The 72,089-nt window shown below is 40.0% G+C and overlaps 1 protein-coding gene and 1 non-coding gene across 2 annotated transcripts; both read right to left on the reverse strand.

Moving 5' to 3' along the window:
• Positions 1-11,474: 11,474 nt before the first annotated feature.
• synm.S (synemin S homeolog) lies at positions 11,475-39,431 on the reverse strand. Its single transcript, XM_041587755.1, has 5 exons — positions 38,553-39,431; positions 27,842-27,966; positions 25,598-25,671; positions 17,821-23,720; positions 11,475-17,499 (listed from the first exon to the last, which is right to left on the reverse strand). Exons 1-5 carry the CDS (start codon positions 39,345-39,347, stop codon positions 12,304-12,306), a joined length of 12,090 nt encoding a protein of 4,029 aa, XP_041443689.1. The 5' UTR covers positions 39,348-39,431; the 3' UTR covers positions 11,475-12,303.
• Positions 39,432-41,784: 2,353 nt separating this feature from the next.
• Positions 41,785-41,857, reverse strand: trnav-cac. The gene has a single exon. It is a non-coding gene; the product is annotated as a tRNA-Val (tRNA).
• Positions 41,858-72,089: the final 30,232 nt, after the last annotated feature.

Here is a 72,089-nt window from a genome sequence, read left to right on the forward strand (position 1 = left end):
TTACCATGTTTATTGTACAAAAATTGGCAGGTTATCAAAGTTTGAACATATTTCTGTGTTTTTTTCCAGTTATTAAAGTTTTGCTAATGGAGGTGAATTGCCCTTTAGCTGTGTGTCTAACTTTTCCAAAGGGACCTCCTTATCTAAATTGTTGCAATGACTTATTTGCATATCTCAAAATTGTTACAAAGTATCTTATTTGCACCTATTAGCTGTTCTGGCCGCTCTGCCTAAGGGCAAAGACAGTTGAGAAGATTCGGGGAGATTAGTTGCCCGGCAACGAATCGCATCTTCTTCGGGCGACTAATCTCCCCGAACTGCCTCCCCGCTGGCTAGAATCTAAATCGTCGGCAGGATGGCACTTCGAGAGCTCAGTTTTCCAAAGTTGCCTGAAGTGCAAATCTCCTTGAATCTTCTCATCTGTCTCTGACCAAAAGCCAATTAAGTTAGAAACTTTGTTTCTTTTTCTGGCTGTTCAGTGCAGAGAAAGTCGGGACTTTCTAGAACAAAAGCGGGACTGCGGTTTGAGCTGTCAAAAGGGGGACTGTCCCGATGAAAATGGGAAAGTTGGTATGCAATGCTGTTCTTTCTGGGCTGGAGGATATAGCAAAATGTAAGTTTTTTTGAAGCTTCACATTCAGCAGTTATCAGAGAAACATGAAAAGCAACAGCCTGGACAAAAGAGCAGGGGGCGCTCCTGTTACCCATTCATGATATTAGATGTATAAAAACTGCTAATATGAAAAGAGAGAATTATGTCCAACGCAAAACTGCTCAGAAGAGCACTATGAGCAATTGTACATTAAGTTGAGTCGGTGGGTATATGTTCCCTTCTGCAATCTAAATAAATAGAATACATTCATAGTGATCGTAATAAATAAATTCAGGGCCGCCATCAGGGGGGGACAGGGCCCGGGCATGAAGGGGGGCCCGGCAGCGATGCATTTTTTGAAGATCCGGGCCCCCTTACAAGTGCCCAAGCCGTACGTCTTGCCTCTGCGTTGCCGAATGCGGAAGTGCCAAAAAGCTGCAGTCACGAATCGCCGAAAAGACCCGAAGTCACGAAAACAGCCGAAGCTGAAGTCCTGAAGCGGCGCAAAGAAAAAAAAAAACATTTTTTTTTGGGCCCCAATTTTTTTATAAGGGGGCCCTGACCATCAATAGCTTTTTATAACTTGTGGGGGGGGGGTTATTTTTTAGCGCTGATGTTTGTGTGGTCTTTTAACTGCGATGTAGAGTGGGCGGGATATGGGGTGGAGCTTGGTCGTCAGTGTGGGCGGGGCCCAGGGGGCCCCAAAAATTATATTGTACGGAGCCCCGTGATTTCTAATGGCGGCTCTGAATAGATTACAGGATATGTGTCACATAACAAAAATGGCTGCCTGGTATCACTATGGAGTAGGAGCTAAATAAAAACATTAACAACCTTTTCAGAATGGGAAAAAAAACAAGTACTACGGAAAGAGGGCGTACTGCTTCAGATTTCCAGGAGTTCTCATGAGCTATTATTTTCCAAGTCTGTGTCTGGGCTGGACATTAGAGAAGCACTGCATGGCAAACAAAGGCATTCATTGATTCAGGCCTGTACTGTCTGGCATCATCACTAGAACCAGGGGTGGAAATGAAAGATATGCCTATTTTTCTTCCCCCACTTATATCAACTGACAGACTGGAAAGAGGCCATTGTCAGAGGCAAATATAAACTCTGGGAATTTAAATCCTTCAAGCTACATTTATATTTTTTTAGTTTACAAGCTGCCAAAATTCAGTGATATTAAATCTCCACTGCGACATTATGACACAATTTGCCCATCTGCAATAGATGGTACCACCCAACAGGAATACCCTCTTCAGGCCATTTTATATGATAACTTGTGTAATCAGTTTTACAAAGATATTATCAGGAGATTTGTTGCCCTTAGGTAGGGCAGAAATGAGAAAGCTTTCCTAAATCTTAAACCCCATAAAGCATTTCACCTGTTCCATACCTCATAACTGTAATATTCAAACTGTGTTACTTCAGGTGTTACTGATTTACATTTTGGTTATGGAAATAATAGTTTAGCAAGATATAGAGAGATACAGCTGTATATCATGCACTGGGATAGGCAACTAGACTAGAGTTGCCCCCCCAAGAAATGTACTAGTCCTGCTATCTCAGATATTTTTCCATATTAGTAACACTGGCACCAATTGTCAAGATGGCAACCCTACTCTGAGTCCTTCAAGTGATCTGCCAGCTAAAACAGAGCTACATTATCCAGAAGACACCCAGCTAGCGTCCCCTTTTGATTTTCTGTTACTGCACCCTGCATACATAATTAAGGCACAAAGCAGGTACATTTAAATGCAAAATCTACCATTGCTATTCAATTACCTAGCTCATGTTATGTGCAAAGCTAATACCATGTTTGTAATAGGTGTCACAGGTTTCCCCAGGTGCAGTAAACCAAAAAAGTAACTATTAAAATGTTTGCTTTTAAACATTGAGAAGCACATTCTTCTAGGTTGTAATGGGGTTTGACTGAGTGGATTAGGGTTGTGATTAGACAGGGAATTTCGCTAAATGTTTTTTATTGGAGCTCAATTCAACTTAGTTGGCAGGCATTACTGCCCAGGTGGCTCTGGTGGTTGGTGAACTAATAAGTATACGAGTATACAAATATATAACCAGTATATGCTAAGTTTAGATGCATTGAATGAGCTTACCGCTGTACAAGGTGGGACTGGGTGCACACGCCCAGGCCTTCAGCAAGGGGAGCAGATACCAGGAAACTTGAAAAGAGGCTGGTACAAGCCTGGACCCACGAAATATTAAAGCTGGAGTCAGATTGTAAAAGGATTAAAAAAGCTTACATTTTATTTTCCACTAAATCAGCCTATGACTAAGTGTCCTTGGTAGACACGAAACGCGTCAGGCCGTGGTTCTTAATTATGGAAAATAAAATGTAAGCTTTTTTAATCCTTTTACAATCTGACTCCGGCTTTACTATTTCGTGGGTCCAGGCTTGTGCCAGCCTCTTTTCAAGTTTCCTAATAAGTGGAGACCCTTGGATAGGTCTCTGATGGCAGCCCTGGGTAACTTGACCAAATGTTGGACCACAAAAGGAGGGGTTGAGCCATAAACGTCTTCTGTTCTAGTAAAAATAAAGTACAGTCTGCTTTGCTTTATGTATCATGGTGGTTTTAAGACTTCTTGTGATGAAACCCCTCTTTGTGATCTAACACTAGTCAGACCAACTCCCCCTATGTTATAAACAAGTTTTACAATAATTAGTGTTATATCAGTCATAAAGCTATAGATGGAATAATACTCCGGATGTAAGTGTTCAAACAAATATTGCTTTAATTGGCTTACGGGCTGGGGTTTCAGGAATATCTAAGCAAGCAACGTTCACCCCAAATCTCATCTTGATTGATCTTCATCCTTATTGTCCTCCATGCTGGGACCCAATTTCCGTTGCTTTGACCAACCTGTGGAGGCACCTCTACAGTGTAAAAATCCTTTGGTTAGTACTCAAAACTAACCCAGGAGATTGATTTTATGTTACTGTATTTATACATTAGAGGTCATCTTTATTATTTAACCACAGCAAATAGTTGTCAGCACACAGGTCATTCCTGTGGGGTACAAGTCTTACAGCTGCCACTAACCACTGGACTCACAAATACAACAACAGAATTCCTGTTGGTCCTTCATACGTTAAAAATACTTTATTATCATCTTGAGCACAGATTTCAAGAACACTCACTAAAATTACACTTTTGCAAGAAAAATAATCTTTGTATGAAAAAGTACAGCAGGGTCCAGCTGTGAGTTGGCAATGTCTAGGAATTGGAGAGATGGCGATAGGTTGTCAAGAGCTGTGAGAGACATTGAGTGGTGCTTCTACTCTGACCCAAGGACTTAACGTTTCTCTTAGAAAGGTGACAATGAGTGTATTGTGCAGAGTAAGGACAAGCAAAACAATAAGGCCAGCACTCCAATGCCTTGATTTCATTATAAACCATATTGGCACATAAATTATATGTGCATAACAAAAAGGTATGCGTCATTTATCTGGTTTTTAACAAACCAGTTTCTGAGATTTTACCCTTAAAACCTATTAATAATGTTGTTTCTTTGTGCAGCTTTGCATTTCGGCTGTTTTCATTATTGTTATCATCATTATTTATTCATATAGCAACAGCAAGTTTCTCAGTGCTTTACAATCATTTATAACAAACAGGGGCCTTGCAATAATTTAGCAAACAAGGGTTACAGAATTAAATGTCATTAGAGGGAACGCAGAGTAAGTAACCTGAGTAAGTGTACTGTGTACTGTATATCAGTTGATTTATGTATGTTTAGTATTTATGTAAGACGCGCCAGGAGATCCTCCAGTGTCACGTCACTGGCGTTTGACGCTGAGCGTCAGGACGCTTGCATTTTGATGCTGAGCGTCATGATGTCGTCAAATGGCACGGAATTCAAACTTTGGCGCCAAATCTCTTTTAAAAAGTCAAGTCTCCATTTTGAAAATGCCCAAGTTGGTTTTAGTTTTCTGTTCCTGCCGATGCGTTGGTTTTGACTCCTGCCTGACTCTTGTCGCCAACCTTGAGCCTTTGCCTGATTCTCGACCTAGTCTGGTCTTATCCTGGCGGTACCTCGTTTACGGACATTTCGTTATACACACTTTCCTTGTTGGTTTCTGCAGCAGAAAGCCCAGGGCCCCAAAAGGGCATCTGTGAACACTGGAATCCACAGGGGGTGCATAAGAGTGTACCCATCATCGTTCAAGGTTCCTGATAATGATTTATCAGTTAATTTTGTAGGTCTGGGTAACTTTTTAGTGCTTGGGATACTGATCTGAAATGCACTAAATGATGCTTTGCTGCTTCTCAGCACTGAAGAGGTAAAATGAGTGATAATTAAATAGCATGCCTTCATGGAGCTGCGGCATTTCAGCTTCTAAGGCTGAAGGCAAAATAGAGGACATCAATCCCCTGTGAGAGCCATGTTTGGTAATTTCTTCACTTTAGGATAGGAGTTGGTCTCTGCCCCTGTCCTCTAACCCCCCCCTCCACATTTGTGCATTTGTATGTGCATTTCATTAGTTACAACAATCCCATGTCTTACAAGTAAACAAGTTAACCATTTCTATGGGTCCCCAACAAAAGAGGGACCCTTTAAGGACACAATGTTGCAGAAAGTGCACATTGTGTCAGAAATGTTTTCATTATATATATTTATTATGTATGCCAAATCTGCGACCCGCCCAAAACTCAGCACCCACTGACATTGGTAGTGGGTTAGGAGTTGTAACTCACAAGGGTTGTTGGCTGTACATCCCTAATTACATATATTTTTCAATACAGATTGGGGCCTCCCCTCTCCTCCTGTGATGTTTAGATCCCTCCATATCTACAGTTCCATCTACCTTCCATTAAAGGGATACTGTCATGGGAAAAATGAATCAGTTAATAGTGATACTCCAGCAGAATTCTGCACTGAAATCCATTTCTCAAAAGAGCAAACTGATTTTTTTATATTCAATTTTGAAATCTGACATGGGGCTAGACATATTGTCAATTTCCCAGCTGCCCCTAGTCATGTGACTTGTGCTCTGATAATCACTCTTTACTTCTGTACAGCAAGTTGGAGTGATATCAACCCCCTCCCTTTTCCCCCCAGCAGCCAAACAAAAGAACAATGGGAAGATAACCAGATAGCAGCTCCCTAACACAAGATAACAGCTGCCTGGTAGATCTAAGAACAACACTCAATAGTAAAAACCCATGTCCCACTGAGACACATTCAGTTACATTGAGAAGGAAAAACAGCAGCCTGCCAGAAAAAATTTCTCTCCTAAAGTGTAGGCACAAGTCACATGACCAAGGGCTGCTGGGAAATTGACAAAATGTCTAGCCCCATGTCAGATTTCAAAATTGAATATAAAAAATCTGTTTGCAGATTTCAGTGCAGAATTCTGCTGGAGTAGCACTATTAACTGATGGGTTTTGAAAAAAACATGTTTTCCGATGACAGGATCCCTTTAAGTAAGACAAACAAACAAAAAACTCTGCCAGACTGGTGTGACATCCATTACTGCATTTATGAGGGAGACCATACTGTATATTTTTGGTATGTAGTTTGGCCTCTGTACCGTATGCATCTGTAATAACAAAGTTCCTTTCATGTGCTTCTCCAGCACAGAAATAGAATCTCTAACCTTAAAGTTTCTTGCAGCACTGCAGAGGTTACCAACAGCCAACTGGGTACCAGCCAGTAAATTGTGATTCCTTTCTACAGTAGGCTTAATGATAACTGATGTACTAATACTTCATCTTTAAAAAGAGATATGATACCCTTGGTTTACTTCTTTTAATCTAGTTTCTATTAATAATCTGTTTGATTCTATTTTGGACATGTGAGTGGAACAGATAATGCTGCCGTATGTTTGGAATCAATCATATCTAAACACCTAGCGCTGTGATGACTAACCTCTGACACTCAGACTGCTTGTATTACCACCTATCTACCAAGATATGCTTAAGGTTGCTGGGACTTTAGCTACAGTACTTTGTGGTTCAGCCTGGGGCGTAACTACAGAGGAAGCAGACCCTGCGGCTGCAGGGGGGCCCAGGAGGTATATGGGCCCTAATTCATATAAAATTTCAATAAATATTGATAAAACAAGTCAACCTTTAGACATTTTGGAGGTAGGGTTGCCACCTTTTATAAAAAATTTTACCGGCTGCTGGGGGCGGGGACTCAAATGGGCGGAAAGTGACGGCAACAGGGGCAGGGCCACGCAACAGACACCCGCGGACGCAAGAAGAGGCAAAAGTATAGGTAAGTTGCAGGGGATTGGGGGCGATTGGGGGCAGGCCGAGGGCTCCTTTTGATCGTATTACAAATTTACCGGCAGCTACATTGCCGGTAAATTTGTAATACCGGCCCCGGCCTTAGCAGGTATTTTACCGGCTAGGCCGGTAAAATACCGGCCGGATGGCAACCCTATTTGGGGGACTGAAAAATAATTTGCTGTGGGGCCCAGTAATATCTAGTTACGCCACTGGGTTCAGCTGAATATGGAATGCCACTGGCAACCAGCTACTGGGGGCATATACAAGCAACCTGTAGTGAGACAGCTCATCTGTCTCCCATTATACCCAACAATATATTCAATTGTCAAATTGTTTACTTAAAGAACATCCAGTTATATCACAGAAAACAAAAGTGATAAACACAAAAAGAATAGTTGGGGTCCTGGTGCTCACAACCCAGACCTTCAGCTTAGGGAAGGTTATAGACACTTATCTTCAAACGCAGGCTAGCACAAAAACTGGACCATCTCAGAAGAATTGATTCAGTTGAAAAAGTAAATATATATATAAAACTCAAAAAGGGCCTTATGCATTCCGTGCCTTAAAGGAAAACTATACCCTCAACATGAATACTTGAGCAACAGATTGTTTATTTCAAATTAAAGAATCTTATCAAACTGGAATATATATTTAAGTAAAGATTGCCCTATCACATCTCTTGCCTTGAACCACCATCTTCCAGCAGGTTCCTGGTGTGTGGAAGAGAGTATATATATATACCTACAATACTTTGCACTATGCACACTTGATAAAGGGTCTTTACCCTTTTGAAAGTACCCTTTTGAAAGTTTGAAAGTACTGCCTTGAAGCTGTTTATTCCATTGCTCTGCATTTCTTCAACCACCATTTTGTGATGGTCTGTGTGCTGCCTCAGAGATCACCTGACCAGAAATACTGCAGCTCTAACTGTAACAGGAAGAAGTGTAGAAGCTAAAGACAGAAATCTGTCTGTTAATTGGCTCATGTGACCTAACATGTATGGTTTATTTGGTGTGTTTGTGTGCACAGTGAATCGTACGATCCCAGGAGGCTGTCCTTATTTTTTAAAATGGCAGTTTTTTACTTATGATTACCCAATGGCACATACTACTAAAAAAGTATATTATTATGAAAATGGTTTATTTACATGAAGCAGGGTTTTACATATGAGCTGCTTGATGCAATATACGTTTATAGAGACCTACATTGTTCTGGGGGTATAGTTTTCCTTTAAGTAATAAATAATAAATAAATGTACTTTTTTAACTGCATCAATTCTTTTGAGATGGTCTTGTGTATGTGCTAGCTTGTGTTCGAAGATAAATATTAAATCTTCAGCAAGTCAATATAACACTAAATACCCAACTATTTTCTAGTTCCACCTAGTTCAACCTAGTTCAATGAATAGGGCAAATGACAAGAAAAAAAAGTATGTTTGGCATAACCCCTATTCACTGATATAATGTTGAAAAGGGGGTATAATTATGCCTTTAACACATTTTCAGTTCTAATTAAGAGAACACCTTCAGGACATATGCAGTGTAATGGAGCTCCACGTTAGGTTTCCCACCTATCCAGTCAGCTGGACAGCTCGGTTTCTGGAAGGGCTGTCCGGGTGAAAAGTGGAAATTCATTTAAGTGAATGACATGGTCTCAAGCCCCCCCCCCCGCCCGTTTCCCCAAACAAAAAAGGTGGCAACCCTTCTCCACATATACAGTAAGTCAATTAAGCATGCTTTTTGAACAACAACATTTCACTACTACTGATGGCAAAGTATGTCACCTTGAACAGTGCTGTCCGATTTCTCTGGTACGGAGGGACAGAATTTTTCTGGTCTACATGGTGGAGGGCCGATAATGGAAGCCAGTGTTATCCACTTCCTGTTTTTAGACCACACACATGTTACCCATACCTCCCAACATTCTGGAAACAGAAAGATGGACAAAAAAATTTGCAGAGTGGAGCGCATAAGGGGCCCCTAACAATAGCTAACAAACCCCCAGAAAAAATACCAGGCTTATGTTCCACAGGCAGAGTATGGCACACAGGGAGCACAAGGAAGGCAGAGTATGGCAGACACTGAAAGAATATGGCACGCCCAATCACAATAGGACAGGCAGAGTATGGCACACCCAGGGAGGCAGGCAGAGTGTGGCACACACAGGGAGCATAGGGCAGGCAGAGTATGACACACACAGGGAGCATAGGGCAGGCAGAGTATGACACACACAGGGAGCATAAGGCAGGCAGAACAGAGAAGGAGACAGAGAAACCCATCAGGACCACTCTAAGATGTACTACATACAGTGACACAGTGCTGGTGCTCCATTAGTATTTTGAATAAGGTGTGAACAGGTGCACAATGTGGGCAGTTTCCATCTGGGTCTCAGTTGTGAACAGTACAGGTATTTGGAGTGTGAACAATAGAGGTGTTACAGGTGTGAACAATTCAGGGGAGGAGTACATTTATGAACAATGCACGAGGGGATTACAGTCTGTATTTGAGGTTTAAACAATGCAGGGAACAGTTCATCTCTGTAGTGATACCTTTGAAATTTTATACATGGTGAACAGGCACAGCAGGCAGATTTGTCATGTGGGGGGCCGCACAAAGGGGGGTTGCAGGCTGCATGCGGCCCGCGGACCACCAGTTGGACAGCCCTGACCTATAACATTAAGGTTACTTGATTCTTTTCATTCCATCTGTGTATATTTATGGAATAATATATGCCAATAAAGGGAACGGCATGTGTGTCATGTGTCCTACTCCATGGTCAAGTGCTAATCAGAGGAACCAGGAGTTTTTGTGACCTCTGTATGTGAAGCAGCCTCTTTATTCATCTCTTGATACATTCAGACACAGACATAATTAAGGTATAACAAGTAGGACTTGGCTGATTTTTTAATAAAATATTTTATTGTTGAAAACGTAAGAAAGAAAAAGTGGAAATACAAGAAAAGCACTTTGCAAATGTCTTCATACAAAGTTCATTCTAAAATCTGCACTTTCCCAAATTCAACTAAATCAACATGTTCTTGGTGATGTTCAAATATTTTTAGTATTCCTTCACCAATACAGGGGCTGAAAAACCATTCACATTCTAAAAATAAATTTCATCATAAATCTGTTTCAGTAGAAACATCAGTTTAATGCAAGCACTACAGAGGATCACACTGATGTAATTCATACACAGCAAAATTTTAGGGGCACATTTACAAAGCTCGAGTGAAGGATTCGAATTAAAAAAACTTAGAATTTCGAAGTGTTTTTTTGGCTACTTCGACCATCGAATGGGCTACTTCGACCTTCGACTACGACTTCGACTACGAATCGAACGATTCGAACTAAAAATCGTTCGACTATTCGACCATTCGATTATCGAAGTACTGTCTCTTTAAGAAAAACTTCGACCCCCTAGTTCGGCAGCTAAAAGCTACCGAACTCAATGTTAGCCTATGGGGAAGGTCCCCATAGGCTTGCCTGTGTTTTTTTGATCGAAGGATATTCCTTCGATCGTTGGATTAAAATCCTTCGATTTGAAGGATTTAATCGTTCGATCGTAGGATTAGCGCTAAATCGTTCGACTTCGATATTCGAAGTCGAACGATTTTAGTACCTAGTCGAATATCGAGGGTTAATTAACCCTCGATATTCGACCCTTAGTAAATCTGCCCCTTAGTGTTGCATTATACAAAACATTATTAAATATTATCACACACCTAAACTCCACTTCTATATGGACTTCTGTAGTCCTGGTTCAGTAGCCAATAGCAACCAGCTGAATGTTTGATTGGTTACTTTGGGTTACTGCACTGATGGATTAACATCAATTATTGATATTAATTATTAAGATATTAAGCTTCTCGTTATGTATTCTATTTAGAGAAATGCATTGACACAATGGGGCATATTCACTAAAGGGCAAATTGTCGCCAGCGACCGATTCGCACGCATTGCACCACTTTGCCAGGCGCAAATTCACTACCACTACGCTTATTCACTAATATGTGAAGGTGCACCCTGGGCACCGAACGCTGGCGACTTTTCGCTAGCGTTACTTCGATGTGAGCATTTCATAACGAAGATGCGCTAGTTTGTGCGTATCGTAAATTCGCTAGTGCTCTTGCACTTAGGTCAATTTGCATACGGCGGGTAATTCAAAGTTGTAAATGTTGGTGCAAATACTTGAAGTTACTACTTTTTATTACTAATGTCCAGGGGACCTTCATAAAGACAAGAGAGTTAATATAATGCCTTACACATGAGCCCACTGTAAAATGAATGTTCCATATGTTAGGAAATGTCTGGAGGAAACTGGTTACCCAAAAAAAAAGTTTGTTAGGACTTTTGCAGGCAATCTCGCTTAAAAAAAGGAAAAGTCGCCAGCATTTTTTGAACTTTAACGCATTTTTTGCTCACAGGATATGATGTAAGTGACAGAAGATTGAGGAAGATGTAGCGTCTTTACAACACTTCGTCTGGTCTGAGGTGGTGAAGTCAAATCTGGCAAAAGAGGTAACGTTCAATAAAATCTGCACTTTACTGAATTTGCGTAACGAACATTCGCCAGAGCAAAAAGTCGCCTGGCGATAGAGTGCGAACAAATGCTAGCCATGATCTCTTTCGCTAGCAAATTGACGCCTGCACCTGTGCACTGTGAATTGGCGATGTCCCTGCGGATGTGATTTCTGGTAAAAAGTCTCTAGCATTAGCCATTGTGCCCTTTAGTAAATCTGCCCCAATGTGTTCAGTTTTTATTAGGGGTACAGATATAAAGTATCAAAGCCACAATAGGGAGGGTAATAAAACAAACACTCTATGTGCGTGCGTTGATTACCCTAATTTCTGTTAGGCCAATAGTAATAGTAAACAATAATAATTTCTTTCCTTAAAAGGATTCATTTGCGAAATGCCTTGTCAAACCCTGAAAATATCATAAATCTTAATCTGTTTAAAACATTGTAATAAGACATGTCTTGATATTTTAATTTTTCCACTTATCACATGTTATAAAAACTGATCAATATCGCTTGTGCAATTTTAACTACAGGAGAAGACTGCAGCAGCTCCTAATAAATACTGAATACTTTCATGGTATTACAAAGACTGTCATTGATAAACCAACTTGTGCAACAGAGCAAAACAGTGTATATGAAATCATAGTGTAAAACAAAAGCCAAAATCTCTTATCTGTGACATAAGAGAGAACAGTAAAGCCAGTTCTAGGGATGAGCAAAGGGGACATTTGCCCCAGGTCAATATGCAGGTTGTATAACCACCATTGAAAAAAATAAAATAAGGTCTATACTTTTACACTAACAATATACACTAACAATATGCAGTATACCATTATGATTGGAGGTCTAGCAATATATTGGCCTGCTTTCTCTGTGAATGAATGCATTAGGTTGCTCAACAACATTTTCTTTCCTGTTAGTGTAAAAAAACATTTTCAAAATGAACGCTGCAGGTAATCTTGATCAGGTTCTTCTTCCTCATCAAGATAAACAATGACCACCTTGTTGTCATCAGAGACCAATGAACTTTGTTGGGCAATTCTCTGCACATGCACAGTTTTTTCAAATGCTGGTGTTTCCTTGAACGATAGCTTGTGGGTTTGGATTTCAGCTACATCCTGTGAGATGCCAGAAGTATCTTCTTCTCCATATCCACTTTCAGACACTTCCAGATCATCAGTTAATTCACTGTATGACTGACTTGTCCCTGGCAGTCTTTCAAAATTGCTAGAAGTGATGACTATTTCTCTCCCCTGGACATCTCCTTGGCCATTATGTTTTGTAGCAATTTGGGTTATATCCATCTGAAACGTAAAGGACTTTTCAGTTGGGCCTAGTTTAATGTGCTTGATAGATCCCTCACTCTCACTAGAATCTCCTGATGGTGACAAATCCCATGATTCACATGACTCTGACACAGGTCCTTCAAATATTACACTTTCGGAAGTCTTAGCTTCTTTGGCTCCAAGAATGATATCTGTGATAGATCTGTTTTCCACTTCCATTTGGGAACTGCCTTCCTGACTATTGATGTGTACGTTTGAAGAGATCGGTCCTTCAAATACATATGACTCTGAAACAGGTCCTTCAAATATTAGACTTTCAGAAGTCTGAGCTTTTTTGGCACCAAGAATAATATGTTTGATGGATCTGTTTTCTACTTCCATTTGGGAACTGCCTTCCTGACGACTGATATGAACATTTGAAGAGATTGGGCCTTCAAATACAATTTGCTCTTTGTTTGGACTTAATTTGATATGATGAACTAATGTGTTGACATTTGAATTCTCTTCTTCTTCAACCAACTTTCCAGAATCTGCTACCTTATATGGTTCTGAAACAAAACCTTGATGCTTAACTTGTGTAGCAACTTGGATTTTCTGAGAACCAAATCTATGTTCGGTAGGCATGATGTTCCCTTCAAGGCTATCTGTTTTTTGGTGGAGCTGAACTTTGGGCATAGCACCGTCAATTATGATTCCTTTAGCCATCCCTGTGTCCCTGGGATTTAATATATAATGTTTAATAGTTTTTATACCACCTGTAATAGTCTCTGTCTGATATATGCTTTCATTATTACTCTTCTGAGTCCTGGAATCTTCAATCTCTACAATATTATCATGGACATTCTTATGGCTGCTACTATCTTTGGGTAATTCTCCAAAGGCAAAGTCCTCTGTAGAACCACCGCTGCTTACTGTTTTGAAGATCGGTCCTTCAAAAACAATCTGCTCCACTGTATATGTTTCTGTTGGGCTTAATGTAATATGCCTTATTGGTCTACTGTAGTCTGCTGACTCTTCTGCACCTTTAGATATGTCTAGCTCAACAATATCCGACATTGGCCCTTCAGAAATGTTTTTTTCATCAAAGGTCATTTCCCTGGGCTCAAATTTTATATGGTGGATTGATCTATTGGTACTTATTGGAGATGTATTCTCTTCTGTGGCTTGCTCATACGTTTCTAGCTGAATGTGTTTTATAAATCTGCTCTCAGTGGATATTTGTTTATGGAGTAGCTTTACTTTTGTGCTAAAAGATCCATTTGTAGCGTTGTCAGTGTTATCTTTAGAAATAGAAGTAGCTCCCTCATTATCTATTTCACTGGTCAAGTGGTACCCAGACTTGGTAGCAGATTCATTCATGAATATTGAGTATTCCCCTTTGGTTTTCTCCAGCAAGGTTGCTACAACTTCCTCACTCATGCTGTCTCCTAATAAACCCTGTGTATCTAGCTTATCTGCATCAACGGTTTGTGATAAGTTGATTTCTGCTACAATGGTAACCATGCTAGTATCTGTGGGTTGCTCTACCTTTTTAATATCTATTGCTAAACTGCTGTCTTGAGCTTTCTGTTCTTCAGCTAATGATGACAGTTCAACGACAATGTTTTCAGGAAGGCTCCCTTGTAGACATTCTAGGGTTCCTTTCAACTGTTGTTGTGGATGTTTGATGTCTTTTGAAAACAGGCCTATAATTGATGACTGAAATTCATGAGGGATTTTTATTTCTTTTTCAATAACAAAAGTCTCAGTTTTTGGCTGTTGTTGTGACTCAATCCTATGTTCCTTGTCATCATCCAAAATATCATGAACAATTGTTTCTGACTCATTGCTTCCGGCATATCTGATAAATTCACTTAAAGCCTTTTGTCCCTGGGATCCTTGTAAAAATGCATCTTGCCAGGAATACTTTACATGGGAGTCTTCTATGTGAATCTGGCCTCGCAAAGTTTCCTGATCTTCATCTTGTACTAAAGGGATATCATCTGGGACAGATACAAAGTAATTTGTCTCTTCATCTTCATCCCCACCCTCTGTGACTTCTTCCGCATGACGTTGAACTTGAGTTTCACTCTGCAGATCATCTGCTTTCACAGGATCTTGAGGTTTGTCATAGAAACATGCTGACTCTGTTGCTTGTATATTATCCTCTACTTCTTCTACATGAAATGGTGTTATAAAATCAGTTTTTTCTGTGACAAAAGCCCCTGTGGATTCCTCTATTATCTCAACATTAAAAGAAACCCCTGATCGAACTTTCAGCTCATTCTGAATCATAATTTTAATCCAATCGTCTACTCCTTTCCCTTCTCCAATAATAGTTTCTGTCTCTTTTTGTTTTTGCTCATCTTCTACAGCATTGGTGGCTGCTCTTGCAACACCCTCCTGTATTCTCTGATAAGAGCTACTATTCCAGAGGTCTGTAAGGTCAGGTTCATCCAAAAAGTCTACTTCCTCTTTGGTTTTAGTTTCTACGAAAATCTTAGTTTTCACAGAGCCATCGCTGGCCTGCTCTTTCTTTTCTACATATGTAACATTAGCATCATCTAAACCAGATGATTGACCAAAGTGCTTGATTATACCTTCTACAACAGAGTTCTTGGTCAAGTCCTCAGCTGAGGTTATGTCTTCTTCTGACTCCCCAGTTTTAACTGGTTCAGCCCCTTTATCTAGTGATGTGTGAGGTTCGATATTTCTATGATGGGCTTGTTTGTCCACATATGTTTGTTCTGTGTTCATGATGATTTCAGTTTCCCCTGTACACTCCATGCTGTACTTATACTGATTTTCCTCTCTTTTGCTGACTTCATATTGCATAGGAATTTCAAGTACAGCTTCTGCAATCTCTGGCTTTCCTCTAAATATGTAAATATTCTTCTTTTGGACAGAGTGGCTTGCATCCAGAGTTTCCCCTTGTGCTATGTTTCTATCTGCATCTTCTTCACTTTCCAATTCTTCCCTTCTTTTTTTGGCTTGCTCACTTTTCTTTCTTTCCTTCTTTACTGATGGCTCCTGTATGTTAGGTTCTATAGTGTCCACATATGTTTGTTCTGTGTTTATGGTGATTTCAGTTTCCCCTGTACCCTCTATGCTGTTCTTAGATTGATTTTCCTCTCCTTTGCTGACTTCATATTGCATAGGAATTTCAAGTACAGCTTCTGCAATCTCTGGCTTTCCTCTATATATGTAAATATTCTTCTTTTGGACAGAGTGGCTTGCCTCAAGAGTTTCCCCTTGTGCTATGTTTCTATCTGCATTTTCTTTACTCTCCAATTCTTCCCTTCTTTTTTGGGCTTGCTCGCTTTTCTTTCTTTCCTTCTTGAATGGTGGCTCCTGTATTTTAGGTTCTATAGTGTCCACATATGTTTGTTCTGTGTTTATGGTGATTTCAGTTTCCCCTGTACCCTCCATGCTGTACTTATACTGATTTTCCTCTCTTTTGCTGACTTCATATTGCATAGGAATTTCAAGTACAGCTTCTGGAATCTCTGGCTTTCCTCTAAATATGTAAATATTCTTCTTTTGGACAGAGTGGCTTGCATCCAGAGTTTCCCCTTGTGCTATGTTTCTATCTACTTCTTCTTTACTCTCCAATTCTTCCCTTCTTTTTTGGGCTTGCTCTCTTTTCTTTCTTTCCTTCTTGACTGGTGGCTCCTGTATTTTAGGTTCTATAGTGTCCACATATGTTTGTTCTGTGTTCATGATGATTTCAGTTTCCCCTTTACCCTCCAGGCTGTTCTTAAACTGATTTTCCTCTCTTTTGCTGACTTCATATTGCATAGGAATTTCAAGTACAGCTTCTTCAATCTCTGGCTTTCCTCTAAATATGTAAATATTCTTCTTTTGGACAGAGTGGCTTGCCTCCAGAGTTTCCCCTGGTGCTATGTTTCTATCTGCATCTTCTTCACTTTCCAATTCTTCCCTTCTTTTTTGGGCTTGCTCACTTTTCTTTCTTTCCTTCTTGACTGATGGCTCCTCTATTTTAGGTTCTATAGTGTCCACATATGTTTGTTCTGTGTTTATGGTGATTTCAGTTTCCCCTGTACCCTCCATGCTGTACTTATACTGATTTTCCTCTCTTTTGCTGACTTCATATTGCATAGGAATTTCAAGTACAGCTTCTGGGATCTCTGGCTTTCCTCTAAATATGTAAATATTCTTCTTTTGGACAGAGTGGCTTGCATCCAGAGTTTCCCCTTGTGCTATGTTTCTATCTGCATCGTCTTTACTTTCCAATCCATCCCTTCTTTTTTGCGCTTGCTCTATTTTCTTTCTTTCCTTCTTGACTGGTGGCTCCTGTATTTTAGGTTCTATAGTGTCCACATATGTTTGTTCTGTGTTCATGATGATTTCAGTTTCCCCTTTACCCTCCAGGCTGTTCTTAAACTGATTTTCCTCTATTTTGCTGACTTCATATTGCATAGGAATTTCAAGTACAGCTTCTGGAATCTCTGGCTTTCCTCTAAATATGTAAATATTCTTCTTTTGGACAGAGTGGCTTGCCTCCAGTGTTTCCCCTTGTGCTATGTTTCTATCTGCATCGTCTTTACTTTCCAATTCTTCCCTTCTTTTTCGGGCTTGCTCGCTTTTCTTTCTTTCCTTCTTGACTGGTGGCTCCGGTATTTTAGGTTCTATAGTGTCCACATATGTTTGTTCTGTGTTTATGGTGATTTCAGTTTCCCCTTTACCCTCCATGCTATTCTTAAATTGATTTTCCTCTCTTTTGCTGACTTCATATTGCATAGGAATTTCAAGTACAGTTTCTTCAATCTCTGGCTTTCCTCTAAATATGTAAATATTCTTCTTTTGGACAGAGTGGCTTGCATCCAGAGTTTCCCCTTGTGCTATGTTTCTATCTGCATCTTCTTCACCTTCAAATTCTTCCTTTCTTTTTTGGGCTTGCTCACTTTTCTTTCTTTCCTTCTTGACTGGTGGCTCCTGTATTTTAGGTTCTATAGTGTCCACATATGTTTGTTCTGTGTTTATGGTGATTTCAGTTTCCCCTGTACCCTCCATGCTGTTCTTATACTGATTTTCCTCTCTTTTGCTGACTTCATATTGCATAGGAATTTCAAGTACAGCTTCTTCAACCTCTGGCTTTCCTCTAAATATGTAAATATTCTTCTTTTGGACAGAGTGGCTTGCATCCAGAGTTTCCCCTTGTGCTATGTTTCTATCTGCTTCTTCTTTACTCTCCAATTCTTCCCTTCTTTTTTGGGCTTGCTCTCTTTTCTTTCTTTCCTTCTTTACTGGTGGCTCCTGTATTTTAGGTTCTATAGTGTCCACATATGTTTGTTCTGTGTTCATGATGACTTCAGTTTCCCCTGTACCCTCCAGGCTGTTCTTAAATTGATTTCCCTCTCTTTTGCTGACTTCATATTGCATAGGAATTTCAAGTACAGCTTCTGGAATCTGTGGCTTTCCTCTAAAAATGTAAATATTCTTCTTTTGGACAGAGTGGCTTGCCTCCAGAGTTTCCCCTTGTGCTAAGTTTCTATCTGCATCTTCTTTACTTTCCAATTCTTCCCTTCTTTTTTGGGCTTGTTTACTTTTCTTTCTTTCCTTCTTGACTGGTGGCTCCTGTATTTTAGGTTCTATAGTGTCCACATATGTTTGTTCTGTGTTTATGGTGATTTCAGTTTCCCCTGTACCCTCCATGCTGTACTTATACTGATTTTCCTCTCTTTTGCTGACTTCATATTGCATAGGAATTTCAAGTACAGCTTCTGGAATCTCTGGCTTTCCTCTAAATATGTAAATATTCTTCTTTTGGACAGAGTGGCTTGCCTCAAGAGTTTCCCCTTGTGCTATGTTTCTATCTGCATCGTCTTTACTTTCCAATCCATCCCTTCTTTTTTGGGCTTGCTCTCTTTTCTTTCTTTCCTTCTTGACTGGTGGCTCCGGTATTTTAGGTTCTATCGTGTCCACATATGTTTGTTCTGTGTTTATGGTGATTTCAGTTTCCCCTGTACCCTCCATGCTGTTCTTATACTGATTTTCCTCTCTTTTGCTGACTTCATATTGCATAGGAATTTCAAGTACAGCTTCTGGAATCTCTGGCTTTCCTCTAAATATGTAAATATTCTTCTTTTGGACGGAGTGGCTTGCCTCCAGAGTTTCCCCTTGTGCTATGTTTCTATCTGCATCGTCTTTACTTTCCAATTCTTCCCTTCTTTTTCGGGCTTGCTCACTTTTCTTTCTTTCCTTCTTGACTGGTGGCTCCTGTATTTTAGGTTCTATAGTGTCCACATATGTTTGTTCTGTGTTTATGGTGATTTCAGTTTCCCCTGTACCCTCCATGCTGTTCTTAAATTGATTTTCCTCTCTTTTGCTGACTTCATATTGCATAGGAATTTCAAGTACAGCTTCTTCAATGTCTGGCTTTCCTCTAAATATGTGAATATTCTTCTTTTGGACAGAGTGGCTTGCATCCAGAGTTTCCCCTTGTGCTATGTTTCTATCTGCATCTTCTTCACCTTCCAATTCTTCCTTTCTTTTTTGGGCTTGCTCACTTTTCTTTCTTTCCTTCTTGACTGATGGCTCCTGTATTTTAGGTGCTATAGTGTCCACATATGTTTGTTCTGTGTTTATGGTGATTTCAGTTTCCTTTGTACCCTCCATGCTGTTCTTAAATTGATTTTCCTCTCTTGTGCTGACTTCATATTGCATAGGAATTTCAAGTACAGCTTCTGGAATCTCTGGCTTTCCTCTAAATATGTAAATATTCTTCTTTTGGACAGAGTGGCTTGCCTCCAGAGTTTCCCCTTGTGCTATGTTTCTATCTGCATCGTCTTTACTTTCCAATTCTTCCCTTATTTTTCGGGCTTGCTCACTTTTCTTTCTTTCCTTCTTGACTGGTGGCTCCGGTATTTTAGGTTCTATAGTGTCCACATATGTTTGTTCTGTGTTTATGGTGATTTCAGTTTCCCCTGTACCCTCCATGTTGTTCTTAAATTGATTTTCCTCTCTTTTGCTGACTTCATATTGCATAGGAATTTCAAGTACAGCTTCTTCAATCTCTGGCTTTCCTCTAAATATGTAAATATTCTTCTTTTGGACAGAGTGGCTTGCATCCAGAGTTTCCCCTTGTGCTATGTTTCTATCTGCATCTTCTTCACCTTCCAATTCTTCCTTTCTTTTTTGGGCTTGCTCACTTTTCTTTCTTTCCTTCTTGACTGATGGCTCCTGTATTTTAGGTTCTATAGTGTCCACATATGTTTGTTCTGTGTTTATGGTGATTTCAGTTTCCCCTGTACCCTCCAGGCTGTTCTTAAATTGATTTTCCTCTCTTTTGCTGACTTCATATTGCATAGGAATTTCAAGTACAGCTTCTTTAATCTCTGGCTTTCCTCTAAATATGTAAATATTCTTCTTTTGGACAGAGTGGCTTGCATCCAGAGTTTCCTTGTGTGCTATGTTTCTATCTGCATCTTCTTTACTTTCCAATTCTTCCCTTCTTTTTTGGGCTTGCTCACTTTTCTTTCTTTCCTTCTTGACTGGTGGCTCCTGTATTTTAGGTTCTATAGTGTCCACATATGTTTGTTCTGTGTTTATGGTGATTTCAGTTTCCCCTGTACCCTCCAGGCTGTTCTTAAATTGATTTTCCTCTCTTTTGCTGACTTCATATTGCATAGGAATTTCAAGTACAGCTTCTGGAATCTCTGGCTTCCCTCTAAAAATGTAAAAAAAATTCTTTTGGACAGAGTGGCTTGCATCCAGAGTTTCCCCTTGTGCTATGTTTCCATCTGCATCTTCTTCACTTTCCAATTCTTCCCTTCTTTTTTGGGCTTGTTCACTTTTCTTTCTTTCCTTCTTGACTGGTGGCTCCTGTATTTTAGGTTCTATAGTGTCCACATATGTTTGTTCTGTGTTTATGGTGATTTCAGTTTCCCCTGTACCCTCCATGCTGTCCTTATACTGATTTTCCTCTCTTTTGCTGACTTCATATTGCATAGGAATTTCAAGTACAGCTTCTTCAATCTCTGGCTTTCCTCTAAATATGTAAATATTCTTCTTTTGGACGGAGTGGCTTGCATCCAGAGTTTCCCCTTGTGCTATGTTTCTATCTGCATTTTCTTTACTCTCCAATTCTTCCCTTTTTTGTTGGGCTTTCTCGATTTTCTTCCTTTCCTTCTTGACTGGTGGCTCCTGTATTTTAGGTTCTATAGTGTCCACATATGTTTGTTCTGTGTTTATGGTGATTTCAGTTTCCCCTGTACCCTCCATGCTGTTCTTAAATTGATTTTCCTCTCTTTTGCTGACTTCATATTGCATAGGAATTTCAAGTACAGCTTCTGGAATCTCTGGCTTTCCTCTAAATATGTAAATATTCTTCTTTTGGACAGAGTGGCTTGCATCCAGTGTTTCCCCTTGTGCTATGTTTCTATCTGCATCTTCTTTACTTTCCAATTCTTCCCTTCTTTTTTGGGCTTGCTCACTTTTCTTTCTTTCCTTCTTGACTGATGGCTCCTGTATTTTAGGTTCTATAGTGTCCACAAATGTTTGTTCTGTGTTTATGGTGATTTCAGTTTCCCCTGTACCCTCCAGGCTGTTCTTAAATTGATTTTCCTCTCTTTTGCTTACTTCATATTGCATAGGAATTTCATGTACAGCTTCTTCAATCTCTGGATTTCCTCTAAATATGTAAATATTCTTCTTTTGGTCAGAGTGGCTTGCATCCAGAGTTTGCCCTTGTGCTATGTTTCTATCTGTATTTTCTTTACTCTCCAATTCTTCCCTTTTTTGTTGGGCTTGCTCGATTTTCTTCCGTTCTTTCTTGACTGGTGGCTCCTGTATTTTAGTTTCTATAGTGTCCACATATGTTTGTTCTGTGTTCATGATGATTTCAGTTTCCTCTGTACCCTCCATGCTGTTCTTAAATTGATTTTCCTCTCTTTTGCTGACTTCATATTGCATAGGAATTTCAAGTACAGCTTCTGGAATCTCTGGCTTTCCTCTAAATATGTAAATATTCTTCTTTTGGACAGAGTGGCTTGCATCCAGTGTTTCCCCTTGTGCTATGTTTCTATCTGCATCTTCTTCACTTTCCAATTCTTCCCTTCTTTTTTGGGCTTGCTCACTGTTCTTTCTTTCCTTCTTGACTGATGGCTCCTGTATTTTAGGTTCTATAGTGTCCACATATGTTTGTTCTGTGTTTATGGTGATTTCAGTTTCCCCTGTACCCTCCATGCTGTTCTTAAATTGATTTTCCTCTCTTTTGCTGACTTCATATTGCATAGGAATTTCAAGCACAGCTTCTGCAATCTCTGGCTTTCCTCTAAATATGTAAATATTCTTCTTTTGGACTGAGTGGCTTGCATCCAGAGTTTCCCCTTGTGCTATGTTTCTATCTGCATTATCTTTACTCTCCAATTCTTCCCTTCTTTTTTGGGCTAGCTCGCTTTTCTTTCTTTCCTTCTTGACTGGTGGCTCCTGTATTTTAGGTTCTATAGTGTCCACATATGTTTGTTCTGTGTTTATGGTGATTTCAGTTTCCCCTGTACCCTCCAGGCTGTTCTTATACTGATTTTCCTCTCTTTTGCTTACTTCATATTGCATAGGAATTTCAAGTACAGCTTCTTCAGTCTCTGGCTTTCCTCTAAATATGTAAATATTCTTCTTTTGGACTGAGTGGCTTGCATCCAGAGTTTCCCCTTGTGCTATGTTTCTATCTGTATTATCTTTACTCTCCAATTCTTCCCTTCTTTTTTGGGATTGCTCGCTTTTCTTTCTTTCCTTCTTGACTGGTGGCTCCGGTATTTTAGGTTCTATAGTGTCCACATATGTTTGTTCTGTGTTCATGATGATTTCAGTTTCCCCTGTACCCTCCAGGCTGTTCTTAAATTGATTTTCCTCTCTTTTGCTGACTTCATATTGCATAGGAATTTCAAGTACAGCTTCTGGAATCTCTGGCTTCCCTCTAAAAATGTAAAAAAATTTATTTTGGACAGAGTGGCTTGCATCCAGAGTTTCCCCTTGTGCTATGTTTCTATCTGCATCTTCTTTACTTTCCAATCCTTCCCTTCTTTTTTGGGCTTGCTCGCTTTTCTTTCTTTCCTTCTTGACTGGTGGCTCCGGTATTTTAGGTTCTATAGTGTCCACATATGTTAGTTCTGTGTTTATGGTGATTTCAGTTTCCCCTGTACCCTCCATGCTGTTCTTAAATTGATTTTCCTCTCTTTTGCTGACTTCATATTGCATAGGAATTTCAAGTACAGCTTCTTCAATCTCTGGCTTTCCTCTAAATATGTAAATATTCTTCTTTTGGACAGAGTGGCTTGCCTCCAGAGTTTCCCCTTGTGCTATGTTTCTATCTGCATCTTCTTTACTCTCAAATTCCTCCCTTCTTTTTTGGGCTTGCTCACTTTTCTTTCTTTCCTTCTTGACTGGTGGCTCCTGTATTTTAGATTCTATAGTGTCATTATTTTCTGTGGATTCTGTAACACTTGTAACAACACTTTTTGCTTCTTTTTGCTCTATTATTGGCATATTGAATTCTAAACCAGATTTTTCTCCTCCAATTGATTTTGTTGTTTTCCTTTCATCTACTAGTTTCTTTCCATCCAACAATTTGGATTCAAAAGTATTCAGTAAACGTGATTCATTTAGTTTGCTCTCAAATGTGGTGTTAATTTGGTATTTGTGGATTTCTGCAGGCTGTGGCTTTGTGATGATACTGGGTTTGGAATAATTCACCTGCTCTTGACTTATCTGTTGATTAACACTTCCAGAATGGATTGAAGATCGTGACCTTATAGAGTGATCTGGAGGATTAATGTTCTTAGAGATGTCTTTGTTTCGTATGAATTCATATCTTGGGTAAAAGTGTTTGTCCCACCTGCTGCTTTTATCTGGGGAGGTATAAAACCTACTTGTCTTCCCAATATCAATAGGCTGTGTATTTATCCGCATTTGTGGTACTTTTGGTGGCTGAAATCGATGGATATTGGAGGATATTGAAGTTGTTCTTATATCTTTACTAGTTCTGCTTAGTGGTAAATCTTTTTTCTCTTCTCCCCTTTTGATGCCAGAATATCTTTGTGGTTGGTCAAAATAAGTTGTAATGTACCCTAAAATGGGATAAAATGAAAATAAATAAATAAATATATCATTTATACTTTTAAAGTGATCAAAGTTAAGGTTGGAATCACAAAATATAGCAAAAATGTACACAATAAATTTGATTAGTAATGTATAGACACCTTTATAATTATGCCACTGTGCTTATAGGAGAAGGAAAGCTACAGAGGCATTTATTGCCAATAGATTAGCTGCAATAGTGCAAGCTAGAATGTTATATTTATTCTGTAGAATGTTATTCCATACCTGAGTAAAAAGCTCTAGAAGCTCTCTGTTTGTTTAGGATAGCAGCTGCAGTATTAGCTTGGTGTGATATCACTGCCTGAGTCTGTCCCTGCTCACTTATAGCTCTGGGCTCAGATTACAGCAGAGAAGGGGGGGGGGAGAGGAGCAAACTGAGCATGCTCACGCCCGGGGCAAGAAGGTTTAAGCTGAAAACAGGAAGTCTGATACAGAAGTCCATGTGTACAAAATAGAAGGAAAGAAATGCTGTGTTTCTTTTGACAGAGGACTCAGCGCAGCACTACTTTGACGGTTCACTGGTATATTTAGGTGGACTTTTCTGAGGCTTACTTAGTTAACCTTTCCTTCTCCTTTAAATAGACACCACAGCCTTCCACAGCACTTCTTTACAAAGTGATCATTGCCTACCAGTGTAACGCTGAGCCTTTTTCCAAAAGTATATCCTGAAGCTGTTGCTGACCTCTGACTGATTCCTGGACTCCCTTCTCGTGACTTCTCCTGTTGACCTCTACCTGTTCTCACAGTTTAAGATCCTCTGCTGCCTGCCCTGACTCTCAGCCCATCCTTTGACTATGATTCCTGCCTAGTGTATTGGTACCTTGCCTGGAAGTGTATCAGTATGTGTGCTGTAACTTTTTGTTATTTTGTACACTGCACATTGGTAAGGACCTGCCTACTGTCTCTGCCAAAAGGCCGCTCCTGGTAATATTAAGAGCATAGTTTCCAGTGTTTAAAAAAAAAAAAAAACCTGAAATTTTCTAGTGCAAGAGAGTGCAACTGCGCTTTTTAAAAAAATTCTTTTAACCAGAATTCTATTACAATGGGGTTCATACAATTTAGCATCCATTTTTAGTTATTCCAGGGTATTCTTTCATCAATATGTGAGTTTTTGTTTGTAATTCATCAGGACAGGCCAAAGGGGTGCATTGGATTTCCCTGGAAGTTCAAACAAGCACGTATGGATGTAAGTACCTTGATGGATAGCAGAAATGTGTGCTCCATTTTATGTAATATTTGTGCTATGCACCTGCTTAGTACCTAAACGTAACAATGTTTTGCAGCGTACAGCCTTAGGACAGCCATATACTGGTTGATGAGTATCAATACTCATAAATGTCCAATTCACCAGAACAGATGGATTATAGCATTGTATTTTTCTGTTTGTTCCGGCCAGCTTGTGCACCATAAACTGGCAGATATGGTGTATTCGCAGATCAAGTTTTTCAGCATGTCCAGTCAATGACCCTACATATCTATGGAATGTCATGTATGACCAGCTTTGCCTGAGGTGCCATTGTCTTTTCAGCAGGCTGACCACAAGCCTCTTATCACTTTTCACTGTCCCGCTGTTGTTTAATATTCCCATTTCAGGTTTCTGTAGTAGCTGTAATATAATTTCATTGAGGATGACTGGCCCAACAGGGCTGTAAATTGCACTCTCCACTGTAGGGTCAGTTCTAGATATTTATCAGCCTGTATAGAGAGAGTCCACAAATATATGACAGTATAGCTATTTTCTGTACCAAAAAAAGTTCTGCAGAAAACTTTAAGAGCATAAATATACTTTAAATAAGGTGCAGGCACTGCAGATATTCTGGTAAACAGTGGTTCTTAGCAGGCCTACCTGCGGGTCTGTTTTTCACTGACTGATCAATCCAGGTAAAGGTTCCCTTTTGGCTTTCTGCCTCCAGCAAAGCCCTGTTTGGAAAGAGAAATAAAATACTAGAGTCAGACATCCAAACAAATGACACCAAGGCAATTTGATGGCAGTTAAGAGTCTAAGCCTAAGGAGTTACACTGAAGAAGCCATATCAAATATTACAACAGCCTCATGGAATGAAGGAGGTCCTTCTGACCACTCCCCAGACCCACCAAACCTAGCCCATTTGCGGTAAACCTTGTGCCTTGGCCCTGGCCGACAATATGATAAGCAATATGGTCGTGTATGTTGCCAGATAGACATAGAACAGCAGCAACACGTTTTCCATACCTTACTAGGAAGCAAGCAGGGTGCAGATAAGGGGCTAGCAATATTACATCTTACAACTTAAGCAATACCAGTTACTTAAAGGAACAGTACCATCAAAGAATGAAAATGTTTTAAAGTAATAAAAATATAATGCAGTGTTGCCCTGCACTGGTAAAACTGTTGTGTTTGCTTCAGAAACACTACTATTGTTTATATAAATAAGCTGCTGTGTAGCAAAGGGGGCAGCCATTCAAAGGAGAAACGGTTCAGGTTAAACAGCAGATAACAGATAAGCTCTGTAGAACATAATGTTATCTGTTATCCACTATTTAAGCTGTGACATATAGCCTTTTTGAAATTTCCACCCTTTTTACACAGCAGCTTGTTTATATGAACTATAATAGTGTTTCTGAAGCAAACATATCAGTTTTACCAGTGCAGGGCAACACTACATGATATTTTCATTACTTTAAAACACTTTTTTTGGTGTTTCTGTTCCTTTAAGAAAAACCTAGAGCAGTATCCTTAGGAAGAAGAGCTGATTTTACGGGTCTTTCTTATGGGAAGTTTGCTTTGCATTTAGTCTATGGAACATGTTCATGTGTGCCCACTTCTATGTAGAATGATGAATTCATTGTGGCAGCAGCAAACATAATGGTGTTGGCAAGCAGCGTATACAGCCCATCATGTCTGCTATTTGGTTGGAGAGTCACTCCAGTTGAATCCTCCAGACCTTATTATTTTGGTTGCTGTTCTAAAACTCTCTTTCAAATTACCAGACTAATAGGTTAATGTAATAAAAAGGTGCAGTTTGCGCCCAGTCTAGTAACCCATAGCAACCTATTAACAGGTAGCAGTTTTGCTGGTCAACCGAAAACCAAGTTTATGGGTGACATTTTTTTTGTTTCTGGAGCTTCCACCTGCCTGTTGATATTAGTAAATCCCTAGAATAAATATTTAAATCATGATAGGGCCAGATGCACCTAACAGCAAATGAGACAGTCAGCTAAGTGTAAAGTCCATGTGCAGATGATGCAGAGTCTCTTGGAGCTGTTAGATAAACATTTGATCTGTCTCTAAAGCAATAGAGAATATTATATATAATAGCCAATGATAGGAGAGAGTACTGAGCACCAGGAATGATTACGCTAAGAATAAAACTCACAGCAACAGAGGAATCAAAATAAAAGTTTGCTCATACTTTGCCCCACCCGTGGAAAAGGTGAGAATGGGCTTTCCTGTAACTGCTAATAATTTTGAAAAGTAGAAAATAAATGTAAATTGTAAAAATGCTCAGAGGAGGGCTTGAGTAAGTTTACAACAATTAATTTTTTATGCTGACATCCCTTTTAGAAGAACACTTGTTTACAAATTCAGCTTGGAAATAAATAATAATAATAATAATAATAATAATAATAATAATAATAAATACACACATGCAACATGAAAAACAGGTAAAGAATTGTCCTTATATATTGCACAAGTGATGTCATATGTATGGCATGGATCACTGAATTTTATGTTTTCTAAGAAAAAAAACTTACAATCATGGACCAATTTACTAATGCTTCAGCCTTTGGGCTCAAGCATGTGACTACTAAAACCACACTTAAGTTTCTAAACTCTTGCATAGTTTCCTTGGCACCAGTCTACAGCCTTGTGCATTTATATGGTCATGGAACTTCTTGTTGGCGTATTATTCTATATTTTACAATAAAGGTGGATCATTCCTTATATCAAGTCCAGCAGGGAGTACTCCTATATGGCCCAAAACTTTTTTTTACCTAATTCCAACAAAGCTTAAAATGGAAAAATCATATTATCTAAAACATTTTTTTTTTCACTGAAATCCTTAATGATGATATGACAGTGAACATAGGACTGTAAGGTAAGATGTACCTGTATGTGGCCACTTCCAGGCTCAGGCCAGTTTTTAGTTTCATGAGCTCATGATAATCCTGAAGTCGGTCAGTGATGGTCACTGTAACGGTTTGTTTCTCTTGCTCCAGCTCCTCTATAATGATCTGGGAAATCAAATCACAACAATTAATTGTTTTACTTCTGCAGCAATATAACTTTTATGGTAAAATCCAGTATCACTTGAGCAGCAAAATCAGAGCTGAAATCAGGGTGGCAGAATGTACTGTGTATCCTACAGCTGTATTATCCTAAAATCCTGGGAAATGGAGACAATACCATTTTGCTGCCAGTTGCTGGTGTTTGTAGTAGCTATAGTCCCTGTTCACATGACATACTCGGCTTCTGGTACATACCTTCTGGTGAGTACCTATACTAAATGGACTATTATTATTGTTATTACAGGTATAGGGCCTGTTATGCAGAAAGCTTGGGACCTGGGACCTGGGGTTTTACAGATAAGGGGTCTTTCCGTTATATGAATCTCCATACCTTAAGTTTACTAAAAACAAGGGATTTTTCCAGGATTCAGCCAGGATTTGGCCTTTTTCCGCAGGATTTGGATTCGGACTAATCCAAGTGCCTGGCCGAACCAAATCCCAATCCTAAAAATCAACGGACTTTTCATTATGCAACAAAAAAGTAAAACATTTTTACCACCACACCCTCAGCACGCAGTTATCGTTTGCCCCTTGATTCGAATTGGGTTTAGTATTCGCCAAATCTTTTGCGACAAATTGTTTTGGCACCAATTGGGATTAATAGTTAGTTGGGATCAACTAGAAGGTGCTGTTTTATTATGACAGAGAAAAAGAAAATCATTTTTTAAAATTGTAATTATTTGATTAAAATGGAGTCTTTATGAGATGGCCATCTCAGAATTCGGGTTTCTGGATAATGGATCCTATAGCTGTATTATTAACATGTTTATAAAGAGCCAACATCTTACACAGTACCGTAATATATAATATGTATCTGACGTTTAGTTTGTTTAGAATAACAGAAGCAACTGGGTTGATTATGAAAGTACTTGCACACACTGGTGCCATTATCAGTCAAAGATATATATGCAAATATGTACCACATGACAGTCTGAGACAGGTTTTGGTTATAGATAAGGACTTAAAAAGACACTGTGTACTGAGACATGACTGGAGTCTTTTCCCTACAACACAGACACACAGGGTTATCCTACATGCAGCCTCCGGCCAACGTTCAACTATGGCTGTGGATTTAACCAGTTGTTATAGGGTAACAACTAAAGGCTGTGGGTAGCATAGCTCTAAGAAAAAATGTTTCACCATCTTAAAAAAATGATCTATACCTGCAGCCACCTTCCAGTATATATAGAAACATGTATGAGGGATATACAGTATATCTTTACTTTATAGATATCTTTACTTTCCCTCTGCATACTTCTTTTGCTGAACACATCCAGGAGAAGATAAAACAAGGTATGATCTAAGGCAGGGGTGCCCAAAATGTAGATCGGGATCTACCAGTAGACCTTTAGCTGGTGATCAGTATATCTCAAGACAATGTCAACAAACACCTAGACTTAATTACCCTCCTGTTTAATTATATTCATTCAGATATTTATTACGTTAAGGTCACATTAGGAATAGTTGTTAAATGTAGCAATATAAATTCTCTCATAAATCAATATAATATGTAAGAAATATTTTCCATGGAACAGAATGTGAACAATGCTTTTATGGATGTAGATCATAATGGAACAACATCACTAAGAGTAGACCCCGCATTAGTTAAGTATGGGCCCTCCTGAGCTGAGGGAAGGGGGTTGTTGTTGTTGGGGCAATGGCCCAGGGGGATGTTGTGGGTGACCCTGCACTCATTAAACTCTTTCATAGGGTCCCTGTAACATTTGCTTCTCTAAGGAATGGTTACACTTAGCGTCCAACCACTTCTCCTCTAATACAGAGGTCTACCTCCACCTCAGGTCCTTCAGCAGATCCCTCTGTTGTTATGGTATAAAAGCTGAGCACATGTTTAATCCCCATTTATGCACCAAGGAACCCAGGAACTGCTAGCTACCCTTGGGCCGATATGGAAACCTTCCTTCCCATAGGGTATAATTAACTGACTGGGGACTTTCTGAGCAGTAAAGGAGCTAACCACATGACTTTCACACAGATGTAAAAAAAGGGAAAGTTGTGCTCACCAACAATGTTCATTAAATCATTATGCGGGTGATCCCAGTATTGGCCAATAAAAGGGCAACCATGTTGGAACTTTAAACCTTGAAAGCAAGTAAGTTACAGGTAAAACGTAGTCCCTGTGTAAAATGTAGAATGCAGCAATATAATTTTTAATGAATCAGATGAAAGTGAGTGTAGGACTGACCATACCAGGGATGACTTTGATGTTGTTGGCCAACTTATATATATTGCAATATATGGATAAAGTGGAGGGCATTTTATAGTAGCTTAAGGCACAAAATGTCTCAATGTCTTAAACATATTGATAAAGGGATTGAGTGAAGAGGACCTCTTGTATTTGTCCCATACAGATGTATACATTAAGCCATCAGCGATAAATGTCTCTGCTGAGTGCAACTTTTCTTGCCTTCAAGTGGCCTGCCCTCCTGCCTGCATCAACATTCGAAACCGGGGCAAAAATTCTGGCCCTGACCTACAGTTGGTAACGAGGGCCCTACTTAATAGAACTTACAATCTAAATGAACAAGCCATGCTTTTCACGTTTAAGTGAACCAAACATGTTAAAAAAAGAACCTCTTTGATTTACCACCACATCCAAATGTTAAATACTATGCTTCATTTTTCTCCCTCAAACAAATTAGAGTAATTCATGTTTTCTTTCTGGACTTAGTGTAAAAAACTGCTTTATGCTCAGTTACAGATCAAATATGTGTCAGGGATATGTAAATCATTGCAGAAATGTGATCTGTTTTATTCCTTTTCCCTGGCTCCTGCTCTGTAAACTGTTCCATGTAGCAGGAAATTACATAACTGGTTATTTATCCTGGTGATGTCATTCCCTAAGGATGTGATCAGGGGCGATTCTAGCCATTATGCCGCCTGAGGCGGCCTTCTTTTGCCGCCCCCGCCCCTCCCCACGGCACTCACCTGTAGATCGCTGGAGAGGGCAGGCGCAGTCCATGTCGCTTAGTGCAGAGAGTGCAATCGCTCTCTCTGCACAAGAAGAGCCGAATTTCCGGGTTGAAAACGGGAAATTCGGCTATTAGTTACCAGGAGCGGCATTTTTGCTGCCCCTGGCAACTAGGGGGTGCTGCCGCCTGAGGCGAGTAGCTCAACTTGCCTCATTGGTGGAGCACCCCTGGATGTGATGTCATACCTTGGCAGTGGCCATGTCAGTCAAGCAGTGGAGGTGTTAACACAGTAGCTCCATGTGCAACTTTGCAAGGAAAGTGTTAATTTTACGAGGCTTTATCATGAGCCCTGGGCTTTCCCATCTGGGCTGTGTAGAGGGGGAGACACTAGAAAACTAGAGGCAAATTAAAGAATATATTAGTGAATTGTGAACAATGGTTCACTAACAGTGGGGCTGGCCCAAAATAGAGGAAGGGGGAGCCAAATTGTTAGGCAGTTATGCTGAAAAAACCTCCAAACCTCTAAAAAATACAAATGGAAACTAAGGTTCGGTTTATGATGACACAAATGGGCAGGGAAGCATTGGCTCATAGAAATTTAGCAACAACCTAATTTCTCCTGCGCAATAGTGAGATCCGCGTTGTACTTTTATGCACCGTCTTATGGTGAATCAATATAAAGCAGAGGGAACTATACAGAAAGCAGACACTGTAGTTGCAGTGGTGGGGGGGGGGGGCAGGAGATTAAGGCCATAATTAAAGAGCAATTTTAAAATATCCAAATGCTTTGGGGCCCTAAATAGAAATTGCTCTGGGGCCCTGTAGCAACTAGTTACACCACTGAAGGAAATCAACATGTAGTGTATAGGTGTAAGGGAGCACCCACCGGAAAAGAGGAAGCCCCATTATGTCCCATCGAACCTGGAGGATCACTAGATGAATAAATCCCACAAGTCCTCCCCCCCTATATTTGTAACCTTAAAACAAACCTACCATTGGTACTGTCTGTGCAGCAGTCCAAAGCAAACCATTAATGCTTAGTTACTGCAATCCTAGCAATACGCACCATTAAAGTAAAAAATTCATTCTATGGGGTCCGTTTACTAAAGCGCGGTAAAAATAGGTACACAAAATACAGACAAATTAACGCCGAATATGTTTTCACCAGTTTACTAATCTGCGGTAAATATAAATTTGAGAATTTTATGCGCAAGAACAAGTGTTTGCCAGTTATCGCATTTGCTGAAAATAACGCTACGTACACATTAACGCCTGGTTTACTAAACAGCGAAATGTGCAAAAGACAACATTTACGCAAGAATATTCACAAAATTTTAACACCACCTATGTAGTGGCGAAAAAAGTATTTTTTCGCCAGAAAATTCTCAAGGGGCAGGAAATATCCCATAATACTGTTTTTTTTTACCCATCATTCTTTGCTGACAGGAGAGAGATCTGTAGCTATTGCTGACAGGATGTTTTGGCTTCTGCTTCTATCTGTTGCAACAGCAGCAGTTTCAGCTCAGAGGCGTATTATTGGCTGCAGCATCACAGTCCAAGGATTCATCAGCCTCTACGCTTTTTTGGTTTCATTGTGATTGGCTACATTAAACTGTGTATTTCTATGAAGCAAAGAGATTGACTGGTATGATTTCTTGTTCATATGATTCTATTGGCAGAAGGGTTTATATGATGCAGACATGTTTGATTGGTGTTACTGGTAATGTTGTTGGATGGTATAATCATCAGTCAATAAAGTTTATGAGTTTTAAAGATGCATTTCTGGCAATAAATGTCACAGTTAAAATTGCCATAATAACCACCATAAAACAAGACTATTTTATAGCATAAATATTCGCAAAATGTAATTTGTCGCCAGACAATTCGCAACTCGCTTAAACATACTGCTAACGTAAGCTGGTTCCTTAACGTAGTTACCGCAAGTGATCGCAATGACTTCTGAGCGCATCGCTGTTTAGTAAACTTAGTCGCTGCAAATATTCTGGCGAAAAAAATATTCGCAGCGATAACATGCGGAAACTTAAAGTCAAATTTAACGCACTTTCGGAAATGGACCCCATTGCCTGATATTTTTATAGGTAAGAGTAATCTTCCGGTTATTTACCCATTGTGTATATATTATTGTCTGCACTGAAAATCCCATCTCTGTTTATACTGTATGTACCAATAAATAAGTGAGAGAGCTGCCGTATTGCTTTCAATTGCCTGAGCATGATCTGTTTATGACACACCAGGGTGCTCATACTTTACATGGAATACAAATGCATTGGCAAGCTTTATTTATGGCAGTTAATTTATATATATATATATATATATATATATATATATATATATATATATATATATTGAAATGTGTAAGGAAGGAATGTGCCGTGGACACGATTAGCAGCGTTACAGGGGATGTCTGTTTATCATTTGGAATAATGTGGAAAATAGAACAGTTCTACAGTATTGCTTGCAGTGTATGAAGTGTTTTACTTCTAGTTCTGCAGCCGTTCAGTTTGGAATCTATTTGGCTGAGAGCCCAGCAGCCAGGCACTTATATGAATGAAGGACATGAAAATGATGAGCGCGGAACAGAAAAACACATTTCTCAATAAAAATCACTAATAGATACATATAATTATTATTCTGCTTTCAGGTTGTTATTGTCACATTCACGAGTAGCCGTTTGTATTTCAGGTAACATAGATCAGAGAAATCAAGGACCAGCTGCTGAATTTCTTGGATTATTCTTAACGTAAAGCTGAACATTCTTGTACTGATTGAGGGTACTAAGCCCAGAGCAGACCCTCCAGGTATTGCTGTAGTTCAAAGGCCCACTGTCAGGGAATGCTGGAGGTTAAAGTAAATATAAGCCTGCAAATTATTTTGGTGTTTGAGGGGTGAATTGGGTATAGGACTTATTATCCAGAATGCTTGGGACCCAGGGTTTTCCAGATAAGGGGTCTTTCTGTAATATGAATCTCCATACCTTAAGTTTACTAAAAAAATAAAATCAGGATTCGGTTCAGGATTTAGCCTATTTCAGCAGTATTCAGATTTGGACTAATCCAGCATACCTCTCAACTGTCCCGTTTTTAGAGGGACAGTCCCTCTTTTGAAAGCTAAACACGCAGTCCCGTTTTTCTCTGCACTGAACAGCCAGAAAAAGAAACAATGTTTCTAACTTAATTAGCTTTTGGCAGAGAGCCCAGAACAGCCAAAGCAGCAGATAAGATACTTTTGTAACAATTTAGAGATAAGCAAATACGTAATTGTAACAATATAAGATAACAGGTTCCTTGGGAGAAGTTAGACTCACAGCTTAGGGTCTGGCCACACGGGCAGATTCTGGGAGATTAGTCGCCAAGCGACAAACCTCCTCTTCTTCGTGTTGACTAATCTCCCAGATCTGCCTTCCGCCGGCTAAAATGTTAGTCGCCTGGGGGCAAGCACACAGACCACTTCAATTTCCGAAGTCGCCAGAAGTTTCCTCGTGAGGCAATTACAGGCGACTTTGGAAAACGAAGCGTTCCGTGTGCCTGTCCCCAGGCGATTAACCTTTTAGCTGGCGGAAGGCGGAGGAAGGCAGATCGGGGAGATTACTCGCCGCGAAGAAGAGGAGATTTGTCACTTGGCGACTAATCTCCCCGAATCTACCTGTGTGGCCAGACCCTTAAAGGGCAATCCACCTTCATTAGCAAAACTGTAATAACTGAAAAAAAACACAGAAATATGTTCAAACTTTCATAACCTGCCAAATTTTGTAAAATGAACATGGTCAATAGGAGGTGTGGCCACAAAAATGGGTGTAATAAAAAGAATTTCACAGTGCCCTCTTTTTATTTCCAAAATGTTGGGAGGTATGATCCAAGTGTCTCGCCAAACCCGATCCAAATCCTTAAATTCAAGTGACTTTTTATCACACAACAAAAAAGTATACATTTTCCGGATAAGGAGTATTTCCATAATTTGGATATCTACTAAAAAGTCATTTAAACAGTAATTGTTTTTCCACCAGTAAGGCTTAATATAATTATATCTTAGTTGGTGATCAAATACAAGGTACTGTTTTAATATCACAGAGAAAAGGGAATTTTTTTTAAAAAAAATATTGAATTAATTGATAAAATCGAGTCTGTGAGAGATGGCCTTTCCCTAATTCGGAGCTTTGAGGGTAACAGGGTTCTGGATAATGAATTCCATACCTGTATAAGTATAAATGATGCTGGGTGTACAAGGTCAGACACCGAGGCCAAGGTTGATATTGGTTTACAAAAGCTCTAGGGTGGAGAAGGGGCCCATTGTATGTGCATTATGGCACAGGTGTGATTGTATACTGGTAAAATTAAAAATTAAAACACATTGGAACTTATCAGTGGACTAAAAGGAGTGTCACACTGAGCCATAAGCCTCATGCCCTTGGTTATCAAACCCACATCTTCTTTCTCATCAGCCTCAGGGCCGGCCTTAGGCCTATTGGACCAATTGGGCGAAATAGGGCCCCGCACCTCTGGGGGCCCCGCACCACAGGGCAGCACAGATAATATTTCCCTCAGCACATGATGCTGCCTGGCCTGCCCCCAACTTTGAGAGTCCAGCCCATCCCCAAATCCATAGGTCCAGCCCACCCCCAACTCTGATAAGCCAGCCTGCCCCCAACTCTCATAGGCCCAGCTTTCCTCCATCTTGATAGGCCCTGCCTGCCCCCAATCCAACCAAGCCTGCTCCCAAGCTGAATCGGCCCAGCCTGCCCCAAACTAATTGGCCCAGTCCACTCTCCTATTTCCTCCCTCTCTCTCTTACCCTGTGTGCCCCTATTATGTGCCCCTATTTCATCCCTCTCACTCTCTTACCTTGTCTGCCCCTTTCCTTTCTATTTTGTGCCTGTATGCCCTTATTTTCCTAAATACTTGGTGTGTCAGTAGCCAGCAACACTTTGTCTAGGGGCCCCGCTAACATGGTCCCAATTGGGCCCCACATTTGATAGGATCAGCCCTGATCAGCCTAGTCACAAACCAAAGCCTATTGGCTCCTAGCAATATTTTATTTTGTTTGGCACAAGCCTACATGTTGTTCCCTGTGTAGCACAACAGCAGGAGGGAGTGATAGCAGGTATCCATTCTCAGCCCGGTGACTCAGCTGACTATTTATGAAGTGTTGGCTAACCAAGAACATTGCATTAGGGACTTTGTTTACCGCAGGACAATGCCATGGAGACACACTAATACTGAGTGTGGGTCATTTATATTGATGCTAAGGCAGGCAGCAATAAGATTCCAACAAGTCCTCAGCATACAAATCAAGGACTTTTCCAGGGGCTGGGATTGCACATGTCGATAGCAGAGGGGGCATGGGAAAGTATGTCCCCCAATTTAATCTTTACAGTGCCATGGTTGGGTATTTAATCTATGCTGCATGTTGCCATCTAAAGAAAAGCACAGCACACATTAAACAGTGGACTGGAAGTGCCGTAGATACAGTACTAGCACTATGATCTTTTTACGCTGTATATTCTATAGTTGGCACTGAAAGAGTTAGAGTTTGGAATTGAAATGGCTGTTTGGGCCGACCTTACCCTAGCAACTAGAAAATGGTTTGGTGGAAGGTCGGCCACAGGGATGTCCACAAAATAAAAAGAGGGGCAAAAAAGTTGCCGCGCTTAGCGGGGCAAATTGTTTTTGGCCACGCCCATTTTTGTGCCCCCCTCCTAATTACCATGTTCATTTTACAAAATTTGGCAGGTTATGAAAGTTTAAACATATTTCTGTTTTTCCCCCCCAGTTATTACAGTTCTGCTAATGAAAGTGCATTGCCCTTTAAACTGTGAGCCTAACTTTTCCCAAGGGACCTGTTATCTTATATTGTTACAATTACTTATTTGCTTATCTAGAATTTGTTACAAAAGTATGGCTGTTCTGGGCTCTCTGCCAAAAGCCAATTGAGTTTGAAACATTGTTTCTTTTTCTGGCTGTTCAGTGCAGAGAAAAACGGGACTTTCCAGTAAAAATGCGGGACTGCAGGTTGAGCTGTCAAAAGAGGGACTGTCCCACAATGAGACAGTTGGGAGGTATGCGTCCAATCTGCGGCCCTCCAGCAATGGCTGAATAATACCCTAACGGCAATAAGAATAATAGAAGCTGAATGAATTGGCTGCAGTGGTGTAATTACCGGGGGAGCAGTGGGTACAACTGCACCTGGGCACATTACCACACACCTAGGCCCAAAGTTAAGCAGTAGCCGGCAGCACATTCCCATGGGGGGCAGTCTAGGGGGGCCGGGTCCAGTTCTGGTACAAGTGTTTTTGGTCCCTTAGTTACACCACTGACTGCCGCACTTATGCAGCATTGTAAATAGCGTGTAACCACCGAGGTACAGTCCATTGCTGGATGCTACATAAAGACTGCACTGATATTAGGCCTCTAACCTAAATGACTCCCACTGGAATGACCAAATGATTGGCACTGCAGTCCGCAGCAGAGTGTTAAATTATAAGGCGACCGCTCCATAATAAACTCCAGCTTTCAGCTATGTGGTCTCTGACCGTAAGTGCAGATTCCTCAGGAGTGAGGATGAGAGTATAGGGGACAGAGCAGCAGTGTATTGTTGGGACGGGCCATAATTTGTTTCATATATCTGGTTTCATTTTAAGCCAATAAAAGTAGCGCACTGCTTGCCCTGGCACATACAGCTTATTTCTTACAGGGGATCACATCCCATAATTCAGGAGGATTAATGTTTTATGGGAAACTATTATTAACTGACACAAGTAATATGTGGAGCCCTGCCTGGCAATCCAGAAACACTAGGCTCGGAGCTACTGCACACATCTGGATTTATATGTGTTAAGGCAATGAAGGAATTCTGCCTGCCCCTTCAGACTTTTATTGCCCCTGACAAAAGAAAAAACAAAATATTTTATAATAAGGGTGAGCCTTGCCTTGCTGTGGGCCTCCTGTTCACTATGCATGTAAGTTTCCTATAATGTGAGATGGAGCCAAACATGCATATTTCTAGTACAGGTATGAGACATGTTATCCAGAATGCTCGGGACCTGGGGTCTTCCGGATAATGGATCTTTCCGTAATTTGGATCTTCTCGTCTACTAGAAAATCCTTTTTCAGTTAAATAAACTGTCTGGTTTTGCTTCCAATAAGGATTAATTTTATCTTAGTTGGGATCAAGTACAAGCTACTGTTTTATTATAACAGAGGAAAAGGAAATTATTTTGAAAAATGTGGATTTCCGGATAATGGATCCCATACCTGTATAAGACTCTCCTCTCATACAGGGTTGGCTGAGCTGAGTATATGTTTAGCACTATTATGATCTTCAACAAGTACCCCAATCTCTATGCCATATATACCCCTGCAAACTTCACCTGTCATTGGCTTCTGGCGGAGGCATTTTTACAACAGCTAACAGCAGGGATAGAAGTGTATATCAAAAAGCACTCCAGGTGCTGTAAGAGTTGGATGTAGGGATGCATTGGACTACCTGTAAATAACCTCTCCATACAACTTCTTATAGAAAACCTACCCCAAGCCCCCTCTGCTGCCACTTCACAGGTTGGACCTTGGGAGTTATTCCTAGACTCACCTGATATTCCTCCATTTCTAGCATGTACTTCTCCTTCATCCTGAGCAGCTCTTTCTCCAGCATCTTCCTCATTCTCATCAGCTCCTCGTGTTCCCTTCGGAGCTCCACCACTTTCACCCCTTGTGCTCTGGCCTCCTCCTCTGCCTCTTGTCTGCTCTGCTCGCTCAGTATCACGTAGCTCTCCAGCTCCTCAATCTTCTTTAGATATAGCAAGAAAGTTTCCTTCCAAGATTCTGAAAGCTCCAGTGAGAAGCTCTGCACATCCTGCATGCTCAGCCTGGGGTGCACAGTCTCTTGCATAGCGATGGTCATGGGCACAGTTAGTGCTCTCTCTCTCAGCAGCACCAGTTCCTCATGTTGTGAGCCACGGAGCATGTGGCACTCCTGTAGAAGGCGGTTGTAGAGCTCCTCTAGGGCTGCCTGACCCTTTCTAGCTTGCTGAAGATCTTGATTGTACTGGACAAGCTGCTGGTCAATGCGTAACCGCATGGCTCTTACTTGGTCCCACAGCTCCTGGAGGGACTGAAGCTCCTGCCATAGGTTTTCCCTCTGGATCTCTGCTTCACACTTCTGTACAGTAAGCTCCTCCACTTTCCTCCTCAACTCTGCTATCTCTGCCTCGTACCCGTGTGCCCATTCTCTGCCTCTCTCCACCCGAAGTGTCTGGATCTCTCCCACTAGCAGCTTGTTTTCTGCCTCCAGTTGCCTCACCCGGGACAGGTACTGATCCAATCGACTGTTTAATTCCCGAAGTTCGGCTTTCTCATCACCAAATGTTCTTCTCATAGACAACATCTTTCTGAGAGTTATATGCTTATTCCCATTAAAACAAAAATAAATTCTCCCTGCCCAAGCACAGCCTCTCCAGCACACTTCTTGGTGCCTGGTTCCTAAATGTTCCGAGCAGAGTCATATAGTGACAGTATGAGCCTTTAGGACTATGAGAAGTGACAGGGAAAGGGGAGGAGTTTGTAGGAACTGAGCTGCTGGACATGGCTGGACCATAGCCAAAACAGAGAAAGGAACGACTGTATATTAGAGACGAGAGTAATATTCTGGAGCCCTCTGCTGGGAGCAAGAGATGTTTGCAAAAGATGTGCTTCCTTTAAACCCCAAATTTTCACTGATGAAAGATAATGTACATCTAAGCAACTTTTTAATCACATTAATGGTTTTATAACTGCTAGTCAAAGCAATATCTTCCTGTCCCTTTCTACTGGTTCTGAAAATGAAACAAGACAGAACCAGCAGTGCAGATATTAGAAAGAGACAGGCAGACACTGCTATAATGTGCAATTACATTTACTGATAACCTGTAGCCTCTATAGCCACTGTACCTGGGTTATGCTACACAGATTCCTAGTACATGTGTTCAGGGCCGCCATCAGGGGGGCAGTGGGGGTACAAGTGTACCGGGCCAAGCCTGAAGGGGGTCCTGGCAGTGCTGAACTTTTCGAAAGAGCCAGTCCCCCCTTGACAGCGCCAAAGCCGTGCCACCCTTCCAAAAGTGCGGAAGTGCTGAAAAGCCGAACAGCCAAAGTCCCAAAGTGCCGCAAAGACCCAAAGCCACGAAAATAGCCGAGGTCCCGAAGCCACGAGTTTATATATATTTTTTTAATCCCCTGGCCACCAATGTATTATTTTAATACTCTTAAGACCCCTGCCACCAATGTTTTTTTAAAAAAAATATTCTCTGGTGCCCCAATTTTTTTAACTTGTAAGGGGGCCCTGGCACCAATGTTTTTTTTAAAAATATTCTTTGGGGCCCCAATTTTTTTTAACTTTTAAGGGGGGCCCTGGAGCCAATGTTTTTTTTAAAAAAATATTCTTTGGGGCCCCAATTTTTTTTAACTTGCAAGGGGGGCCCTGGCACCAATGTTTTTTTTAAAAAAAAACTTTTATGGGATGTCCTGGCACCCTAACATTCCTATTTCAGTTCTGTTTGCTCCTTGTTGAAGAGGTTGACATCAAGGGCCATTGTTAACAAACTAGGTCAGCTGCCATGCAAAGTTGCACTGCAGGGCAAGTGGTGTACCTTAGACCATCCAGCCCCTTAAAAATGTTTTAAGGGGCCACATCCTCAGCCTCACACACGCTTAGGGTTGCCACCTGGCGGGTATTTTACCGGCCTGGACAGTAAAAAAGATGGTTGATCCCAATGTTATTAATAAATATATAGGAAGGCCGGTGTTTTTTTCCAGAAAAGGTGGCAACCCAACACACGCTAGACCCCTTGTCCCCCTTGCCCTGGTTGGCCATCCACTCCACTGCTTATTTCGGTGGGCCGAATACTTTCGTTCTTAGGTTAGGGGGCTATCATACAGCAGACCATGTGCCAGCAAGACTCCAGTTAAAAAAGTGGTATGCCCTGCTGATCCAGACCCGTTCAACTCTAGAACCCTGGGCACCTGCCCCCCTCAGTTGTGCCCACTACTAGTTAAAATTAAGCTATGAGGTGGGGGTGGAGTGGGTTGTGGTTTTAATATGGGGCCCAGGCACAGAGTGGGGTTGTGGCTTGGGTGGGGAGGGGTGGGCTGGCCCCAGACCCCAGCCCAATGCTGTCTGGGGCCCCCGGTCCCCTAGCCCCCCCTGCAACCACTGGGTCTGCTGTATGGTAGCTACACCACTACGAAGGACCCTTGCACTGCTGCATTTATGTATATTTATGACTCTTTTTATATAGCACTAGCAGGATACTCAGCTGTGTACAATTTGTTCTTCTTATGGTAGTTCTGTGCTCCCCTGAACTGTGCACTTAAATGTATTTCATCTCATCTAGTCCAGAAAATAAGTGGACAAAATGTGTCTTGTAGTGTTAAATTTCACTGAACAGTAACAATAGTTTAAATATTTTTTATATTACTATTTATTATTATTATTATTATTATTATTATTATTATTATTATTATGTTGTTGTTTATTACTGATTTCATTGTGTAATCTGTTCTGAACTGCAACTTAGTTTAGTATTGTATTCAATGTACTTAGTAGATGTACTTGTAGTAGAGTTACAAATAAAAAGCAATTTAAAGGACAGTAAATAGCTGTAGGTACATATAGGGCTCTCTGTTTTGTTCCAGACGGGGAAATGAAACCTTGAAAAAAAAATCTTCATGTTGCTCTTCAAATTCTGTGTGTGGTGTCCCTTTTTTCTGCAATATGTTCAATATAAATTACGTGTCTGCATATATTATGCATAGTATACAGAGACCAAAAATTTTTTTGAAAATGGTGTTTCCGCCCGGGATCGAACCGGGGACCTTTCGCGTGTGAGGCGAACGTGATAACCACTACACTACGGAAACAGCTGTGAAAAGGAGTTAGCTGTATTGTACTTGATCCTTAACAAAACATCTTATCAGTGACTTTATTTTAGTGTCAATCACCAGCTCCCAATGCAAATGGGGAGAAAATGCTGCAGCACAAAGGAAGCTCTGCAGAAAGCTCTCCCCACTGCCGGCTTTACTTGTTTGGCAACTCCCACTTCAGTCCCTGTCTGCTGTCTTTATACTGCCGCATGCATTGTTCCCTTCAACAGCTTGTTCTGCTTCTCATTATTTTTATAGAGGTCTCCCTGGCTGTCATGCAGCATCTGTTTGCTGGGGCTGGATAAAGGTTAATCTGAATCGGTGCATTTTGGGTAAAAGCAGCAAAACAATGAGAGCAGCATGTGACTGGGGGGCCAGAGGTGGAGAACAAGTGCAAGCGGCAGTGGAGAAATAGTGGCTGGGCTTTCACTTCATATCTGCATTACTGATACATACCTCCCAACATTTTGAAACATTTTTTTGACTAGTCCATTTTGTGGCCTAACCCCTTATTACCATGTTCATTTTACAAAATTTGGCAGGTTGTGAAAGTTTTAAAACATTTCTGTGTTTTTTATGTGTTATTACAGTTTTGCTAATGAAAGTAATTTGCCCTTTAAGCTGCAAGGCACAGTTTCCCCAAGAGACCTGCTTATCTTAAATTGTTACAATTGATTCTTTGCTTCTCTTAAATTGTAACAAATGTATCAAAGTGCACCTGACACGTATCCAGGGCTCTTTGCCAAAAGCCAAACAAGTTTTAGAAACATTGTATCTTTTTCTGGCTGTTCAGTGCAGGAGATCAAAGAGAAAGTCAGGACATTTCAGTAACTATCCGGGACTGTGGGTTGAGCTGTCAAAATCGGGACTGTCTGGCGAAAAACGGGACAGTTGGGAGGTATGCTGATATATATATATATATATATATATATATATATATGTAAGACTATAAATGGAGACGACCACATCTCCCAGGATTCAGGTGTGGGTCCTTGTGTATACTGGAGGCAGGGTGTAGTAGAACTATAGTTCTCAGGTATATTTCAATAAATGGGCAATAGTGGTTCTTAAACAATAAAGCTAGTGTCTGAACTGCAAGGGGCATACTTTAAAGCATGGCTGTCCAACAACCCTTGTGTGGCCCTCCACATGAAAGTCTGCCTGCTGTGTCTTCTTACCATGTGTAAACTTTAAAAGGTATAAATACAGAGATTAACTGGCCCCTGCATTGTCTAAAACTCAAATTCACACTGTAATCCCCTGTATTGTTCACACCTGTGATCCCCCTGTATTGTTCACATCCTAAAGTCCTGTACTGTTCACACCTGAGGCCCAGACTGAAACTGCCACATTGTTCACCAGTTCACACTTTATACAAAATGCTAATGGGGCACCAGCACTGTGTCACTGTATGTAGTACATATTAGACTGGTCCTGATAGGTTTCCCTGTCTCCTACTCTGTTCTGCCTGCCCTATGCTCCCTGTGTGTGCCATACTCTGCCTGTGTGTGCCATACTCTGTCTGTCCTATGATCCCTATGGAACATAAGTCTGGTATTTGTTCTAGGGGTTTGTTAGCATTTGAAAATTATTGTTAGGGGCTTCTAAGGTGTTTAATCATATGCTGGGGGTACTGTATTATACACAGGGAGGAAGAGGCATATGCATTTAAGGTCATTAATATGACTTAACGTTTTTCACATATTAGTGACATCCTGCCAGGGCCGGGCCAAGGTAGTTTGGCACCCTAGACAAGAGCTTTACCTGTGCCAGAAGCAGCCAAAATAAATCTGATCACATCATATCGCCCCCAAGTATTTATGTACCTGTGCCAGCACCCAGCCCAGCAGCAACAGCAAACATATGGCCCCCAAATAGAGCTGAAAGCCACCAAATAGAGCCAAACGCCATCAAATGGAGACAAAAGCTACTATAGAGCTAAAAGTTGCGAAAAAAAGAGCTGAAAGCCACCAAACGGATCCGAAGAAGAGGAGAAGATGCCAAAAGTCAGCAAAGAGACCCAGAGAAGAGGAGAATGTGTGGCATTTTTACTGTGGTGTGGGATGGGCAGGGTCTGGGGTGGGGCTTGGGGGCTGGGCTTGGGTCGGGAACCAGAGGGCTCACAAAAATTTTTGTACGTGGCCCCATCATTTATAATGGCGGTCCTGACCCATAGCAACTAATAAGGTGTTTGCTTTTCAACAAGTGACCAGTAAATGTAACCGGCTGATTGGTTGCTATGGGTTCCTGCTCCATTACAGTCAAATTAAGAACAGTTCAGTTCATGCAATAAAAGATAATGAATTAAACTAAACATTCTATATAAAAATTCTATAGCCTGGGTGTGTAAAACCCTGAGCTCATGATATCAGCAACTTTTACAGTTTACAGGGAATTCACTTTACTTTTTGCACCAGTAACAGTGTAAAAAGGTTAGCATAAAATAAATGATGTCTTTTTATGTGTATTCTTCCCTTCACATGGTTTAACACCTTCCACCTTGCGAATAGCAACCACTGAAAAAGAAACATTTCCAGTAATTATCACAGTGTGTATAGCCACTAAAGACTGATCCCCTATGTTAGTTACACTATGACACAGCAAGTGAATCCAGGTGGAAGACTCTGCCTTTTATACCAGAATTTTATGCCGAGCTACACAATCACCTAATATCAATATCATTCATAAAATTCCATCTCCTGGAAGGCGTTTTATTGTACAGTTCAGTGCTGCCCTCCAGTGGTGGACTTTTAATTAAATAATGGGACTGAAAAGTCACAGGGGGTTTATTTTTAATCGGCAAGACAGGACGCCACGCGCAGCAATGAATGCAAGTCAGCCACCATGTTTTTCTACACTTTGCTCCCCTCTGTGACTGCTTGTGTGCTCCAGAAGGAGCTCAAGGACCTGCACTTTTTGGATGAATACAGCCCTGCCTCTATTCATCAGCACTGTGTTTATGAGGGGTAAACTGGGAGAGGCTCCATAACCACCACCTTAATCAGGGCAGGAAGTAGGGGTAGGCAGCAGAGGAACCTACCTAGGGTGCAACAATGTGGGGGTGCTGAGAATGTACTTGTTCAAAGGTCTTCTGCTTACCCCTATTTCAGATTTGCTCCCCTGCTGCTCTCGCCTCCCCTCCCCCCTATCAGTCTCCCCCTACCAAGGTTGCCAGGTCTAATTTTGAAAACCAGCCAAAATCTGCTATAAAACAGCCCAAAACTAGCCAAAAGACACTTCAAAAGTAGCCCAAAAATAGCCCAATATGTGCAGTAAAAAAAGTCTAAAAACAAATGAACATACGTGAAAATATACCTTTTGCAAATTTTCACTGTTTTGCAAATTTTTCCACGAAGCAAAGATTCACCCGTCACCAGGGGAGTAACTACAGAGAGGGGCCCCATAAGGCCCTAATACATAGACAATTTTAATAAATTTTGGTAATACAGGTCAACCTCTAGGCATTTTGGTGGCCTGCAGATTTTTGCCCCAAAATTGCCAGAAATTGAAGAGTCACCGGAAAATGCTTAAAGGGGTGGTTCACCATTAACGGGCATGTTAAGTCTAAAATAGAATAAGGCTAGAAATGCTGTATTTTGTATACTAAATATAAGCATGAACTTACTGCACCACAAGCCTAATCAAACAAATAATTTATGCTTTCAAAGTTGGCTACAGGGGGTCACCATCTTATAACTTTGTTAAACTTCTTTGCAAGACCAAGACTGTGCACATGCTCAGTGTGGTCTGGGTTGCTTAGGGATCGTCATAAACAAAGCTGCTTGAGTTCTGCATTGCTGGGAATTAAGGCGGGGGCTCCCCCTGCTGTTCATAAGTATGATTGTTTCCCTGCTCAGCAGTTAGGGACCATCTGACAATTCCTATCCACAGCAGTAAATGAAGGGAGAATTTCACTGCATACAGTCAGGTTTCTTATAAAAATGGTACACATTTTTTAATTAGAGTATATTGGAGATAGGTTTTTTTTATTAAAGAAAGTAAAAATGGGATATTATTTTTTTGCCTTTACATGCCCTTTAAGGTGTATTTTATTATTTTATAGAACGGCCAATTCTAAGCAACTTTTCAATTGGTTTTCGTTGTTTATTTTAATAGTTTTATAGTTATTTGCCTTTTTCTTCTGACTCTTTGCATCTTTCAAATGGGTGTCGCTGACTCCCTTCAAATGCTCTACAAGGCTACAAAAATTTTGTTATTGGTACTTTTTATTACTGATCCTTCTATTCAGGCCCTCTCCTATTCATATTCTAGACTCTTATTCAAATCAATGCATGGTTGCTAGGGTAATTTGGACCCTATTTACCAGATTGCTTAAGAGGCAAATTGAAGAGCTGCTGAATAAAAAGCTAAATAACTCAAAAACCACAAATAATAAAAAACTTAAAACTCAGAATATCACTCTCTACATCATACTAAAGTTATCTTAAATGTGAACAACCCCTTTAATCAATCATTGCTGTATCATAAATCACAAAATTGTTTCTTTAATCCTAATTGTACCCTAAACTTTAGCTTGTAAACTCTCACATGTAGGCCCCTCTGATCCTATTGTCCTCTGTAAACCCTTGTTTGTCATTCACCGTTTATTCCTCGTTTGTTATATACTATGGTAAAGCACTGCGTAACCTGTCGGCGCTATATAAATAAATAAATGATGATGATATATATTGTTTTTAATTAGTACTGTCCTACACAGGTTTCTCCTGCTGTTCAGACATAAAATGACATGGCGCTATTGCACTTTGTCATAATACTTTCCATTGCCTAAATGAAACTTGCACCAGTAACTACAGAATACTGAATATACACTGTTACTTTCCCATTCACCTTAACTACAGCACAGCAGTGAGAGATCAGAGCCAAGCTCTTCCAAGTGAGCCTGCACAGAGTGTGATATCTGGCAGCCACCAAACAATATATTAACCTACCTCTTCCCTCCCTCAATCTTCATTTCAATCCACGCATTCACTACCACAATCAGGGCTGCCATTAGTAATCATGGGGTCCCATACTACTAAGGGCCCTTCCCAAGCGGTATTCATTTATTAGCCAACTAATCCCCTGAGCCCCTCGAGTGAAGTGTCCTCCCGATAAAGCTGTACAGGGATTGGATAGGGGAGTAGGAACTTCATCTTCAGCCAATCCAATCCCAATGCCGCTTTACCAGGACTTATCCATAAAGGACCAATGAGGGTAAAGAAAATCTGAATAGCTGCTGTCCTATTTTCTGAAGCTGAAAGCAGGGGGCCCAGCTAATCAAGTAAGTGAAGCATGGTCAGGCCCCTCTTAGACACAAAACCTTGGCAAGCATTTTTTTTTAATTTTGGGGAGCCTGGCGACCACGTTTTTTTTTTAAGTTAAAGGAGGCCACCAATGGTTTTTTATAACTTGTGGAGGCCCCAGGCCATCAATTTCTTATTTTACTTACGGGGGTGGGGGCTGATCACTAATGGCTTTTTATAACTTGTTGGGGTGGCTGGCCACCAATTTTTTTTTTTAACTTGAAGGGGGGTCCTGGTCACCAGTGGATTTTAATAACTTGTGTGGACTTTGTGTTTGGAACAATACACAGCAGTGGCGGAACTACTGGGGGTGCAAAGGGTGTGACTGCACCAGGGACCGCACCCCCTCAGGGCCCACCAGTGGCTGGTGCAATTGCAAATCCACTGTGATCTTAGCTTCCATAGGGGGGTTGGGGGGGCCTAGCTACATAGCCGGCACCCGGGCCCCATGCCTCCTAGTTCCATTACTGATACACAGGTAGGGTTGCCACCTTTTTTGTAAAAAAAATACTGGCCTTCCCGTAAATTTAGTTTTTTTTCCTATGAATAACATTGGGGGTCAAGCATCATTTTTACCGTTCAGGTGGCAGCCCTATACACAGGACTACTATCAACACTACAGGAACACAGGGTAGAAGGCAGTGGATCAGCCTTTTCTCAACCAGCATTTCTCTTGTGACTCTTGTAACTCAGGGGTATTGAATACATTAGAAATACTACTGGCACAGTATAAATAGATTTCCTAGGCACTATTCCTTTGTTTCTGACAAGGGGATCTGATCATGCTGGCAACACACTTCTAATTTATTTAATATCTCCTTATATTAATAGATGGCTTTAATTGGCAGTTATCACTTTCTGAAAGCCAGAAGTGTGCCTTTAAAAAGAGAGTATCCGTTATGCACAAGATCCTCCGGTTTCCCACTAGATGTCAGCACCGGTCAGCTTTTCACTTAGACGAGTGGCTTATCCATATCAAAACATGCTTGATTAAAGGCAAGGAATTTACTGCTCTCTGGCTAATGTAGTAAAATTGATCCTGTGTAGTTACCCATAGCAACAAGTCACGTCTTTGCTTTCATTTTTCTAACGTACAGTGGAATGATCAAAGCTAATTGCTGATTGGTTGCTAAGTGCAACTGCGCTGCATCTATTTTAGAACCTGGAGAAACAGTCATGCCAGTGAGCCCATCATTCCCAATAAAAACAACATGTTTCGGTTGCCTTTTAAGTGTCGACTGGGCACTTTCTAACTGATAACTGATCCCTAGCGGCTGCTTATATAGTATATGTGTATCACTGTGCAGTGCTGCTAAATAATCCCAGCAAATCTTTGTTTAATAGGCAGACATTTTAAGCTAAAATAGACCATATTCGTATTCACGATTTTCCTTCTTTTCTTTTCCCCTTGAATGTAAAGATAAAATATGGGAGCACAACATATACATGTTACATATACAGAGCTCTCCTAGTCTAAATAAATCCATACTGCCATACTGCTTCTCCATAGACTGCAAATGTCAGCAGCAGTGGTTAGTGGTCATAAAACAATGGTTTCAGGAGAAAATATTCTATTTCCCCTTAAATATGTAGTGCTAACCTCCCTTTTTATTCCAGTTGCATTTGATGCCATCTGTGTCATAGCACATTATTTAGCTGGAATGTAAATACATTGAATTCCTATTAATTCTGGGTTGCTTTTCCCGGAGACAAGCCTTTGAAATGCCTTATCAATCTCCCTCCTGCTACCATCAATCACAGGCTTTAAAAGCTGTTGAGGAAGCCATAATTAGGCGTGTAAATATAATGCAGCTTTTTCCTGCACAATGGGTTTACTAATTTCCTGGATTTAATAAAGATTGGTTACATCTAGAGCGTGACGCTTACCAGCACAATTACACTCGGGCTCACAAGCACAAGCGAAGGCTGAATGTAAATAAATGAGAAAGTGAAGCTGACATGGGACACGGTTTTCTGACTCCCTGTTACGGGGAGATACCAATAAAGAACATGTGTTTATCTTAAAGGCAACTTTCAACATATCAAGCATGCCATTCTCTGTACATGGAAACTCATTAAAGGAGTGGTTCGCCTTTAATTGAACATTTAGTTTGTTATAGAGTGGACATTTCTAAGCAACTTTTCAGCTGGTCCTCATTATTTACTTTTTGTAGTTTTTGAATCAGGGACAGAACTAGGGGTAGGCAGAAAAGGCATGTGCCTAGGGTGCAAAGCTGGGGGGGGGGGCGCTGGTACGTACCTTCTGTGCCACCTACCCCTAGTCCGGTTCCCCTGTCTCCAGTCTCCTCACTGGTGCCAAGTTATTTCCTCTGTTTGCTCGTGTATCTGCTCATTTGTGTGTATAGTGCACAAGTGAAGGGGGTGGGAGCCTAGTTTTCAATAATTTGCCTTCTTTTTCTGACTCTTTCCAGCTTCCAAATGGGGGTCACTGACCCCATCTAAAAAACATATGCTCTTTAAGGCTGCAAATTTATTGTCATTGCTACTTTGTATTACTCATCTTTCTATTCAGACCCTCTCCTATTCATATTTCAGTCTCTTATTTAGATCAATGCATGGTTGCTAGGGTCATTTGGACCCCAATTGAGTACCCCTAAATGCACACTAATTGATTCCATTATATCCTGTCTGTTTGCACTAATGTGCATTCAGACTTGTGTTTTATTGATGTTTCACCTTTTGTTTAAACATAGCATAATGAATTTTCTGCATTTGACACACAAGAATAGAATATAGACATGAGTTTTGAACTCCCAAAAAATGCAATTTAAAAAAAGAATTGCATTTAAATGGAAGGCCCCTGCTGTGTGATGTAGTGATGGCAGATACGTTTAATGCCTTTAAGAGGGGTTTGGATGATTTTTTGAACAAGCGTAATTTCAAAAGCTATTGTGACAACTAGTATAGATATTGGTATTTATATTTTATATACTGTATAGGTATGGGATCTGTTATCCAGAAACCTGTTATCCAGAAAGCTCCAAATTACAAGGGACGGCAGGTTGAAGGGCGGAAGGGGCTTTGCAGGTATGTGGGGGGCTGGGGGTGTTTGGGGGGCCCTGAGAAAGCAGCCCTAGTGAGCCCCAGGCCCCCCAGTCTGATGCTGAAAACAGTACCTTGTATCTAAACTAAGATATAATTAATCCTTATTGGAAGCAAAATCAGCCTATTGGGGTTATTTAATGTTTACATGATTTTCTAGTAGATGTAAAGAATCTTGAAGATCCAAATTGTGGAAAGATCCATTACACAGAAAACCCCAGGTCCCAGGCATTCTGGATAACAGGTTTCCTACCTGTATTGGAGAGTATAGAAAGGTTGGTATGGGAGTGTGTATATATGTGTGCACTTTGGTCTTTTTTGCGGCTAAACGTAACTATGTAACTGTGTAACTGTGGAAAAATTTAAAAACATGGAAAAAAAATTCCCATGTGTAAGAGCCCTTAAGGGCTTTTTCTGCAACAGAAAATTAGGTTGAAGAAAAATAAACATTTGAATATATCAAGAATGATATAAAACCTATTTGTGAAACACTTTAAGATATCTGAAATCCACATGTTTTTTTTTTTTACCAGGCTGAGCTGGAAATCTCTACAGGTTCTTTCCCTGAGGGGTGAGCTCCTGTTCTAATCTCTTTTTCATTCATGCTCCTGAAATGTTGCCCGGAACCAAGACGTGGCCAGTAAGATCATTAGAATACTCAGAAATCAAATGGCAACTGCCAGCTCCAAACCCAACAGTATCTCTATATGAAATAAAGGCAACTAATACATAATACATACTCATTTCATTTGCTGCTAGCAAAGTTATCCGTTTTCAGTGTTTTAAATTAGCCATTCAATAAGACATCATGAGAACAGAATATAATATGGGTCCGTAATCGCTAAGTAATAAGCAGTTTCAGTTTACTCTGTGTCTATAGCTTTATGTCATACATATTGTCATTTTAAAAACCCAGCTTCTCAGCCCTGTACAATCACAGTACAATGCTGATATATTGGCTTTTCAAAATTAATATATATATATATATATATATATATATATATATATATATATATATATATATATATATATATTTTTTTTTTTTTTTTTTTTTTTCTGATAGATAGATGTGTGTGCCAACTAACTCCCTTGAAAAACAACATCTGTGCTGTGGTTGTAGATATTTGCACAATATAGCATGAGTCACAAAAGAGTCACCTAAAGATCAATTACCCTGTAGCTGAAAGACTGCATTGTGTACACCTTTGTGGCATCAGGGATAATAATTTGGCTAAGATACAGTGAAAATAACAGGAACCAGAATATTTAAAATATGACTAATATAATCCTTAAATTATCGTTTCTTTGCCATATATTTGTCTTCTGCATTTTTTAATTCCTTTTCGATACACCATGCCTACTGGCACACTCATCCATTCAGCTCTCACGTTGTATGTAAAGCAATGTTTTATTAAGTTAACTCTTGGTCTTCTACCCTGCGGTGTCAGATTATACCCTTTTATATATTATTGGTATCCTTTATAAAGAGCTGACATATTCTGTGGCCCTTTACAGAAATTAATCATAACTCACATCGGTCCCTGTCCCAGTATAAAACTAAAATCTAAGAGTGTGCAAAATATCCTGCATTTAGATGATTTAGATGATTTACTGCAGAGATTCAGAGTGCAGCCAGACCCCAAATGCTCTTTGAATTGACACTTTTTGTGCACTTCTGTTTGGGGTCCTAGGCCGTGGCTTAACTAGATGTTACTGGGCCCTTAGCATTTTTTTTATGGTCCCCAAAATATCCAGAGGTTGCCCTGTTTTACCAAAATGTATTGAAATTGCTCATTGATTAGGGGCCCCTATACCTCCTGGGCCATCCTGCAGCTGCAGGGTCTGCTTCCTCTCTAGTTACAACCATGGTCCTAGGTAAATGACAACTTAAGCGCCTATCACATTTACAAACGCTAAAGTGAATCTGATCGGGAGCCAGCTAACCTCCATGTACGTCTTTGGTCTTCCTCCCATCTAAAGGAAATAAGGATATACAGACATGCTTTATTTTCTATGATTTTCTAAGTTGTACAGGTATAGGACATGTTATACAGAATGCTGTGGACCTGGGGTTTTCTGGATAATTGATCTTTCTGTAATTTAGATCTTCATACCTTAAGTCTACTAGAAAATAATTTAAACATTAAATAAACCCAATAGGCTGGTTTTCCTTCCAATAAGGATTAATTATATCTTAGTTTGGATCAAGTACAAGGTACTGTTTTATTAGTACAGAGAATAAGGATAATTTTTTAAAAAAAAATTTGGATATTTTGGATAAAATTGAGTCTATAAGAGATGGCCATTCCGTAATTCAGAGCTTTCTAGATGTTGGGTTTCCAGGTAGGAAATGGATTCCATACTTGTAGTAACCTCATGGATAATCTGATGTTGTGGGAACAGTGCATTTTTAGCCCCAGACTGTTCCGAGTTGGTAGCATGAGGGCATAGAGCAAAAATTTAATTTCAGTAAAATGTGTCCCTGTTAAACATTGTGCATTCCCTTCAGACACTGTAATGAGTCTTCCATACTGACTGTGCTGTCTTACATTTAAGTTTATAATTTAATATAGATAAATGTTGTTTTTTTTTTTGGGGCTGCTTAAAAGCCAAAACATATACTTTAGACCGGAGTGCCAGTGTATTTCATATATATTGAAAGCTGTAGAAGAAGAACATCATATTGTAAGAAGTGACCCAAGCTTCCGACTCTTTAATAAAGGTGTAGCCAATGCATTAAGCACAGAAGAAAGAATACTGGCAGCGAGTACTGAATAGGATTGTTCAATATTTCATGCACCTTCTGAGACAAATAAGATAACGTGGTGGTTATTGCTGATCCTAGGACACAACTCCACGTGGTAAAGTGAGCCTGGGAAACCAGACACCATGTTTACTGTTTCACATACAGTCTCCCATGAAATTCTGCAGATTTAGAAATAGCAACAGATTATATTTTCCTAAATCGGAAAGCAAGCGGCTCTTTTATTGGCGTGTCTGTTTCCCACCAAAGGGTTAAAGAAAAAGCTTTGCTGTAAGGGATTTGGGAGTCGCAAGCACACTGGGAAAAAAAATTGTTCTGGGTGTGATCCATCTCGCTGTTGACTTACTCGCTTTTATGATGCACAATATTTACTCATTAATTCACAACTCAAACATGATTTTGTTGCCTCTCTTATCTCAAAGTGATTATATATAAGCAAGTGGCGTGGGTTATTGACCTTTTGAGGGATTATTAGTTTATCCGTAATAAAAAATAGTAGAGAGTTTGGAAATGAAGTCGGATAAGCAAATAAACTCTGTTTCTAGGTTTACAAAGCGCGTATTCTACTCAGGGTAATCTTCAAGTGGTAACAGAATAAATTAGGTGAAATGTATTTAAAGCAATACTTAGGTCCCTGGAAAATTGTTCTGCACAGAACTAAACTCATAGGATCTAGGCGGGAATGAGAGAAACTTTAGGGGCATGCCCTTTATTGTATAATAAATAGTGTTAAGTGTTAATATATAGGAACATACGGAAATCCCACTAAAAAAGAACACAGTTATTAAGAATTAGAATTTGGATTTGGGAATGGTTAATACTTCTTCCATGGTTCACAAATCAGCAGTCTGGGATTCTGGTAATTATTATTAGTCTTTATTTCTCTGTATAGAGTGCTAAAGTCTGTCCATCCTTTTTAGGGTGCTGAGTAATCAGGTTGCAAAAGATATGTCCCGTATGCAGCCACCAATACTACAATGAACACAAAAGTACTTCCGCAGCTTGTGTGTCCACTTATTGCCTGTTTCCAAAAATGTGTGTAGAGGAGAATTATATACATAAAACAGTATACCCAGGTGGGTAACTAAGGGAATGATGCCTGTCTCTGCCCCATAGTTGTTGAAGTAATTTTCCAGCAGTTTAACAGCTGGAGCAGGGCCACAGGTTTAGCAACTATATCTATCTATCTATCTATCTATCTATCTATCTATCTATCTATCTCTATCTATCTATCATCTATCTATCTATCGATCTATCTATATCTATCTATCTATCTATCTATCTATCATCCATCTATCTATCTATCTATCTATCTGTCATGACCGGCACCCAATACCAGAACAAGTGCCAAGCACCCTGGTCTCGGCTCGGCTTCACCAGTAGTGTGACCACCGTTGGGCTTCGGGAGGAGCCCTCAGCTTACTTGGGTGCCACCTGGACTTAACGAGAGGTGCAAGGCGAGATGTTCTGGCTGGCAAAGGGGCACGGCTGTTAGCAGAGTCTTTTGGGCCGAAGGTCACGGTACAAATGGAGCAGGCAAGAGAATCGTCAGACAGGCTGGGTCGAGGCAGGCAGATATCAAGAATCGTCAGGCAGGCAAGGGTCAAACCGGGTTGTCAATCAAGAGTTGTCGTAGGCAGGCAAGGGTCAGGATACAGAATGCAGAATAGTCAGGAACAGGCTGGGTCAAACACGGGTAATCAGACAGACAAGATACAGATCAGATGCGCAAGGCTCAGGAAACCACTAGAAACAAGTTCTATCACGGGAAAGGGGCTGTACACTGAATGGGCCTTAAATAGCTTTCAAAATTCGAGCCAGAACGTGCGCAAAGACGCGCTGGCGCAAACACGCCAGCGCGCCTGCGCCTTTAAGAGGCGCGCCGCACGTGCCCTAGAACCAACATGGCGCCGGAGCTAAGTACCATGCGGCGGGCGACCCCGCCGCACAGGTAGTTTTCTTACACTATCTATCTACCTATCTATCCATCTATCTATACCAGGGATCCCCAACCTTTTTTTACCCACAAGCCACATTCAAATGTAAAAAGAGTTTGGGAGCAACACAAGCATAAAAAAAAGTCCCTTGGGGTGCCAAATAAGGGCTGTGATTGGCTATTTGGTAACCCTTATGTGGACCGACAACCTACAGGAGGTTCAACTTGGCACTATACTTAGTTTTTATGCAATTAAAACTTGCTTCCAACAAGCCTGGAATTCAAAAATAAGCTCCTACTTTGAGGCCACTGGGAGCAACATCCAAGGGGTTGGAGAGCAACATGTTGCTCATGAGCTACTGGTTGGGGATCACTGATCTATAGTATACATATATATATGTATAGGTATGGGATCCGTTATCCGGAAACCCGTTATCCAGAAATTATGGAAAGCCTTATTGTTCTGAAAGCCCAAGGTCCCGAACATTCTGGAACAGGTCCCATACCATAAGCACTGGGTTCATTTGAAGGGGTTGCATTTGTTGGACTTTTGTATTCTTTCAACACAAATTAACTATGTATAGTAGAATCCCGATTTTAAATCCCTGGATTGTCGTTTTTCCCAGAATTCATGCTGTCTTGTCACGGTCCCATTCAGGCAAGCTGAATATCCTCTTTCCCAGATTTAAGGCTTTCTTAATGTCGTTTTGAAATGTAAAGTCAGGATTTTATTGTAATTACAGCATGTAGATGAAGGTTTTACCACTGTGTTTAATAGTGTGCCAAGATCCCTCTGATCACAGTAACTGGGTACTACTACTGAGTACCGGACTACCTTAATTGCACCGAATGTGACACCATATCAGTGTTTAAAGAGTCATTAGTGATAAAATATCTTAGCCAAAGTGTTTCCTTGGAAATTCTTGAGAACTGGAGTCAGGCCTCTGGCATGTTAATGGGGAATGTTATTTGTATTACTTTTCCTAAAACCATACTTTGTTTGCTCATATGGATCTATTTGCAGATCTTTCAGATTGTAGAAGAATCTCCACTGTTATGACTAATAACCAGAGCATCACTTTTGCCACTTGGTGTCATGAAAGCACAGGTCTTACCCATAAATCTTGGAATCCCTTGTTTTGCAACTGCTGATTCACCCAGGTCATGCCCTAATCTAACCACACACATAGTTTGGCCCTTGTTGCTTTGATAAAGCTTCCCTTTTTGGCCATGTTAGTTAGGGCTGTCCCATGTAAGTTTTTACACTGATCCAGTAGATTCTCTTACAAACTGATTAGTTAAATTCCCCTGTATTTCCAGGCTGATGGCACAAAACTCAATAATGAGAATGTGAATGCTCAATAATATTACTTCCTACAGTAACTAGGCATCCTAGCCTTACCCTTATTGCACACATGTTGCCTAAACAGACTCTTTCATATTGAGCTTTTCATTCTCTTTCCATTGCAGTTACTTCTGTTACATTTGCAGTATATATCTAGAGCAGTGATCCCCAACCAGTAGCTCAGGAGCAACATGTTGCTCTCCAACCCCTTGGAAGTTGTTCCCAGTGGCCTCTAAGCAGGTGCTTATTTTTGTATTCCAGGCTTGGAGGCAAGTTTTGGTTTCATACAAACCAGGTGCACTGCCAAACAAAGTCTCAATGTAGGTTACCAATCCACATAGGGGCTACCAAATGGCCAATCACAGCCCTTATTTGCACCCCAAGAACAGTTTTCATGCTATGTTGCTCCCCAACTCCTTTTACTTCTGAATGTTGTTCAAAAGGTTGAGGATCCCTGACCTAGAGTATATACACCTTTTAAAATAAATAAATAAATAGAACTTATGCTGAAAAATATTCTGCCTATTTTTTTTTAATTTAAAAAATGCATTTACTAGTTTTTATTATAAAGCATTAACAGTATTTTGGTCTCACATTTTCTTACCATATAGCTAGTAAAGTTAGTTGAACAAGAGATACTGAACTCTGTATAAACAAACCCCACTCTTCATCAATAGATATATGTTGTTTGGTTGGCAGATAAACAGAATTTCCATTACGTAGGGGGATTTTTGCAACAGGTAATATCTAATGATCTGCTTCGCAATGGCCAAACAATTAGCTTCAATTGCCAGTTTAAGTAAAAATAAAAATCACAAAAAGCAGTAGGTTTTCCATAATTTAACTGAAAGACTGTAATATAGATTGATGAGTGCACTTTTCAGTTCTAAAACACCTTTCAAACACTTTTTTCAATTCAGTTGTTTTTAGATTATTCCCCAGAAATAAAGACTTTTTTCAATTACTTTCCTTTATTTATTTTTAACTGTTTTTCCAAAATCCAAAGTTTCAAGTTGAATGTTCGTGTCTCTGGTGTTTCAGTCTGGCGGCTCAGTAATTCCGGTGCAGACTCTAAACAATTTTGCAACATTAGTTGATCCATTTCTCAGCAGCATCTCTGGAGTATTAGCAACTATTGTATCAATTCTAACAGCTGCCTGTAATGAAACCCAGAGATTCTGCTCAGCAGGGACAAAGATAAGAAATGTATCAACTAAATGTATCAATTTAGAACAGTTTACAGGGTCGGTGACCCCCCTCCCAGAGCTGCTTTAGAAGGTGAAAAATGACACTTTACACTTCAATATTAGAAACCATAGAAAATAGAAAGTAATTGGAAAAAGTCTTTATTTCTGGTGATCTATCTGAAAACAACTAGTTGTTTGAAGGCGAACAACCTCTTTAGAATTCCTGCAGAGCAAAGTGATGACTGATGCAATTCTCCAATAAATATGTTTTTCCATTATATTGTATTAAATATCTTATATGCAAATATAACTATTGCAATTGTTTTCCTTGCTTCATCTGCACATATTAAAAAAAACTAATTATTTCAGAATTTCTCAAAGAAAAAATCATTTATTTCAGCGATTTCTCCTAAAAAATGGATCTGCTTTTTGTGTTTGTCCAGTTCCAAAGTATGAGTAACATGTCTCCCGATTCACTTTTGTACGGCCTTACACTTCTTTTTTTATCATGTCCCTCCCAAGTTAATTTCCGAACATGTTGGTGCCCTTGAGTTAAACTGGCTGTTGTTTATACACATATGCTATATGGTTTCTGAGGGGAAATGAGGATGAAACCGCTGCTGAGTAATGTCAGGAATGCTTTCATCTCATGGGATCTTTTTAAGTGAGTGTTGGGAGGAACATCACAGATACAGTGTTAAAAGTTTAGAAATACAGACAACAATGTAAAAATAAAAAAAGTGTAACGTTATCATCTTGAGGGTGGACCTTCTCAGGAATGTCCAGACTGCAGACATGTACATCAACAGGGAATGTACAGTGGATATGTTTAAACACATTGTTCACATTGTGGTGGCGGCTTTATGTGCATGCGGTAAATATGTGAGCTTGGTTATTGCAGAAGAAGCGTTAAATTACTCTTGAGCGGCTGGCCTTCTTTTATGAATCAGTGTTGGCAAGGAGCTACAAACCGAAGGACTGACGTCAAACAATGTGTTTGAAAATACAGCGACTGATAAGACTGAACATGTGTTTCAATGACGTTTTCTGAACTTCTGGACAATGGTTACGAGTAGTGTTTCTATAGTTTTCACTCTATAGTTTTGTAGGCAAATGACTTTTGTCTTCTAAGTGACCTCAGTAGGAAAGTCACTTTATTTACTAGAAAAAAGTGAGCCCTAAGGCAAAGTTACTTTGGGGCTGTTGGATGGGGACTACACCCAAGCTTCCTCCTCAAGGAGCCTGATGTTGGTGGTGATGATAACAGTGGTGATAGCAGGTAGTTCCCAGGGGGCTCCTGGTTGCAAATTTTGTTCTGCTTCTGAGCTGATTTCTCAACCCTGGCTAATTTTTACTGAGTGCTAACAATTGTTACTGCTCTATAAAATTTTAATAGAGTGATAGCTTTCATAATTGTGTGCTATCTATGTTCCAGTTTGGAAAATAATTGCACGAATCATCTTTTCCCCACGGGCAGAGCACATCATGGAGCAAGGATTCAGCACTGAGCATTATCCCCAACAGACAGGATTGGCTTTCTGCTGCTCAAAGCAAACTCCTTATGACAAACTGACACAGGCATAAGGTTTGATAAATATATCAATTAGTTAAAAACGTTCCTAATGGCCCCCATACACGGGCCGATGAAAGCTGCCGACAGACTGTGTCAGCAGTTTATTGGGCCGTGTGTGGGGCCATCCGACGGGCTTCCCAGATCAATATCTGGCCGAAAGTCAGCCAGATCTCGATCGGGCAGGTTAAAAAATCCCATCAGTTCGCAGCTGAATCTGTGCGTTTATGCGGTCCTGCGATCCAACGCCCGTATCGGATTCATTATGACCCAACCATTGGGCCCTAGGGCCATGATCGGATCAGCCCGATATCACGCACCTCAATGTGGGCATATCGGGGAGAGATCTGATAAGATATTTGATAAGTATTTGATAAGTATGCCCTTAGTTTCTAAAATATATTTTTTTTAACAAAGAAGAGTTTCAGAAACAAAGAAAATAATTTTAAAGATAAATAGTTGATGAGGATTTATAGATTATTTACAACCATTAGGTTTATGTGTCCTGTTTATGCTGCCCATTTAATGCCATTTTTAGGAGGTACAATGACAATCACTAAATATTTTAAATAGCTATAATGTTTTTAAATAGTTATAATAGATAGTTATAATGGAAAGAAGCTGAGTCTGTGCCTACATTAGCCTTAGGGACACCAATAAAAATGGTGTGTCTCATAAAAGAGCAGTGTCTGTTGTAAGTGAATGCTTTGTTATTATTACAGCTCAGTAAAGTTGGTGTGACTCTGTTTAGATCATTACTTTGCATTTTTATCCTGCAGCTTTTCTCAGACATTTACAGGTATGGGATCCATTATCCAGAAAGCAAAGAATGGCCGTGTCCCATGGACTACATTTAAATGTAGATTTTATTCTCTGTGATAATAAAACAGTGCCTTGTACTTGATCCCAACTAAGAAGCAAAACAATCCTATAGGGTTCATTTGGGGGCAGATTTACTAAGCTAGTGTGAATGGTTGGAATGTCAAAAAGTTCGAATTTCTAAGTAAATTTTTGGGTTCTTCGACCATCGAATAGGCTATATTCGACCATTCAACTTCGATTCGAACGATTCGAAGTAAAAATCGTTTGAATATTCGACCATTCGTTAATCAAAGTACTGTCTCTTTAAAAAAACGTAAAATTCAATACTTCGCCAAATTAAACCTGCCGAAGTGCTATGTTAGCCTATGGGGACCTTCTAGAGCAGTTTTCTATGTTTTTTTAAGTCGAAGAAAAAACGTTCGATCAATCGTTGAAATCGTTGAAATCCTTCGAATCTAATGATTTTACTTCGACCGCAGGATACCCAAATTCGCTGAAAAAACTTCGAATTTGATATTCAAAGTCGAAGTATTTTAATTTGGTTGTCGAATTTCGAAATATTTTTATCTTCGAAATTCGACCCTTGATAAATCTGCCTAAATCACTTACACTGCACTATGCACTGAGCATCAAATCAAATATCCAGTGTGAGGATGTGCAGTTCTGCCCTGTCTTAGGGCACGCAGTAAGGACAGGACCCAGGTTTGGGCGGCACATTCTGCTGCTCCTACCTTGCTCCTCATAATAATGTACAAGATAGGGGTAGGAGAAATGGATGCCTATATGCCCCCCTGCCCATGCCTTTTCAGTTTAGCGTGGCAAAGAGCAGTCCGCAGTCCATTTTTTGCACTTTGCACAATGCATCTGAAATTGCAAATGAGCCCTATGTAATATGCCTTTGGGAGTATAGTAGGTCAGTGGGTGTGGTACAGTGTATTTTTATAGTATATGGGTTAGGGGCTATGTATAATCCATATTTGCGGCATTGTGACGATAAAGCTGAGGGCAAAATTGCCCAGCAGGATGACAGGGGTAGTGTCCTAATTGGGGTTCATCCAACTGCTGGGGATTAATAGAGGACATTAGGGACCCATGCTGCATAAAAATCAGAGTGTGGCTTTAATTTTTGGGGTAACCCTGCTACTATTACTACCAGAATGTGATGGGACACTGATATTAATACAACAATCAGGTTTCAGTGGTTGACAAATTTTCTGGTGGAATATTTAAAGTGTTGATGGGAGGGAGCACTTTGCTCTTCCTCTTTGGACTCAACCTGTTACTCATGCTGCTGGAATGCTTGTAGTAGAAGGCCCCCTGTAAAGAAACATCCTTAGTGAAGCCAGGGAAAGGGACACTGTAAATTATGATTACAAAATGCATAGTAGATCCTGTAACATAACACTCTAGGAGTGTGAGAGGCAGATTTGCTAGAAACAGCAGTCTTGAACACATGATTTAGAGTGCAGAAGTTCCCATTTGGTACTTACCAAGTGTAGGAACCCAGGTGGGTATGGAATTCTGTGTACGAATTTGGAGCACCCTCAAGGTAACTTGTGTCACTGGGATACAATACGTGTGATGTAAGAAAACTCAGTGTAAGTTAGGGTTACCACCTGTCCAGTTTTGACTCGGACAGCCTGGTTTTAGGGAGGGCTTTGGAGAGAGTTGACAACCCTAGTGTAAGTTGTGCCACTGTACCTACATTTATTAATTTAATGAGAACTATTTGCTGGTACAGGAATAAGACCTGTTATCCAGAATGCTTTGACTTGAGGTTTTTCCGGATAGGGGATCTTTCTGTAATTGGCTCTCTATACAATAAGTCTGCTAAAAAAAAGTCTACACAATAAATAAAACTGATAGGATTTTGCCTTCAGTAAGGATGAATTATATCTTATAAATCATAATTTGTTTTAAGACCATTTGGTGCCCATCATTGTATTATTTTGAGAGTTACTGATCAGCCACTTCTGACCCCTTTCTACATGTTTACAAGGGCTGATCAGAAAAGGGGTCACAAATGTAACATGTCCTGCCTGGGTGCAGCTGACATGGTGGGTTATTAACTAGGGAAAAAAGGGGGGGTTCACCTCGCACACCCTGGCCTTCAGGAACTCTGCCGGGTGCTCAAATACCTGGGGGGATCGGCACCCCCCTAGAGCAATGATCAAAGGAAAAAAGGCAATGGCACACCAGGCACGATCAAGCAGGGAAAACCCTTGCAGAAGTTTATTTGCACACGATGCAACGTTTCGGGGTGGTCCCCTTTGTCAAGCATATCAAAGTGAGGCAGTGAACAACAATTTAACACCAAACATTCAAAGTGATTGGTTGATTACAAAATTTGCATAATTGATCATGTGACATTACACTTAGAAAAAAGCAACTAGAAAAAGAGGGAGTTTTTTTAAAAAAAACCAACAATTTCAGTAATCCATTTCTAATACAGAATGTGATAAAAAGTTAAAAGTCATAAACATAGTTTCACGAACATTAAATGTAGAAAAATGTATATACATTATTATATTAATTTAGAAAACGTTCGGAATGAATATTAAAAAATGTGTCAAAAAAGTATCAAAAAAGTGTTTGCTCTAAAACAGCAGATTTTACTTGCTGTGGGAGACAGATTGTTACAAAAATTAGCAACGTAGTATACTCGTAATTATTATCTTAGCACATAACAATGTTACTTATTTCTATCTTACCCTACAGGAGGGGGTTACAAAAGGAAAGTCTGACCCTACAGGATGGTCCTGGACACTGGAAGTCTTGGTTATCTGAAACAATAAAACACACATATAGGCTCAAAGGAAACAGGACCACCCCGAAACGTTGCATCGTGTGCAAATAAACTTCTGCAAGGGTTTTCCCTGCTTGATCGTGCCTGGTGTGCCATTGCCTTTTTTCCTTTGATTATTAACTAGGGAGGCACCGAATCCACTATTTTGGATTCGGTCGAACCCCGAATCCTTCGCAAAATATCTGGCAGCATACTGAACCGAATCCTAATTTGCATGAGCAAATTAGGGGTGGGAAGGGGAAAGCATTTTTTACTTTCTTGTTTTGTAACAAAAAGTCATGCAATTTCCCTCCACACCCCTAATTTGCATATGCAAATTAGGATTCTGATTCGGCCAGGCAGAAGGATTCGTCGAATCCTGGCCGAATCCCGAACCGAATCCTGATTCCGGTGCATCCTTATTATTAACACCTTCACCGGGTGCAGTTAATCAATTTATTTTTAATCAATGCTTTCTTGATTTTGTATTATTCCTGAGCTTTCTAACATAATATTTTCTTCCTGCTGCAAATGGAGTGAGTTCCCTAATAAACCATTTACATTTGGAAACCTATAAACGGAAGCAAATTTGTGACAGCGATTTAAGCTTGATTACAAGTTTTAATGTTTATGACTGTGACGTTTCCCCTTTAACGCATCTTACAGAGACTGCCTTTTCTCTTTATGGATTAAAGTATCTTTACGTTGATAGGATCAAACTGTAAAGTCCGAAGCCATTCTTCTACCCCTAGTCCAACACAACACAAACATCACTTGTTATTGTGGCAAAACAAATAAGGCTTCATTAACATTACCATTCTGATGCTGGTAAATACGTTTATTTACACTTGAGCGCTACTGAAGAATCAAGTCATACAAAAGAGTTCATGGAAGGTGGCCCTGCTTTTTGATGAGAGGAACTTTTACAGAATCATTACCAAGTCTGCCAAACAAGCTTCTATTCAAGTGGAGCGGGGATAATGAAGGTTTGATGTGTCCTCGTTAATTGAGGAATGAAACGGTTGCAGCCCTGTGTGGTCACATTGTTATTTGATAATATGGACCCCTTGAGAATTTTTCGGCTTATATTTTAATTTTACTTTCTTTTTACATGTAATGAAAAATCAACAGTGATGTATGGTCAAGCTTTAAGAATCCACTGTAGACAAAAACAATGGATCGAGTGCAGATTTTTCTCCTTAATAACCATAAAGCTGTACATTTCTGTCCTAGGCGTATTGATTGGAGCCATTATGCTGCCTTAAGTGAAATTTATATCCTCCGAGGCTAAAATAGATTCACTTATTATTACACAGTGTGTGCAACATCAAGTAGATGTTTTGTAATTTCCTTTTAGAGTCTGCGGTGGTAATAGAAATACAATTCAACCTGTGTCATATGTAGAAATAAGAGTCACTATAAGGCCAGTCCAACCTCGTGTGAGGCCCCATGTGAACTTACAGAATCTAGTAAACCCTGCTTTTCTTCCACTTGGTTCCTGGAAAGGTTTATGGGTAGAATCAGTAGGTTTGTGCTTGTAGGTTATGGGAACAATAATTACAAGGAGCCTTTGTGCCTCTCTTCCTTTAACGTTGTCTACGCTTTCACCAAACCTTCCTAAATGAATACACAACTTCCCAGATTTTCAAACCATGTACCTGTATGCAGGGCCGCCATTAGAAATCACGGGGCCCCATACAACAAAATTTTCGGGGGCCCCCTGGGTCCCGCCCACACTAGATCCCAAGCCCCACCCGCACATCCCGTCCACTCCACCCCACCCAAGCCCCACTCCATCCCGCCAAAAGATCACACAGACATCAGCGCTAAAAAAGTAACCCCCCCACACACAAGTTATAAAAAGCTATTGATGGTCAGGGCCCCCTTATAAGTTAAAAAAAAAAAAACATTGGTGCCAGGGCCTCCCTTACAAATTAGAAAAAATTGGGGCCCCAAAAAATGTTTTTTAAAAAAAACATTGGTGGCAGGGCCCCCCTTACAAGTTAAAAAAAAATTGGGGCCCCCAAATGTTTTTTTTAAAAAAAACATGGTGGCAGGGGCCTATAGAATATTAAAATAATACATTGGTGGCCAGGGGATTAAAAAAACAAACAAAAAAAACGCACATTGGTGTTCAGTAGAATTGAACTGATGGCTTCAGGACTTCAACTGCTCCTCCTTTCGTGACTTCGGGTCTTTTCGCTGCTTCAGGACTTCAATTTCACCTGTTTTCGTGACTTCGGGTCTTTTCACCGCTTCGGGACTTCGGCTGTTTTCGTGGCTTCGGGTCCTGCTCTGATTTTTCCCCAAAAACTCTGAACTTTGCCCGAAAACTTCGGGGTATTGCCAAAAGCCCAGCGCACATCAAAAAATCATTGGGACTGCTCCCATTGACTTATATGCAACCTCGACAGGTCCGAGATGCCGGATTTTCAGATTCTGACTTTTCCATCCTCGGGGTTTAATAAATTCCAAAAAATTTGTGATTTTTTTAAAAGTCCGGTTTTATAAAAGGAGGAGACCAGAATAAATGGTGTAAAATCAAGGAAAAATGTAAAATCAGGCAATGTCTTATCTATGATCTACAAGTGGGACCACAAAAAATTATGAAAAATTAGGGAAAACTTTAAATCAGGGGATGTAAAATTGAGGTTTCACTGTACCATGATCTGTGTCTTTTTATGATTGCCTTTGAATTCCTGATGCAATAAATTGATATACGACAGGAACCATAAAAAAAAAACAGCCAATAAAATAAGTACACCACTAATAACATGAATTAGCAACTGGTATAGAGACAATTTATAACTTGGAGGAGAAGGTGAATGGCGTGGGGGGCTCTATAGCATTATTGAGTGATTTCCTGCTTGAACATGCAATTGTTGGCAAAATAAGTGTATAATGGCACTTCAGCGTTCATGATAAAGATGTCAAAACACCTTGTTTAGTTTGTTAATGTTTTAGTGCATTGTAAAACCAAACATTCTGTATAAAAGTAGTTTCATATTTTTAAATGCTTACTGAAAGAGTTGTTAATAATATTATAAAAAAAATAGTATTTTCCATGCTGGACTATATGGTTCACATAAATTATTTTAGCAGGCTAAGCATACAGTGTATAATTCTGTATTACCCCCTTTATGATAAACTATATAGTTCTCTTATATACAGTCACACTATTGTAGCAATGGCCCAGGTGCAATTTTGTCACCAGGCTTGGATTCGTGATGGAATTCCGCACTTCGCCATATGCTAATTTTTTTTGCAAAACTACGCAAAAAATCCTCCATGAAAAATTTCACCATGACAAAAAGTCACCAGGACAAAATTATCACTGAGACAAAAAAGACGTCATAAGAAAAAACGCCCATTGACTTTAATGCATTTGGACAAAAAAAGTCGCCAAGACAAAAGGGTCGCGATACAACGCATTTGGAGTGAGAAAAAATTGTTGCACAGAAAAATTGTCACTTGTAAAAAATTTTTTACCACTTATTGACTTGAATGCATTTCACAAATTTGTTTTGCAAACAGCTTTGCAAATTCTTTGGCGAAACGAGACAGATTCTCTCATCATGTTTATAGACAATCAGAGGTATATTTATCAAAGTCCGAACAAACAGGAAACCACAATTGGACCTTATTTATTATTTAAAAAGCACAATTTGATCGGATGGGGTAAAAAAACTAGATACAATTTAGTGAATTTTTTCAGATTTTTTTCCTGAATGGCTTTTTACATTTTTTCAAACTTTTACCCGAAAAGTCTGGATTTTTGCCCAAAAAACCCAAAATAGTTGGTTTTTCAGACTAATTCCAGAGCAGACTGCCAAATTGGATATGGACGTCTCCCATTGATCTATATACAACCTCGGCAGGTCTGAGATGCCGGATTTTCAGATTATGACTTTTTCCATCCTCCGGGTATAATAAATTTAGAAAAAATTCAGATTTTATTTCAAAAACTACAATTTTTGAGCTTTTTGGATTCAGACTTTAATAAATAAACCCCTCAGTTACTAGTTATATTCATATGCATAATGTTCTGCATGTCACGCCCTCCCACTTCTGACCCACATACTAACTGCCATTCTTTTGAAAGAAAGAACATATTTATAAGAAAATTACAGTGGATACAATGTTTATAAGCAAATATTGGATAGGAGAAGCAAATATTGTCAGAATGGATATACAGTAGAAGTAAGCTCAACAAATCCTGTATTTAAACGACTGTTTCAAGATAAACTTGGTCTTATGATAACAAAAAGATCGTTTAACATCTATGGGCATCTTTAGTCAAGCAGATCTATGTGAAAACAAAGGGACAACAAGCAGCATTTCAGCATAAGGAAATAGGACACAGACTAGGGCAGAAAGGAGGGGACAGCAGGGAAAGATTACAAACAGACAAGTTTAACAGGTAACACAGAAGGGTGGCATTAGTTATGGGTACGAATCCGATGCAACAGTGTTCAAATTCAGGATATGTAGGAACATGAATGATGTGAGTGAGAAATATGGCTGACATAATCTGTCAGTTAAAGGAGAATTTAACCCTAAACTTAAAAACGTACCCCCCTACCCTACATAGACCCCCCTATCTCCAGCCCAAGTGTTACCCCAGGTAAATGCCCCTAACATTTTACTTACCCATCTGTGCAGACGCAGGCATCAGAGTTCACGGGCGCCATCTTTAGGCACTTCTGTAATCTTCTTAATGAGAACAGTGCTTCGGCAATTTCCGTGAGTTTCGACGCATGTGCAGTTGTTGCGAAACAGAAAATTGCTCCAACTGTGCATGCGCCGACATGCTGGTCTCATTACAAAGACCACCGAAGTGGCTGAAGATGGCGCCCGTGAACTCTGGGGGAACTGCATCTGCACCGAAGGGTAAGTAAAATGTTGGGGTAAAGTAAAAGGCTGGGGGGGGTCTATGTAGGGTAGGGAGGTAGGGGTTTTTTATGGTTAAGGGTTGAATTCTCCTTTAAGGTGGCCATAGACACACTGATAATATTGGATGAAACAATATGGTATTATATTGGGCGCATGTATGTTGCATATATCTTGCATGTATGGTGCATGTATGGTGCATGTATGGTGCATGTATGGTGCATGTATGGTGCATGTATGGTGCATGTATGGTGGCAGAAGACTTGGATATCAGCTCGACTCGTCGATCGGGCTGGCCAGAAAATTTTGATCATGCACCTTTGACCAGGCATATTTTTTTTATTCATATAGTTACACTAATAGATTGTAAGCTTTTGTGAGCAGGGCCCTCTGGTTTTTAGTCTGTGACCCTTGTTTGTTAAATTATTGTAAGACCCATTGTAATAAAGCAATTTAGAGTGCTGGGTAACTTGCTGGTGCTATATATTAATAAATAATATTGTTTTATGCTGTGCAATCATAATAGGCAGTGTACTGTATTGGCACAGCTCTTTGTACCTTGTATGATGTTTATGAGGGTGATTATCTTTGACAATTTGTATAATTTTTAATTATTTGTGGTTTCTGAGTTATTAAGTTTTTTATTCAGCAGCTCTCCTGTTTGCAATGTCTGCAATCTGGTTGCTAGGGTCCAAATTACCCTAGCAACCATGCATTGATATAATAAGAGACTAAAATATGAATAGGAGTGGCCTTGAATAGAATGACGAGTAATACAAAGCCATAATGAAAAAAATTAAGTAGAAAAAGTATTTAAATGTTATTATATAATTTCATAGAGTCAATGGGCTGCAATTTTAGAATCACAGACTCATTTACTTTGCCACAGTTTTATAATACCACGTTTCCAGTTTTTAGCCATTTTGTCCGGTATGTTTACTACAATTTCTAGAGGATATCCACAAATAGATTTTATCTTTGTAAGATTGGAGCCGTAACTGCTGTTTAAATGCAATAAAGAATCCAGTTCTTGTGCAACTAGTCCTGACAGTTTGAGAACAAAATCCAGACAAGTTTTAAATGAGGACTTGGCGAAAGATATTAAGGTGTTTAAAGGCTGACTTCACACTGAGTACACTGAGTACAAACAGAGAATTCTAAACACCAGTTATGGATCCTCTTCTTACTTATTTAAGAATAAATGAATCATTGTTAGGGTAAGGTCACACCTGGAGATTCGGGGAGATTTAGTTGCTTGTCGACTAATTGACTCTTCTTTGGAGCGACTGATCTCCCTGAACGGCTTCTCACAAGGAAACTTCGGGCGACTTCAGAAAACGAAGGGCCATGCCACAGGCGTTTTTTCATTATAGCTGGCAGAAGACACGGGGAAGCCGTTCGGGGAGATTAGTCGCCCCCAAAGAAGAGGTGATTAGTCGCCGGGCGACTAAATCTCCCCGAATGTCCAGGTGTGACCTTACCCAAAGTTCTTTAGATCCAGACTATTATTATTAGCTTCCACAGAGATGACATGGATTGCTCTGATAGCATTACTAATACTGTTATCAAAAGCCTTTATACAGTATCTGTAAGGTGGTGTTAGATAAAAAGGTATTTGATTACAGGGGTAAGCATAGTTCCTTATGGTCATGTGTCTAAAGCTCCCCATAGACGCGACGATTCTTCTTGCCGAACGACCAATTTTTGAGAAGTCCGACCAATCCTTCGAAATTATCGTTAGTGGGATTCGAACGATCGTACATCTTACGATTTTTCGTCCGACATCTGTCAGGTAATTGATCGACACACACGCGAAGATTCAGGGAGATTAGTCGCCCGGCGACAAATCGCCTCTTCTTCGGGTGGCTAATCTCCCCAAACTGCCTTCCCGCCTGCGATTATGATTCTACTGTGTTACAGATTCTATTGTATGGAAGCACCCTTGTGCCACAAAAGCAAAAAAAAAAAAACACCAGCCAGCTTTTTATTATCTGTTGTACTGCAATATCCTTTACCTTATACAACAACTTGGGGATTCACAGGATGATACGCCTGGGATATAATCATGCAAAGAATACAGAAGAATTCCAGTAGAATATGGGGGAATCTGCGCTCAGCCCAACAATGGTTATGCAGTGAATGCCTCAATCCTCTTGTATGGATGTACCGTGCATCCAAAGGTATCAATCTTAGTAGAAAGTAAAAGTAGAGCACTCAAACTTGCAGATTTAACTGCTTTTGCTTATTTATTTCAATCTGTGAAACACAACATGTTTCGGGCCCAAGAAAGCCCTTTCTCAAGTGTAACACACACAGATACACAGTGAACATTTAAACACACCCATTCTGCCAATTAAATCCCCACATCCAATCTGATGGTATGCAAATTCTCAAAAAGTTCAGTGTTGTATCCACAGGTGATTCAAGTGCAATCCACAAATCTTCAGGTGATTATGTACTCTTTAAAGTTAGTGTCCAGTCATAAAAAATATACAAATATAAAAAAGTACATTGTATACATTATTAAGTGCCATATTGTCAAGTCAAATCGAGACAATGTAGAGAAACAGCCAAATACATTCTAATATTAAGTACATTGTATCAATGAGTACTTTAATTTCACCAACCTGTTAAAAACAAAATTAGATACAAAATGTAAAGGTAAAAGTGATAATACCATCTAAAACTACCCTTAGAAAAAGGCTAAAATACTTGAGACAATTAAAAAACTTTAGAACAATAAAATCTTACCCTGTTATAGTAGTTATTTCTGCATTAACTTTTCTCACAACTTCAAGGTCTGTAAGGTAAAGGAGTCAAGATATTAATTTTACAAGTAAGGTTTCAGACTCCAAGAATCATTGAGACCATCAGGGATAAGTGTACCTAGCTTCTTGATCCACTTGCCTTCTTTCTGTAAAAGTCTTTTCAGTCTATTATCTCCTCTACTATCAATGGGAGCTTCATCTATAGCTCTCCTTTTACTTTCTACTAAGATTGAAAGAATACAGAAGGTTGCCTGCCCCATAGAGCTTACAATCTTAGAATGGTGGCAGACGTTGCTGCTGTGGGAGATTATTCGCCCAGCGACAAAACACCTCTTCGGGCAACTAATTTCCACTAAATGCCTTCCCGCTGGCTAGAATGTAAATAGCCGATGGCCTCACGAGGAAACTTTGGATGACTTCGGAAAATGAATTGCTCCAATTGCCATCCAAGGCTTTTCAGGGAGATTAGTCGCCCGAAGAAGAGGCGATTTGTCACCGAGCGACTAAATCTCCCTGAATCTTCGCGTGTGTCTCTGCCCTAAAGGAGAGCTAAACCCCCCGAATAATAAAAGCACCCCTTAACTGCCTGCCATTGCCCCCTCTCCTCCCTGTACTGTGCATTAGTTTAAAAGAAGTCCTTGAAAAAAAACCTGACCCTAAAATGCAGAGCCGTGCAGCGGAGTTCCCATCTTCTGCTGATTTGCATTCTGCCATCAGAAGCACGAGCAGTTGAAGTCGATTCATGACTTGGCCCAACTACAAATGATCCCGTAGGCTTCATGTCGGCAAAGAGACCCGAAGGAATACGATCGGACAGAAGATGGTGCCCAGGAACTCAGCTGGGCTGCTCTGCATTTATATCTTATTTCTGATCAAATGCAAAGGCACTGTTTTATTATCACAAAGAAAAAGGAAATCATTTTAAAAAATGTGAATTATTTGATTATAATAAAGACTATGGGAAAAGGCCTTCCTTTAATTCGGAGCTTTCTGGATTATGTATAAGAGATCCCATGTTTAAACAGCACCAAGATCCAGCCAGTATATTCATTCTCATGGCTAATGTATCGGTATAGAGACGTGCTGCTTTCCAAGTTCTTGAATATTTCTGCAATTAAATCTCAAGTCCCAAACGCTGAAGCTTTTTGCTCTCATGTGCACAGAATATTCCGTTTTATGACTAATCCTGACTTTATAGCAAAACCCATTTGTTCTGGAATATACTGTATTTAGATACAAGTAAAAACTCAAATGTTATGTATTAGAATATGCATTTTATTTGCTGGTTCTGAGCCAAATTATGTCTGCTGGGCAAATTTTCAAAACATTCTTCGTTACCCTGCTTCATGTTGTGCTTGGTTAATTTAACATAAGTTCCACTACGTATGACACACTGCTGTTTAAGGTCATGTGAAAAAGCTGAAATTGTTTTAGTTGAGCTGTATCAAAATCTCAAACCATCCCTAAAGGACATCCTGTTGATAACTTGTTCCGAAAAGGCTTAACTTTGGTATTTCACCGTCTCCATCTCTGTTAGACACGCTATATAAAGACCAAAGCGTAAACAGAGGAATTACACTAGTCGATGTGTTTGATAAGTACTAGGGTGCCATGAGCAGAAAGGAACACAAAGGTGGAAGTTAGTGAAGGCTAAAATGCTAATTTACAAAGCTGCAGAGCAAGGACCAAGGAGGTTAACTGTAAAAGTACAGTTTGTATGAACAAGATACGGTTTTTTGAGTTTAGTCTATAGATATAATTAGCAATTGTACAAGAACTAGAACCCAATCAATAGA

This window comes from Xenopus laevis, chromosome 3S (assembly GCF_017654675.1).
Source record: "Xenopus laevis strain J_2021 chromosome 3S, Xenopus_laevis_v10.1, whole genome shotgun sequence".
In the NCBI taxonomy this organism is placed as follows: Eukaryota; Metazoa; Chordata; class Amphibia; order Anura; family Pipidae; genus Xenopus; species Xenopus laevis.

What these genes read in the sequence shown, in the direction of transcription:
- synm.S (XM_041587755.1), bottom strand. Translation starts at nt 39,347, where the DNA reads ATGTTGTCTATGAGAAGAACATTTGGTGATGAGAAAGCCGAACTTCGG. An exon ending in AGTGAAAAACAGACCCGCAG is followed by an intron (nt 23,721 to 25,597) that starts GTAGGCCTGCTA and finishes ATCCCATTTTAG; the next exon opens with GGTACATTACAACTTATTTT. An exon ending in AAGAAGAAGCAGATAGAAAC is followed by an intron (nt 17,500 to 17,820) that starts ATAGCACAAGGG and finishes GCAGATAGAAAC; the next exon opens with ATAGCACAAGGGGAAACTCT.